Source organism: Arvicola amphibius, chromosome 12, assembly GCF_903992535.2.
Source record: "Arvicola amphibius chromosome 12, mArvAmp1.2, whole genome shotgun sequence".
NCBI lineage: Eukaryota > Metazoa > Chordata > Mammalia > Rodentia > Cricetidae > Arvicola > Arvicola amphibius.
Window position 1 is genome coordinate 120207436 of NC_052058.2, and position 70567 is coordinate 120278002.

Genomic DNA, 70567 nt, shown 5'->3' on the forward strand with positions numbered 1-70567 from the left:
TTCTGAGGATGACATGTGTTCGCACTAGGAAGTTGTTCACACAGTCTCCCCTAAATCCTAGGGCATGGTCTATAGGGTGTAAAAGATGAGGAGAAGCACAAGATGGGAGAAGAGTGGGAAGGGAAAGCTTGTGCCACTAAAGAAAGCATCTTCCACCCTGTGCACCATGACAGGATCTAGACCTACAGAAAGCTTATATCGCCACATCACATATGTTATCACATTTCTGTGACAGGGTGTGACAGAGGTTTCTGTTCTGCCTGGTCCCACAGCCATTCAGTCCCCAAATTATAAACTGGTTGGCCTATTAGCTCAGGCTTCTTACTAACGCTTATATTAACCCATAATTCTTGTCAGTGTTAACCACGTGGCTTGGTACCTTTTATTAGTGAAGCATTCTCATCTTGCTTCTTCTGTGTCTGTGTGACAACTTCAGATTGAACCTTTCTTCTTTCCAGAATTCTCCTGTTCTGGTAGCCCCGCCTATATTTCCTGCCTGGTTACTGGCCAATTAGTATTGTGTTAAACCAATACAAGTAAAAAAAAATTGTCTCACAGCAACAGAGCATGCCCTATCTGTGGACCTAGGCCCCCTAAAAGGTGTGACAGACTTTGTAAGGATACACGAGGAGTAAGGTACAAGGAAACAGGATCTCAGTTTACCATAGGCTACCCTGTATGGTCATCAGATTGGAACTTGTTTATTTTGTCACCCCTCAATCATCTGTTCATCCTCTCTCTCTCCTGAAGTAAACTGTTAACCTTGTCCCCTGTAGTAATGAGCTGCTGGCAGACCTGCTTTTCATCCCACCCGGCTCCCACATAGCTAGCTTTACACCCGAAATAATAACAATTTGTATTCATTTAAACACTGCCTGGCCCATTAGTTTCAGCCTCTTACTCACATCTTGACTAACCCATGTCTAATAATCTGTGTAACACCACGAGTGGTGTCTTACCGGGAAAGATTCAGCATGTCTGACCTGGCGGCTCACTCTATCGCATCTGACTCAGAGAGGAGAAGCATGGCAACTGCCCGAGGTATCTGCCTCACTCCCAGCATCCTGTTCTGTCTACTCCACCTATCTAAATCCTGCCCTATCAAAAAGCTGAGGCAGTTCCTTTATTAACCAATGAGAGTCCTCCATAATTTCCCCTTTTTCTGTTTAAACAAAAAAGAAAGGCTTTAACTTATCATAGTAAAATTACCTATAACAAAACAATTATCAAGCAAGAATTACAGTTACAATATTTAGATCTATTTTATCATAACTAAGGAAAACTATAACTATCTATCCATTCTTCAACTCCATCAAAGACTCCAGAAAGATATAATACTACCTAACTAAACAAGAAATAAGCAACTTCCAAACTCTAGAAATGACAGAGACAACTCGTTGCCTGGACAGTCACCCAAAGTTCCTCTGTACCATTGGGGCATCCATCTTCAGCCTTCAGGCCCATAGTATCCAGCAGATATTTCCATAATGCAGGAAATTTCAAAGGCAGTTCAGTCACTATCTGCTGTGTCCTGCAGAATGTCTTGCAGACTCTTTCATGATTCAAGAACCCTGAAAGACCATCTCACCTTTAGGAAAGTTCAGCAGTCCTCTCTCTGCAGGTTCTCTGTGTCCAGTTTATGCAAAAGTCTATGCAAGAGCAGTTTCTTGCCCAAATGGCTATCAAACTCCATAAGGAGCCTCTTCGATGCCCATCATCCTCTTGAAGTCGCTGGTGCTTCCAGGAGCAGACATGTCTCATTGTCATGAACAGTCCTAACTTATTAAAACATTTAAAATGCCATATTCTGTAGTCTTTGAAAGATATTAAGAATGTCTATCTAAAATCTATCTATGTACATCTAGAAAGTCTAACTAACATGACTACAAATGACTATTATCGATGATTATCCATTAACAACCTATATTTTCTAATTAAACATAACATTTTTAAAATGAACTACACAATCACAATAGCTTAATCAATATCAGAAATACATATACATATAACAAAATTGACCTTAAAATCCATACCAATGTAAATTATTCATATCTATATCATCTCCCTCTTTAAATGTAAAAGGGAATATAGGCGCAGTTATTTCTCTCCAAACTGCTTCCTGCTGAATGGGGGCGCTGTTAATCAGATCTTTCATGGTGTAACCTGTGTGCCAGGTTCATCTCAGTCATTAATTGGGTGAAGTAATTTTTTGAAGGTGTTCACAGCAACCTTTCAGGAGGGCATAGTCTATCATACCATATTGGGATAGAAGCAATCCGCAGGGTCTCATCTTCTGTGAAAACAAAAAAAGAATCTCTTTTCCAAAGTATCATATCTTTAGATCCAAATTCTGAAGTCAAGGTATATTCAAAATATCTATGTTGGATTAGTTCAGCAGCACTTATAAACAAATATCTTTTAGCAGCTGTTTTTCCTTCCTCAGCAGTCAAACAATTCAAAGAGAGCATAATAGCGTACAGTATCAAGATTCTCTGTGTATTTTCCATATTTGTGCAGCTTTATTTTAACCTCTATTTTGTTTATTTTTACTTTTATTTTTTAGACAGGTTCTCTGTATATCTTTGTTCTGGAATAACTCTGTAGACCAGGCTGTCCTTGAACTTTCAGAGATCCGTCTGTCTCTGCCTCCCAGGCATAGGGATTAAAGGTGTATCCTGCCACACCTTGAAGTCACAGAGGTCAATCTACCTCTGCCTCCCAAGTGTTGGGATTAAAGGTGTCTACTACCACACCCAACTACTCTCTTTCTTTTTTCTTTCTTTCTTTCTTTTTTTTTACTTTTAAGAACTTTAACCTTTAGCCTGCATATATCTTTAACACATTGTAAAACATTTAGAGGTTTTCTTCGACTTTGAATCTTTCTTTTACTGTATATCTATCTCTCTTTTTGTGGCCACATGAGTCTTTAATTTACCAAACAATATCGGCAGGACTAAAGCCGTGGCTTTGACAGCTAGATCCAGCCCATTTCTTAGCTTTCTAGCCTCATGGCAGAGGTACCGGCTGTAGCCATTTTTATTGCAACAACTCTATGGCATTTCAAGGTCCTTGCCAGCAAGCAAGTTGCAGCATTCTGCTCACAGACCATGGTCAGTTGGACTGCCTGCCTGAAAGAGTCAGAGTTTGCCCTGGCAGGATGGCCCAGAAAGCTGGCATTTTAAAACGGCACAGCTTTTTTCCTGCTACAGCTGAAAACCGAAAAGCATGCAGTCAACTTTTCATCAAAAGTATTTAAGTATTCATGGCAGGACCTCTTAAAGAGCTGCAGGGTTTTGCCCCTAAGGCTGAGTCAGGAAGCTGCTCTTAGATGAGAGCGCTTGCTTGCCTCTAGAAAGCAGAACAGACCCGAGAAATTGCTGCTACCAAGAAAACATGCTTTACTCTAATCTTTCCCAAACTTTCTCAGACTTTCTGTGGATTCAGTTATCCACGTTGGGTGCCATTCTGTAGTAATGAGCTGCGGGCAGACCTGCTTTTCGTCCTGCCCGGCTCCCACAAGACTAGCTTTACACCCAAAATAAAACACAGAAATTGTATTCATTTAAACACTGCCTGGACCATTAGTTCCAGCCTCTTACTCACATCTTGACTAACCCATATCTAATAATCTGTGTAACACCACGAGTGGTGTCTTACCCGGAAAGATTCAGCATGTCTGACCTGGCGGCTGGCTCCATCACATCTGACTCAGAGAGGAGAGGCATGGCGACTGCCCGAGGCATCTGCCTCACTCCCAGCATCCTGTTCTGTCTACTCCACCTATCAAAACCTTCCCTATCAAAAAGCCGAGGCAGTTTCTTTATTAACCAATGAGAGTCCTCCATTAGTCCCCTACTAGTCTCCTGTTCACCCTGTCCCCTCAGTTTCCTGTCCACCCTGTCCCTTCGGTCTCCTGTTTACCCTGTGTCCCCCCATCTCCTGTTCATCCTGTCCCCACTCAGTCCCCTGTCCACCCTGTCCCCTCTCAATCCCCTGTTCATCCTCTACCTACAAGCTATGGAAGGTGTAATATATTCTTTGATCTGTCTCTGAAGCAGAGGCCTCCTCTGAAGAGCATGGGGGCTTAGCAGAGCTGTGTAGCTTAGAATAATGCTGTAGGCCCTGCATGAAAAGGATATAGGGGAATTACAGTGGGCTATGGGGAAGGGCATCCAGGGAGGTAGACAGAGTCTGTACAGTGAATTCATTCATTAATGAGCAGTTTCTTAAGTCATCTATTGCTGTGATTGAACACCATTACCAAAGCAGCCTGGGGAGGAAAGGGTTTGTTTGGTTTATGCTCCTACATCCCTGTTTATCACTGAAGGAACTCAGGACATGAACTCAAACAGGGCAGGAACCTGGAGGCAGGAGCTGATGCAGAGGCCATGGAGGGGGCTGCTTATTGGCTTGCTCCTTATGGGTTGCTCAGCCAGCTTTCTTACAGAACCCAGGGCCACCAAATCAGGAGTGGCACCACCCACAATGGACCAGGCCCTCCTCCATTGATCACTAAATGTCCTACAGGTTTGCCTACAGATCTCCCTTATGGTGCATTTTCTTATTTAAGGCTTTCTCCTCTCTGATGACTTTAATGTATATAAAACTGACATAAAACTAGCCAACACAACATCACCTAGGCCACTGTTCAATATGGATAGTATTTGCTTGTTCCTTGGAAGACCTGCTAAACAGACATAAGAACTGGGTGCAAAATGCTACTTTGGCCATTCTACACACAGGGAAATTAAACCTTGGGGAGGACACTTCACAAGGCCATCCCTCTGTTACTCATGACCTCCAGCAGATCTCTTTGAAAGACCATGTAGGCAGGGCACTGATTCATAGGGGGGCAGCAATGAAGAGATGGGCCCTGTGCTGCTTCAGGTTCTAGAAGGAGGAAGGCAGATTGCTAAATAAAGAGGGGCATTCAAATGAGCCGGAAAGAGACACTCTTTTTTCCTCCCATTCTTTCTCCTTGTGGGTCTCAATGTTGTTGGGATGGCATAGAAATGTCATTAGTGCAAGATGTGAGGTCATGACAGTACCATGAGCACTGGGTATGGAGGTGTCCTTCACAGAAAGTTGCATGGGCCATCCTGAGCCTACTAGACAGGATCAACCACTACAAAATATGGCATCTCCTGATTCCAGCCTGCTAGATGTGATCAGCAACTACAAAATATGGCATCTCCTGATTCCAGCCTACTAGATGTGATCAACAACTATAAAATATGGCATCTCCTGATTCCAGCCTGCTAGATGTGATCAGCAACTACAAAATACGGCATCTCCTGATTCCAGCCTGTTTTCTAGTTCTGGTTAATGTCAAGGTTTCCCCAAAGTGTTCTTAGCACCCACCACACTCACCCTCCCCACACCCATCTCTCTGCTCCTCCCTTCAACTTCCATCACACACCAGAGATCTCTTCTCTCCAAGTTCCTAGACCCAGTTAATTCATTCAGGTGAATCCCAGGGTCATTCTTATTTCTGGCTTCCTGAATCTGTCAGCAAGCGAGAGATACATCCAGGTCCTTCCTTGACCCCTCATCACCTGGGAGCCCAGGACCCAGCTCTACACTCTCCTCACAGTGGCTCTGTTCAGTGACTTCTCCTACCAGCCTTCTCCTACCACATTTCCCTGACTCTGAGTGATGGGGAGCCCAGGGTGCTCTCTGTGAACATGTCTCTTCTTTGTGGTTTTAGCCAAATCAGTCCTTAATGCCTAGGGTCCTAAAATTCTGCTTCATCTGGGCCCTTCCTCCATCTCTAGATCTGAGCATCAACTGTTCATCTCTTCTTGGATCTCTCAGATCTTCCTTATCCTTGTAGGAGCAGGAGTAATAGTGACCCTTCTGAAAGTTTACTTAATCTACAAGACTGGTCCTGTCAGTCACTGGCAATTCATTAATTTCTTGAAGTTACTTGGGTTGTGATTTATTACCTCCAGGGATATCACTAGCATCTGTAGTTATATGTGGAACCACATTTGATGTTTATGACTGAGCTAGAGACAGTTAGCCATCCTGAATTACAAAATCTAGGCAGCCATTTCTGTGTTGGCTTGTTTTTCAAGTTGTCTTACTGAACTAATATCAGTGAGGGCTTTCCCATAGCTGCTTATATGAAGTCCCTGCTCTAGTCTTCCCCAGACTCTGTAACCTAGCCCCTCCCTCAGACCACATGCAGTGTTGCCAGTTGGTAGGGACCTACTCTAGCCCTCTATGTGAGGTTGAGACAAGCAATCAGCCCAGCTAGGATGACCTTTCGCAAGGGGCACAGCAGAATTCCACCAGATGGCAGTTTGTTAGCTCAGAGAACAGTCACACAACATGACATGAGGGGACATGAGAAGAAGAGATTCAGAGGGAGACAGGGATAAAAGGGGAGGGCAGGTGGGGTGGATAAAGAAGGCAAATATGAGATAATATGATCACAAGATATTATAAACATGTAATGAATTGCTAAAGAGTGCTGGCTCATCAGGTAAAAGTGCTTGCCCTAAGTCTGACAGATGAAAGATCTAGATAAATCCAGACCCCCCCAGCAGAAAAAATAGAGCCAAAAATCTAAGCAGGGAGAGAAGAATCAGAAATCTAGGATTAGCCGGTTCAGTGACTGTTTCAGGAACTAGCTGAAGATAAGGTTAGATTGTAATCTTGAGAATAATCTTGAGAAACAGGGAGTTTCCCCCTTGTGATTATCACTGGTATTTTCGGAATTTTTCCAATGACGCCCTCCCTATGCCCTTTGGATTACTGGGTTGTGGTTTCTTCCCTTAAATACCCCTTCTCCCAGCTACTTGAGGTCGAACTCCTCCCCTGCAAGGGACATAAGTCTCAGCCCCAGCGCTGGTACCTGTCAATAAACTTCATGTGATTGCAGCAAGGACGGTCTCTCATGAGTTACTGGGAGGGTTGTGTTATCCCGAGACTTGAGTGAGAGTCTCCCCACACCGGGGGGTCTTGCACAATACAAGCTTGATCCCCAGAGCCCACGTGTTGGGAAGAGAGAACCACTTCCTGCAAGCTGCTCTCTGGCCTCCACATTTTCATGGTAGTGTCTTCTATGTACACCATCCCACAAAGCAGACGTGCTAAAGAATCCACCGTAGACATTCAGAAACCAAGCACAGGCACATCCTCTGGGCACCCACCCATTCATTTTTGATCTTATGTTCTCTTTCCTTTCCTTTTCACACTTTCGTAGCTGTTTTTATGATGTATAGCTGCTATTTAATAAAACTGGATGATGTCTGTGCACTGCTTGAAGTTATTCATATCCTGTGGCTGCAGGCACCTGTTCTTAGCTGTTTTCTCCTGTGAGTCCTTCTTACCGACAACAGGCTGTGGTCCCAGCACATGTATGTCATGCGAGGAGCCCACCAGTATGTCAGAGAGGAAGATCTGGGAAAAGATAGTGAAAGAGGCAGAGTCTGGAGCACACAGGAACACCCCGGAGGGGATGGGCCCAGGACAGCTCAGCAGGCTGCATATAGCCCGTGGGAAGCCAAGCCTCACTTCCTGGAAACTGAAATGTTATTTCTCCCTTATATAAAGGAAAGTGGTAGGAGAATAGGACATGACAATGAAGAACCTGTGCAGGGGGACATCTGCTCTGTCTAGCTGGTCTATCGAAGGTGTCCTTCTAAGGAGAAGGGGGCATCTGCTCTGTCTAGCTGGTCTATTGAAGGCGTCCTTCTAAGGAGAAGGGGACATCTGCTCTGTCTAGCCGGTCTATCGAAGGTGTCATTCTAAGGAGAAGGGGACATCTGCTTTATCTGGCTGGTCTATTCAAGGTGTTGTTCTAAGGAGAAGCATAGGGAGATGGGTGCACATTCCAGGTGAGGCCTAATGATGACAGAGGCAGAGATGGGAGTGGTGGAAGAGGCTAGAATAACAGAAGCCTTCAAAAACTGGGAAAAAGAGAGGCTGATCCACTCCATAGAGGGGCGGCCATGTGATACACAGATAAGTACATGACTTCAAATTCCCATGTCCCTGAGCCATGAGAGAGAGATCTGTGTTTCTGCTCTATGTGACTGTGTCAGGTGCCACCAGAGGTTCTTGGAACAGATTTTTCAAGTAGTTCTCAGAAACCACAGAATAATAGGGAAGCAGAACCTCTCCCCACAGCCTTTCTTTCGTGTTGCAATCGTTTTTCAGGTTCCTCGTCCTGCCTCACCCATCTCCGAAACTTCCTCTTTACAGCTCCTCCTTTCCTTCCAGACAGCTGCTGTCAGTGACCCAACACCATGTAACACAGTGGCTCAGAGTGAAGGCAAACCTAAATGCAAGCCCTTGAAGTGCTGATGGGAATATCACTGGCTCATGTGACACTGGTCTATAAAATAATAGTTTGGGGGCATTATAGAAACTATAGGAAATAAATAATGAATAGAAAAACAGGATATCATTTTTAAAACTAAACTTCTGTAGCTTTGGTTTCGAAGGTTTATAATCCCATCAATTTACCAACTGGGGTAGAAGAATCATGCATTCCAGGACATCCCGGACAGTGGAATAACCTCAAGGTCAACCCAGGCAACTCAGTGAGAGTCTATCTCAAAATAAAAGTTGCAGAGGTCCGAGAGTGTCAAAGGGTACTTACGTAGTATGTTTAAAGTCCCACATTTACATCACATCCTGCATGCTGGAGAGGTGGCTCAGTGGTTAAGAGCACTTGTTGCTCTGACAGAGACCCTGAGTACAGCTCCCAGAGCCCATGTCAGACAGCTCACAGTCACATGTAACTCCAGCTCCAAGAGATCAGAGGCCTTCTTTTGGCCTGTAAGCACCAGTACTCATCTCTGTCTCTCTCTCTCTCTCTCTCTCTCTCTCTCTCTCTCTCTCTCTCTCTCTCTCTCTCTCTCACACACACACACACACACACACACACACACACACACACACACTAAAATAAAATCTTAAAAGAAACAAGTATCAGTCCTGATAAATATATACATTCAATAATACGCATTATGTGAATTGATATGAACTTCTTTGCAATAAGAAAGATGAACAGGTGCCCAATAGGAAAGGAAGCACACATTACAGAAGCAACCAAAAAGTGACCTAAGCTGAAAGGAAAGAGCATTTATTAAAAGGCATCTATACCAGTAGCATTTAAAGCAGATATACATGGACACAGGTAGGTTAAAAAAAAGACCAACCTTACTAATCTAATCAACACTGCTGTGCTATGGCGCCTCCCCCCTGTTATGACAAGGAAATGTAGGTAGCAACTGTAGCAATGACTCAGCAGTTAAGAGCACCAGCTGCTCTCCCAGAGAATGGTGAAAAATCCAAGCCACAGGGCAGCTGTCAGCAACCATTTCAACTCCAGTTCCATAGGATCTGATGCTTTCTTCCAACTCCTGTGGATACTGCCTGGACCTGTGCAGAGTGTCCAGACGCATGAGATAATGATAAAGTAATTTGAAAAAAGAAAAGATGAGTGCTCCAAGGATGCGAGGCAAAGAAAATCTTTTTACACTACTGTGGGGTCATAAATTAGCACAGACATTGTATTAGTCAGAATGAAGAGTTAAAAAACAATTAAAAAGTGGAATGACCTCAAGGCCAAACTGTAATTGGAAGTACTGACAGCTGAAGGGAATGGAGTCAATGCTTCAGTGAGACACCTGCAGCTCCGTCCACTACAGTCGAGAAACTGAATGTCTGTCCGTGGGGGACTGGAAAAGTGGGGGGTTAGATGGAGAGAAAGCGGGGGAAGAAGAGTAGGAGGAGAGAGGAGAAGGAGAGAAGAAGGAAAAGGAAAGGAGAAGAAGGATTATTAATTATAATAATTTAAATTTTTTTTCTTTTTTTAGTTTATCTTAAAAAAACTATCTTTTCCCACTTTACATGTCAAATGCAGTTCCTACTCCCTCCACCTTCCCCCTTCCCTCCATAGCACCCCCATCCACTCCTCAGAAAGAGTAAGACTTCCCATAGAAAGTCACAAACATCTAGCACATTGCTTTGAGGCAAGATCAAGGCCCTTCCACTAGGCTGAGCAAGGTATCCCTCCAGAAAGATTGGGTTTCAAAAAGTCAGAACAAGAAGTAGGGATAAACCTGGTCTCATTGCCAGTGGCCCCACAGTCTGCCCCAGGCATGCAGCTGTCACCCACATTCAGGGGGACTAGTTTGGTCCTATGCTGGGTCCTTCCTTGTCAGGCCAGAGTTGGTAGGCTTCCATTAGTTCAGGTAAGCTGCTTCAGTGGGTGTCCCCATCATGCTCTTGACTTCTTTGCTTGCATTCTGACTCCTCCCTCTCTTTGAGTGGACTTTGGGAGCTTGGCCTAATGCTCCACTGTGGTTCTCTGCATCTGCTTCCATCAGATGCTGGATGTAGGTTCTCCCTCTCTGTCCTTCCACCGTCTCGGTCCATCCCGTTCCCTCTAGTTTTCCTCCCCCCTTGCCTTCTCCCGTCCTTCTCTTCCACCTTCCTTTCTCTTCCCACCCCCCTGTTCCCAATTTTCTCAGGAAATTTTGTCTATTTCCCTTTCCCAGGGGGATCTATGTATTTTTCTCTTAGGGTTCTCCTATTTACTTAGCTCCTCTGGGGTCATGGACTATAGAATCCTTTGCTTTACAGCTAGAATTCACCTGTGAATGGGTACACACCATGTTCATCTTTCTGGGTCTGGGTTGCATCACTCAGGATGTTTTTTCTAGTTCCATCCATTTGCATGCAAATTTTAAGATGTCATTGTTTTTTAACACTGGGTAGTATTCCATTGTGTAAATGTACCACATTTTTCTTATCCATTCTTCGGTTGAGGGGCATCTAGGTTGTTTCCAGGTTATGGCTATGACAAATAAAGTTGCAATAAACATAATTGAACAAATGTCCTTGTAGTGTGGTTGAGCATTCTTTGGGTGTATGCCCAAGAGTGGTATTCTGAGTCTTGTGGTTTAGGTTCCAAGTTTTCTGAGAAACTGCCACACTGATTTCCAGAATGGTTGTACAAGTTTACATTCCCACCACCAATGGAGGAGTGTTTCCCTTACTCCGCATCCTCCCCAGCATAAGCTATTATTGGTGGTTTTGATCTTAGCCATTCTGACAGGTATAAGATGGTATCTCAGAGTCATTTTGATTTGCATTTCTTTGATGGTTAAGGATGTTGAACATTTCCTTAGGTATCTTTTAGCCATTTGAAATTCTGTTGAGAATTCTGTTTAAATCTGTACCCCATTTTTAATTGAATTATTTGATATTTTGATGTCTAATTTCTTGAGTTCTTTATATATTTTGGAGATCAGTTCTCTGTCTGATGTGGGGTTGGTTAAGATCTTTTCCCATTCAGTAGGCTGCTTTTTTGTCTTATTGACTGTGTTCTTTGCTTTACAGAAGCTTCTCAGTTTCAAAAGGTCCCATTTATTATTTTGTTTTTCTCAGTGTCTGTGCTACTGGGATTATATTTAGGAAGTGGTCTCTTGTGTTCATGCATTGAAGACTACTTCCCACTTTCTTTTCTATCAGGTTCTGTGTGGTCGAATTTATATTGAGGTCTTTGATCCACTCATACTTGAGTTTTGTGCATGAAGATAGATATGAATCTATTTTCATTCTTCTGCATGCTGACATCCAGTTATGCCAGCACCATTTGTTAAAGATGCTTTCTTTTTTCCATTGTATAATTTTAGCTTCTTTTGTCAAAAATCAGGAGTTTGTAGGTGTGTGAATTAATATCCAGGTCTTCAATTCAATTCCATTGATCTTCCTGTCTGTGTTTATGCCAACACCAAGCTGTTTTCATTACTGTAGCTCTGTAATAGAGCTTGATGTCAGGGACTGTGATGCCTCCAGAAGTTTGTTTAGTATACAGGATTGTTTTGGCTATCCTGGTTTTTTGTTTTTCCATATGAAGTTGAGTAGTATTATTCTTTCAAGGTCTGTGAAAAATTATGTTGGGATTTTGATGGGGATTGCATTGAATATATAGATTGCTTATAGGACTGCCATTTTTATTATGTCCACCCAACCAATCCAAGAGCTTGGGAGATCTTTCCGTTTTCTTATATCTTCTTCAATTTCTTTCTTCAAAGACTTAAAGTTCTTGTGGAACAGGTCTTTCCCTTGTTTGGTTAGTATTATCCCAAGATATTTTATGTTATTTGTGGCTATTGTGAATGATGATATTTCTCTGATTTCTTTCTCAACTTTTATCATTTGTATATAGAAGGGCTACTGATCTTTTTTTTTTTTTTTTTTTTTTAGTTGATCACACATTACTGAAGGTATTTATCAGCTGGAGGAGTTCCCTGATAGAATCCTTGGGGGTCACTTATGTATACTATCATATCATCTGCAAATAACAAAAGTTTGACTTCTTCCTTTCCAATCTGTATCCCCTTGATCTCCTTTTGTTGTCTTATTGCTCTACCCAGAACTTCAAGAACTATGTTGAATAGATATGGAAAGAGTGGACAGCTTTGCCTTGTTTCTGATTTTAATGGAATCGCTTTGAGTTTTTCTCCATTTAATTTGGTGGTGGCTGTTGGCTTGGTATATATTGCTTTTATTATGTTTAGATATGTTCCTTGTATCCCTGATCTCTCCAAGACCCTTATCATGAAGGGGTGTTGGTTTTGTCAAATGCTTTTTCAGCATCTAATGAGATGATCATATTTTTTTCCTTTAGTTTATTTATTTAGTGGATTACATTGACAGATTTTAGTATGTTGAACCATTCCAGCATCTCTGGGATGAAGCCAACTTGATCATGGTGGATGATGGTTTTTATGTGTTCTTGGATTTGATTTGTCAGTATTTTATTGATTATTTTTACATCAATGTTCATGAGGGAGATTAGTCTGTAATTCTCTTTCTTGGTTGAGTCTGTATGGTTTCAGTATCAGGGTAACTGTAGCCTCAGAACAAATTTGGCAATGTTCCTTCTGTTTCTATGTGGAACAATTTGAGGAGCATAGGTATTGCTCTTCTTTGAAGTTCTGGTATGCTTTGTTACCAACTATGTGGTCAGTTTTAGAGAAGGTTCCATAAGGTGCTGAGAAGAAGGTATTTTTTTTGTGTGTTTGGGTGGAATGTTCTAAGGATGTCTGTTAAGTCTATTTGAGTCATGACATCTGTTAGTTCTCTTATTTCTCTGTTAAGTTTCTTTCTGGTTGACCTGTTCATTTGGAAGAGTGGGGTGTTGAAATCTCCTACTATTAGTGTGTGGGGTTTGATGTGTGATTTAAGCTTCAGTAATATTTCTTTTACATATGTGGGTGCTCTTGGATTTGGGGCATAAATGTTCATGATTGAGACTTCATCTTGATGGATTTTTCCTGCGATGAGTATGAAGTGTCCTTCTCCATCTCTTCTGATGGATTTTTCCCGTGATGAGCATGAAGTGTCCTTCTCCATCTCTTCTGATGGATTTTAGCTTGAAGTCTACAACAGCTTGTTTCTTGGGTTTATTTGATTGGAAAAATTTTTCCCAACCCTTTACTCTGTCTGTCCTTATGTCTGTCCTTGAGTCTTTGAGGCTGAGGTGTGTTTCTTGTACACTGTGGAAGGATGGATCCTGCTCTCGTGTCCTTTCTGTTAGCCTGTATCTTTAGAGGTGAATTGAGTCCATTGATATTAAGAGATACTAATGACAAGTGATTGTTAATTCGTGTTATTTTTTTGATGGTACTGTTTGTGTGTTTTCTTTCCTTGGGGTTTCTTGATGTGAGGTTATCTATTGCCTGTGTCTTTTTGGGTGCAGTTAGCTTCCTTGGATTGCAGTTTTTTTTCTAGTACTTTCTATAGGGCTGGGTTTGTGAATAGAATAGGTATTGTTTAAACTTGGTTTTATCACTAAATGTCTTGTTTTTTCCATCAAAAGTGATTGAAAGCTTTGCTAGGTATAATAGTCTGGGCTTACATCCATGGTCTCTTAGTGTCTGCAGCACATCTGTCCAGGACTCTCTGGCTTTCACGATTTCCATTGAGAAGTTGGGTGTAATTCTGGTAGGTCTGCCTTTGTATGTTACTTGGCCTTTTTCCTTCACAGATCTTAATATTCTTTCTTTATTCTATATGTTTTTTGTTTTGATTATTATATGGCAAGGGGACTTTTTTGGTCCAATTTATTTGGTGTTCTTTAAGTCTTGTACCTTTGTAGGCATATCATTCCTTAGATTGGGAAAATTTTCTTCTATCATTTTGTAGAATATATTTTCTGTGTCTTTGAGTTGGAGTTCTTCTCCTTCTTCTATCCCAATTTTTCTTAGGTTTGGTATTTTCATAGTGTCCCAGATTTCCTGGTTGCTTTGTTTTAAAATTTTGTTGATTTTATCATTTTCTTTGACTGATGAAACTATTTTCTTTGTAGTATCTTCAACATTTGAGAGTCTCTCTTCCATCTCTTATATTCTGTTGGTTATGCTACCATTTGCTAGTTCCTGTTCATTTATCCAGATTTTCTATTTCCAGAATTCCCTTAGTTGTGTTTTCTTTATTTCCTCTATTTCAGTTTTCAAGTCTTGAATTATTTTCTTCAACTGTTTGATTGGTTTTTTTCTTATTTTTCTTGAGAGATTTATTGATTTCTTCCAATTTTTTGTTTGTCTTTTCCTCTATTTCTTTAAGGTAATTTTTCATTTCTTCTTTAAGGGTCTCTAACATCTTCATAAAGTTATATTTAAAATCATCTTCTTCTGCTTCTTCTAGATTAGGATGATTAGTTCTCCCTGTTGTATGACCACTGGATTCTGGTGTTACCAAGTTGCTTTTTGGATTATTGAATGAATTTTTGCACTGGCTCCTACCCATCTCTTCCTCCAATTGGTGCTGGTAGTGTCTTTGCATCTTGGTCCAATACTTGCCATTGCTGTTTGTGTCTTAGGGAGCTGCTCTTAGTCTGCTCTCTGCAGCCACTGTTTGTGTCTCGGGGAACCACTGAGGTCTCTCTTGGCCTGCTCTCTTGATCCCCTCTGTGCAGCTGCAGCCTGTGCTTTTAGAGTTCCTCTGAGGTTGCAGGAGATGGGTAACTTTGGGGGAAGAGTGGGTCTTGTAGCTTATAGGGTCCGATCAATTGGGGGGGCATTGTTGGAGCAGCCTACCTGCAAGAAACTTGCATGCTGGCTAGCTAGTGAAGCTGAGGGAGGTGGAAGAGAGCCCAGGATTTTGCCCTGAAAATTTATAATTTTTTTAACAATAGTAATTATTATTATAAGAAGACTTAAAAAGCAGAAAACTCTAACATTTGCAAAAACAGATGAACTTGGAGGATGTTACACAAGACAGGTAGAGATGGATGGTTACCACATTGTGATAATTTATGTGCAACCAGAGAAAGTTTCAGTTTTCAGGAAGACTGTAGTTGGCACATAATGGCTGATGCCAGAGACTGAAGGCAAAAGTTCCAGTTTGGTGAAACTGCAAGCAGCCCTTTGAGAGCAGGGGAAGGTGCTGGAAATCGGCCACACCGTACGATGACCACACAAGCTGCAAGCAGCCCTTTGAGAGCAGGGGAAGGTGCTAGAAATCAGTCAAACCATACAATGACCACACTTGAGCTGCAAATTTCAAAACTGCTCAGTTTAAACTTCAAATTTTCTGATGGCAAAGAACAGCAAACAGCAGCAGAAACCAATGAGTCCCTACAAGAGCACAAGAGTGCTTGCTCAAGTGTAAAAGCATTTGTGAATGAGGGTGTGGAGTGAGTCTTGGTTCACAGTCAGACACAGGTCTCAGTGAACTTGTACTCCAGAGCTCAGGCTGTTCAATATAAATAAACACAGCTTCGATTTGTCAATAACATAACTAAGATGATGATAAAGGGAAGAAGTGAATATCTGCAAAAATGACACTCTGTTGCTGACAGGACTAGCCTCCATGAAAATGTCACCCTGCTGTTGAAAGGACCAGTCTCTAGCAGTTCAGGACCTGAAGGGGGGCCAGAGTCAGAGGACTACTCAACTGACCTTTCTATCTGAGGGAGTAAAACTTAATCCTACAGGTGGAGAAAATGGAGAAACCACACACACACACACACACACACACACACACACAAAGGGTTTCATATTTCTTTTCAGATATCTTTTTTAAAAGTTGTTTTTATTGAGCTACATATTTTTCACTCCTCCCCTTTTTCTCTCCCCTCCCCTTCTACCCTCCCCTAAGATCCCCATGCTCCCAATTTACTCAGGAGATCTTGTCTTTTTCTACTTCCCATGTAGATTAGATCCATGTATATCTCTCTTAGGGTTCTCATTGTTGTCTAGGTTCTCTGGGGTTGTGAATTGTAGGCTGATTTTCTTTGCTTTATGTCTAAAAGCCACTTTATGAGTGAATATATTTTCTTTCTGTGTTTTGGTTACCTCCCTCAATACAATGTTTTCTAGATCCATCCATTTGCACTCAAAATTCAAGATGTCATTATTTTTTTTCTGCTGTGTAGTACTCCATTGTGTAAATGTACCACATTTTTCTTATCCATTCTTCAGTCGAGGAGCATTTAGGTTGTTTCCAGTTTCTGGATATGACAAATAATGCTGCTATGAACATAGTTGAGCACATGCCCTTGTGGAATGACTGAGCATCCTTTCGGGATATACCTAAAACTGGTATTGCTGGGTCTTGAAGTAGGATAGTTCCTAATTTTCTTAGAAATCACCATAGAGATCTCCAAAGGGGTTGTACCAGCTTGCATTCCCATCATCAATGGAGGAGTGTTCCCTAAAGTGTCCCCACAACCTCTCCAGCATAAGTTGTCATTGGTGTTTTTGATCTTGGCCATTTTTACAGGTGTAAGATGGAATCTCAGAGTTGTTTTGATTTGCATTTATCTGATGACTAAGGATGCTGAGCATTTCCTCAAGTGTCACTGCACCTCCTCCAGGAGGGCCCTTCCCCTTCACTACAGCTTTGGTCTAATGTTCCCTAAGGTTTGTATGTTTAAGACTGAGGTGGGTGTGATGGAATGTAGGGGGAGGGATTTGGTGCAGCAGAGGACATGTGCGCCTGAAATGGTTCGTGGGACCCTGGCTGATGCCTCTGTCTCTTCTGCCTCTCTGAGCTTTCATGGGGTGAACAGGCCTCCAACACGTGTTCCCTCCAGGGGTGAACAGGCCTCCAGCACGTGTTCCCTCCACCGTGGGCTGAGACAGCAAGGCCACAGCCCCATGGCAAGGCCAAGGACCATGAAACCCATGAAATCATGAGCCAAAAGCAACATTTCTCCTTGTGAACTGTTTTCCTCAGGCTTTTGGTGATAGTGACAGGCACATTCTCCTTCCAGCTGTCCAGACCCTACTGTGGCATGTTCTGAGCAGACCAGCCTTGGGATTCTGTGAGCATGAACCCCAGTCATGGCTCTGCCTCTATCAAAGGCTCTTGTTTCTTTTTTTCCATCAATAAGAAATTTACTTATTTTTTAAAAATCCAAATGTTGGTATTGTCCAGAAAATCGTAACCATTTTATTTATAGCTGCTATGAAGCTGACCTGTTGAAATGTGTTCACGCAAACATAATGCTTGCATTAATGCTTTGCATCATGCGTTTATATTAAAAATTCACACACAATGAAAATGAAAAAACCACCAGTACCTGATTTCTGTTCCTTTTTTTTCCACTTGCAAACATATACTTAGGTACCTTCTGATCCCCTGGAAAAAATATCTAACATTGAGAACTGCTGATAACAGGAAGAAGAGGGAAAAATTTTTGAGAATGTAATGTTTCCCCTCATAATGGATTCTTTTTTTGTTTTGTTTTTATTTTTGTTTTTGTTTTTCTTTGTTTGTTTGTTTGTTTTGTTTTTCGAGACAGGGTTTCTCTGCTGCTTTGGAGCCTGTCCTGGAACTAGCTCTTGTAGACCAGGCTGGCCTCGAACTCACAGAGATCCACCTGCCTCTGCCTCCCAAGTTCTGGGATTAAAGGCATGTGCCACCACTCTTAAGAGCATTCTCCACATACACGGCGTGCTAGCTAGGTATCTTTTGGCATAATTGTTACACGTTTGCCATGAATAGCACACAGGTTGGTATCTTCAAAAAGGCCTACCAGATAGGCCTCACTTGCCTCCCGCAAAGCACCAATAGCTGCACTCTGGAAGTGCAGATCTGTTTTGAAGTCCTGAGCAATTTCTCGCACCAGACGCTGGAAGGGGAACTTGTGAATCAAAAGTTCACTGTATTTCTAATAGCGTCTGATTTCACCGAGAGCCCGTCACAATGAGGTTTCTTCACCCCTCCAGTAGAGGGCGCACTCTTGCGAGTAGCTTTTGTAGCCAGTTGCTTCCTGGGTGCTTTATCACTGGTGGATTTTTTTTTTTTTCTCATTCAGTGAGGACAACATTTTTAAGCCCTAGTGACAGGAGCCTGTGGAATCCAACAACTGTTTGTTCTACTTTGTGGCCCGAGACAACAGAATGATATTTGCTGAAAGTAATACTGGAGCGACAGACTGAGGTTGATTGCTATAATCACATCCTGTGTATTAAACTGTTACATCTTAATTATTTATATAGCTCATTGGTCCAATAGCATAAAAATAGAGAACAGCATCTCGAAATTTATCTCATTTCATGTTCAGAGATAAAAGGGTTAACTATTCTTCCCATTATTTTCTGGAGGCAAGTCTTTGTTTAGAGTCTGATGGCAATCACACGCTGGTTGTTTCTGAAGCTATTGTATGAAGAGGATGCTGAAGGCCATCACTATACAGCATACAGCAACGTAAGGACTCTTGCGTTCACCATAGTGAGGCCGGTGCTGGTCCAGCCACATCACCCTTCCGGGCCGGGGCGGAAGAGGACCTCACTGGTGGATTTTTGGGCATTCTGCTTTGTACCAGCCACGGTATGGCCACCTCCTTACTTATTCCCTCCCCCTTTCTCCTTGGGCAGGAACTCGGCAAGCCAGAGGTGGCGCTGACCTTAGAGAACGGCATCAGACGGGGATGGCTGAGAACACAATTCGGCTCTTTTTTCTTACCATGCACTATAGATTAGCATCTCCCACTGCCCTCCCTCTGCCTCCCTCGGCTCTAAGTCTTCCTATGAGTACCACACTGCAGGCCAACTTCTGCCTCTGAGCCATTGCGCACACTCTTCCCCAGTTCATCTCCTTGAAGCATCTCTCTCCAACTGACTCGAAGAGGCGCCTTCCTCTCGCCCCGAGAGCTTTCCAGGCATCACTCAAGTGTCCCTGTCACCAGCTCCTCTCTGTCTGTACACTCACATCTCCTGTTGACAAGTCCCAGTTCACTGCATATTTTTATTCCTATCCTCATCTTTATATCAGTCAATCTTTGGTAACAGAAATGGAAGTGGTTCTGTGTCCTGAGGCATGCCGGGCACCCATGAAAATGGTCCATATGTAGTAATAAAAGTGTTCTGCACATGGCCTGAGATGCATGACAAGCACATTGCCTACCCAGAGTAATATGCAGCTAGGTGCTGGGATGCTCAGGTTAGGGAGAGGAGGGAGAGGTGGGGGAAGGGCTTTGAGGTGTGGAGACTCACAAATACACATTTTCCAATAAAGGGGGCTGGGAAGGCAGTGGGAGAAACTCATGACGGAGTGACTGGAGAAAACGGGAGGAGTCCAGCAGCACATGGACCATGCAAGGCCCCCGCTGCACGCCGTGATGTCTGCCCAGCTCCATCTATGGTAAAAGTTCAGGATTGCTCAGGAAGCGGAGGCAATGGGTGACAGTTGCATATGGAAGCTCATTCTGAGGGCAGTGTCTGGAACATGGAGATAGTGAATGAAGGGAATTCTGTGACTAGGAATATTTGGGAATCAGAGATGGTCAGAATCTCTGATTCAGGTAGAGAAATGGGTATGGGTGACCCAAGGTGAGGAGAGGGTGGGAGAGGGGAAGAGAGGGAGAAAGGGAGGGAAGCCAGGTGGTAGTTCATGGCATGAGGGTGGAGACAGCTCATGGTAGAGACCCACCGCTGTATCTGGGTACAGATAAGACCAGGAAAATCATGTGATTGGCAGGGACAAGGGTTTGAAATGGGATTGGGCAGCTGACCTGTGTCCATGATGAACCAGGCAGATTATTCTATGGCCATTAAAAAGGAGGATCCCAAAGAAAATGAGACAGATCTACTCCACTTACCCGAGGAACTAGCTGATGGTCATGTCTGAATTCTCCCTGTGCACTGTTGCCCTTGCTGTCTTCTTCCATGAGAGCTCACTCTGAGGGAAGAGACCAGGACCTTCTCAGAGAACACTCTGGCAGCCATCTCCCCTGTGTCCTAACTGAAGGCTGGATAGGTAACTGAGACAGAGACATGTACTATTCCCCCTTGTTGAAACCCACGTCTTCAAACGTGAGTGACAGTTGGGGTCACTGACCTACGTGGAGTTCTCACTGCCTTCAGTTCCCTTATCTGTCCCACACCCCAGACCACTTCTAGTACTGCAGTACTGAGACATCAGGTGATTGACGTCCTCCCTCGGGGTAGCACTCACCTGAGAATAATGAGGCACAGCCCAAGAAGCAGGACTTTAACAGCAGCCTCTACCACAGCCACCAGAAACACTTCTGCCAGCAGCCCTGATTTCCCTGCAGAAATGTGGTCAGTGCTAGCATTACGGGCTAACCACCACCCAAAGGCCTTTCTCTCTCAGTAGGATCAGTTCCTCGAAAGGCCCCTCATCTCTGAACTTAAGACCATATGATCCCAGGAGTACCCACTGTACACCCTGATCATCCAGACTCTGAACCTCAAGCACACGGGTGTGCATTGATGGGAGGCAGAGCAGGGCCCACTCTCTTCCCTTGCTGTTGAGTGACTAGGAACCCTGACCCTCCTGAAGGCGGGGGTCACATTAGCAGTCTCTTGACACTCACGCTTTAAAAACAGAGACATGTGCTGAGATCCGAGAACGTTCTGTGCGGTGCAGGTGAATTTCCCTTCATATCTCAGGTACTCTGGGGACAGTTCTAACATCCCAGGAGTTGAGGGCTGTATGGGACTCAGAATGACGCTTTCATGGACCCAGTTCAGCCTGGCAGGAGGGTTACTGTCAACAGTACAGGCCATATGAAGGGTCTCTCCTTCCAGCAAAGTTAGTGTGGAGCCATTTCTCAGGGCTGTGGATGCTGGAGAGGAAGAGACATGGAGTCATTAGTGACAAAGAAGTCAAGAGGAGAAAGAAGGTCACAGAAGGAGATGGGTAAAAGTTTGGTGTGGATACCTGTCCGTATGGATTCAGTGACACAGTACAGATGCAGGCAGTCCCTCTGATGAGTCCCACCCCACTCTTTCTCTCCCCACCCCCACTGTGTGTGTGTGTGTGTGTGTGTGAGAGAGAGAGAGAGAGAGAGAGAGAGAGAGAGAGAGAGAGAGAGAGAGAGAGAGAGAGAGAGAGAGAGAGAGATGGAGAATGTGGACAAGGAAGTCAGTCTTCAGAAGGTCAGATATGAAGTGTGGTGTGTGTGTGGGGGGGTGTTTCAATAAATTCACATGTGAAAATCATAACGTGTGTCTGGGTAGACCAATATGACTACAGAAAATTCCTTCTGCTTTCTACAAACTACTGCATTTCATGAAAAGGGATAAAGATAGTGTGAAATACATTTATAATTCATTTCAAAAGGAATTAGTGATTCCTTTTGGCCAAGATTAAATTATTTGAATAATTAAATAATAAAAGTGAATGACTCCGGAAATCTACATATAGAATATCTGTAGTAGTTCCAGGAATGAAACACAGTGACTGAGGTGGGCATGGTAGTGCAGAAAGGCCTGGGATCCCAGCTCTCAGAATCACAGCTCGGTGCTGGGCTGGGCTACATCACTGGTCTATAGAAAAACCTATCTGGACTATGCCATTAAGGTCTGAATTCACACAGGAAAAATGCTTATCAAATCACATGGAAGCTCTGGGGACATCATGGAAGAAGGGGAGGAAAGAAATAAGAGCAGGAGGGTCTCACGGATATAACACGGATGTTTCAAGCATGAACTGTGGCTACCTAAGCAAGACCTGCATTAGACTGAGCCCACCAACCTTCAGTTATGGGACGTGAGGGTTTCAGAAGGGCTACCCATCTCTGGGAAGTTAATGTTGCAGACAGACAATGGGGAGGACTGGAGAAGAAATTGTAGTCCTCACTAGTGTAGCCACTGATAAGTTTACCCTTGCTCAAATAATTAACTTCACCCCATGCTCATGCTGATAACTGGCCACAAACAAAAGACATGAAAGCAGGAGGGGCTTGATAAGAAGGGTTTCATTTGGGAGGAGAAAAGGATGAGAGAGGATAATGATGAGTAACACCAAAATTTGTGTGTGTGCGTGCGTGTGTGTATAAAATGTGTGTGTGGAAGAGCAAATAAAAACCACATAGGCATTTCCATTGTCATTCTCTATTGGTAAAGTTCACATGGTCGCACCCCAAGCACAGGAGGTGAGACTGTAGAAACACATGTTCTCACCCCACAGTGCTGGAAATACAATCTTGATGGAAAATATCCTACCCCTTCTCTCAACATTTGAATTGATTCCACTGACTAACACACATTTGTGAACATAGATTTACTGTGCATTTCTGTTGATATAATGAAATTAGTACCAGGGCTGCCTATTAATACAGGAAGCCACGGGAATCAGAGTTCATCCATATAAGATGGACCAAAGCCTTGAAGAACAAAAGCTATGTGAGCTCTTAGCATTTAGTTCCTTCGCAGACCTTCAGGTGGATAAATCTAGGCTCAACTCAGCTTATGTAGACAGTGATCACACCTTGAAGGGGACTGAGATGCTAGGGAGAGATCACCATGCATTCCGAATATTTACCCATATGCAAGTGTCTCTGTCCACAGTCACTCAAATCAAAACTATAGAGGAGGAAAGAGCTGAAACTGGAGGCTGATCCAGAAGGTGGGTGAGAAGGACCTATTATGTCTGTTTGGCTATGTTAATATTGCCCTGAGCTGCTGTGCTCAAGGTGAATGTACAGCTCTCCTGGGAGTGAGGGGGAATTGGAGGCAGATGCTCAAGTGGCCAATATAGAGTCATTGGGGAGAAGACACTGTCTCCCCATAAGGGATCGCTGTATCCAGAGTGAATTTAGCAGGGACAGGATTTGCCCTTTGTTGGACAGGCCCTGCATCCCCCATCTAAAATATTTTTACTTACCTGGACCAACTCCTTCGTAGATAATCATGGTTAGATTCCTTGGAGCATCTGAGAAAGGATGACACCGTAGACCCATTAGTGGAAAGGTTAGGCAGACACCCTTCCTCTGGCCTCAGGAGCTGCTAGGGACGGTGGAGTCTCAGGTCCTGACCTGCCCGCATCCATATTCAATAACTTGGTGTAAAAACCTTAATCTCACCCCCACTGTTCCTTTGGGCTTCTTCCTATCAAAGACACAGTGTCCCAGCCCAGCCTCACATGACACGTTGAGACGGATGGTCCTTCTTGTGGTCACACCAGCTCCAGGCAGGGTCACCTGACAAGTGAGGTTGGTACCATGGTCCCGGGTCTCGGGGGTGACAGTCAACACTGAGGAACCAGCGGTGTTGGTGCTCAAGAATGACACAGAGGAACCAGTCCAGGAGAAGGTGGGGGACCCACAGGCCCAAGGCGCAGAGCAGGTCAGGCTGCTGGGACGGCCAGCCTCCAGGGTCTCCGGGATAAGGATGTCAGGGGTGTTAGTGAGGTCTGGTGAGGAGAGGGGAGAAATGGAGGATCAGGATGGGGTGAGGGGCAGCTTCAGGGGAAGCCCCTGCTCTGATCCAGCTTCTCCCCTGAACCCTGATGCTCAGGACTCAGCTGCTCCCAGGACGGAGTCCTACCCCAGGCCTGCCCTGTGGCGCCCATGGCTTTCCCTGGTGGCTTCTCTGCAAGCCCCACCTGACCTGTCACTTGCAGAGTCATCATGTTCAGCTTATAACTAAACTTCGTTGGTCCTCTCTCCAGGCGAAAGAAGTATGTCCCCGTGTCATCCTTCCTGGTCTCTCTGATGTACAGGGAGCAGTTTTTCTTCAGTGGTACTCCAAGCAGGAAGAATCGGTTCCGGGTCCTAAGCAGTGCTTGCCGCCTTTGGTTATTTGTGGCCACTGGGAGATCCTGCTCTATATTGTCTCCATCCTGGAACCAGTATCCATAAAATGGGTCTGAGTTAGTCCATTCGTCCTTGAGGTAGGTGAAATTACAGGGTACAAGGACACACAGGCCCTCTTGCACCACCACGTTCCCTTCCACATCCAGGCTGTAACCCTCTTTGGAATCTTTCCCACCCTCTCCCTCCTTCATCCCCCAGAGCAGCAGCAGCAACAGCGGCAGCATGTCGAGCAGAAAGCTGCAGGGACACCACAAGTCTGACTCTCTGGGCTCTTCTCTGAGGAACTAAGAGATGCAAGATCTGGAGGAAGCCCTACCCGAAGCAGGGGTGAGGCCAGAACAGTGGCTGCCTTGGGAGGAGGAGCTTCGGACTCAGGCACTGCCAGGGCCCTTGGGCCATGAAGATCAGATACCCACCACCCAGATCTACTGCTGAGGCCAAAGAAGGCAACTGCCTCTTTCAAATTCACCTATACAGGGCCTGATCCTGTCTTCTTTCTCTGTACTAACCTTGGCATTTGAGTGACATTTCCTATCCAGTGAAAATGGATTTGCTTCATGCAGAGCCCCCAGAGCCTCCCCTGAGGCTGATGATACTGGTGGAGTTGGGGATGAATCTAGGGCATAGGGGAGAAGAGGGACTGGGAGAGGCAGACTGGGAAGCAACCAGCCTCTCCTCTTTCCCTTAGCAGTTTGCCATGGGCATACCCTCTGTACAGCGACCTGAGCTATGTTCCCAAAGCACCACTGTCCAGTGGGAGACGGATCCCAGGCCCCTGGAGCATCTCACAGCCTGAGCCTCAGTGGAGGAGCCAGAGATTGAGTGGACAACAGCTCCAAAGGGGTAGATGTGAGCATTCTTCCTACGGACACCCGCCAAGAGCTCTGGAGATGCAGCTCTCTCGTGGAGTGTCTGCTTCACATGTGCAGAGCTCTAGGCTCCACCTCCAGCACCACACAAACTGTTTGTAGTAGAATGTGCCTGCAGTCCCAGCATTTAGGAGTCGGAGGCAGGAGGATCAGGGCTCAGAGGCCAAACTCGGCTACATAGTGAATTTCAGCCCAGCCTTGATTTCAGCAGACCCTGTCTCAAAACATACAAACCAAACCAAGATAAACACAAAAAAAGCAAAAATCTAGGCCACAGGTGGAGTCTCACTCACAGGAGACCTGGGAAATGGAGGTTGCTGCACTGTACAATGGGACTTGTTAGAGAAGATTGTGAAATGGGAATCCAATATAACCAATCTAGCAGGAGAGGTTATTTTAGAGAGAAATCTTTGTACTCTCCATTTGGCTATCGGACTTTTTTGGAACAAAGAGCCCCCAAAGAATTAATATTTCCACAGATTCAATGCAATGCCCATCAAAATCCCTGCAAAATTCTTCAAAGACCTTGAGAGAATGGTACTCAACCTCACATGGAAAAGCAAAAAAACCAAGATAGCCAAAACAATCCTGTGCAATAAAAGAACTTCTGGAGGCATCACAATCCTTGGCTTCAACCTCTACTACAGAGCTACAGTACTGAAAACAGCCTGGTACTGGCATAAGAACAGACAGGAGGACCAATGGAACCTAATGGAAGACCTGGATATCAATCCACACATCCTCAAACACCTGATCTTCGACAAGGAAGCAAAAAATATCAAATGGAAAAAAGAAAGTATAATTAACAAGTGGTGCTGGCATAATTGGATATCAACATGTAGAAGAATGAAAATAGATCCATATCTATCACCTTGTACAAGACTCAAGTCCAAATGGATCAAAGATCTCAACATAAAGCCAACCACACTGAACCTGATAGAAGAGAAAGTGGGAAATACACTTAAACACATTGGCACAGGGAACCACTTCCTAAATATAACCCCAGCAGCACAGACACTGAGAGCAACGATTAATAAATGGGACCTCCTGAAACTGAAAAGCTTCTGTAAAGCAAAGGACATGGTCAACAAGACAAAAAGACAGCCTACAGAATGGGAAAAGATCTTCACTAACCCCACATAAGACAGAGGACTGATCTCCAAAATATACAAAGAACTCAAGAAATTGGACATCAAAAGATCACATAATCCAATAAAAGAAATTGAGTACAGGCCTAAACAGAGAACTCTCAACAGAAGAATCTAAAATGGCTGAAAGACACTTAAGGAAATGTTCAACATCCTTAGTCATCAGAGAAATGCAAATCAAAACAACTCTGAGATTCCATCTTATACTTGAAAGAATGGCCAAGATCAAAAACACTGATGACAATTTATGCTGGAAAGGTTGTGGGGAAAAGGGAACACGTCTGCATTGCTGGTGGGAATGCAAGCTGGTACAACCCCTTTGGATGTCAGTGTGGCGATTTCTTAGAAAATGAGGAAACAACCTTCCTCAAGACCCAGTAATACCACTTTGGGGGTATATATCTAAAAGATGTTCAATTGTGCCACAAGGACATGTGCTCAACTATGTTCACAGCAGCTTTGTTTGTCATAGCCAGAAACTGGAAACCACCTAAATACTCCTCGACCAAAGGAAAATGTGGTACATTTACACAATGGAGTACTACACAGCAGAAAAAAAATAATGACATTTTGAATTTTGCAGGAAAATGGATGGAGCTAGAAACACTTTTCTTACTTAGTTTTTATTCATAATCATAAACTTAACTCTGCAATCCAGCTTGACTTGAAGGGGAATGGGGAAAATATGGAACCCGAAGAACTTCAGTGAGAGCAGAGATTACAGGGTACTGAGAGCAGATGGGGCTGGGGTGCTCTCCTGAGCTACAGAAGGAATGGTCTGGTGGGTAAGAAGCCCGCAAGTCAAAAGAATTAGAGTTGTCCACAGTCAGAAATGATGATCTTCTTGCTGGTCTTGCCATTCCTGGACCCAAAACTCTCCATGGCTTCCACAATGTTCACGCCTTCTTTCACCTTCCCAAAGACCACGTGTTTTCCATCCAGCCACTCAGTCTTGGTGGGGCAGATAAAAAACTGGGAACTGTTTGTGTTTGGTCCACCATTTGCCATGGACAAGATGCCAGGACCTGTATAGCTCAGGATGAAGTTCTCATCCTCAAAATTTTCTCCATAGATGAATCTGCAGCCAGTGCCATTATGGCGTGTGAAGTCATCACCCTGGCACACGAATCCTGGAATAATCCTGCGAAAGGAGAAATCCTTATATCCACATCCTTTCTCTCCAGTGCTCAGAGCACGAAAGTTTTCTGCTGTCTTTGGAACTGTGTCTGCAAATAGCTCGAAGGAGACGCCGCCCAAGGGCTCGCCATTGGCCGCGATGTCGAAGAACACGGTGGGGTTGACCATGGCTGTAGCAAGCGGCGAGAGGGGACATCGGCGTCTGCAAAGCATGAAAACATTATTTTGAATGAAGTAACCCAGAAACAGAAAGACAATTATCACATGTACTCACTCATAGGTGGTTTTTTAACATTAAAGCAAAGAAAGCAAGCCTACAAACCACAATCCCAGAGAATTTATAACAATGAGGACACTAAGAGAGACTTACATAGATCTAATCTACATGGAAGTAGAAAAAGACAAGATCTCCTGAGTAAATTGGGAGCACGGGGACCTTGGTGGAGGGTTGAAGTGGGGAGGGGAGAGACAGAGAGGGGAGTGGAGAAAAATGAAGAGCTCAATAAAAAAAGAATTAATATTTCCAAAGGACACCCATGTTAGGGTGACAGAAGAGCTAAAGTCCAGATGACACCTACAGGATGAACTCACCACCCAGAAGATCCACAGTTTTGACAATTTATTGGAACACCTTGTGGGGCAAACAAGGATGTGTCAATGATGGGCTAAGTACCATACCTCAACCAGGGCTGCTTAATCATATACACCTCTTGCCCTCTAATTACACCTAAACTTCTTATCAGGACCCTGAAGATGACTTGAGGGTCACTGAGCCTCTTTGTTTCTCTTCCCAGTGTAACCAAGTTATATTAAATCTCCCTCTTTCTTATGTTTTTATTTGGTTTATGGAGGGTGCGTGCAGCCAAGCCTGGTCTGTTAAAGCTATTAGTGTTCAAACTACGATAACACAGATATTTGGAAAAGGTAAAATTCCCTTCCTTTCTCCAGGATGGATTTCTTGTTGGAGTTGGAATTCAGGGTTACTCACATTAGGCAGATGCTCTACCCCTGAGCCACACCCCAGCCCCTCACTGGGGGATTCTAGGCAGGGGCTCCACCACTGAGCCATGCCCCAGCCCTTCATTGGGGTATTCTAGGTAGGGGCTCTGCCCCTGAGCCACATCCCAGCCCCTCACTGGGGGATTCTAGGCAGGGGCTCTACCATTGAGCCACACCCTAGCCTCTCACTGGGAGATTCTAGGCAAAGGCTCTACCCCTGAGCCACACCCCAGCCCCTCACTGGGGGATTCCAGACAGGTTCTCTACTGCTGAGTCATGACCACAGCCCACCATTACATATTTCTTCCTTGCTATTGTCTCTTACTGTCCCCTTGCTCCAGAGGACTACCTGTTTGCTCAGGGTCCCTACCATGGGTTCATGGGTTCATATGAACAGAGAAAGTGAAGTGAGGAACACCAGCCTTGCATTATCTACCCTCAGGGATGGCCAGCAATTCCTAGAAGACTGTGTTGAACTTGTGGTGCTCCCAAGGAGGAAGTGGAAATAATCCTAAGAGGTTGAGCCTCCTTCAGCTTGTATCAGTCTTCCTTGAAATATCTGAGATGGGGGGAATATATATATATTCTGGCTACCATCTTCAACTAACAATATCTCTCTCTGTCTCTCTGTCTCTCTGTCGCTCTCTCTCTCACACACACACACGAGAATGCACACACACCACTTTCTGCATTTTCAACTGACAGAAAACCTCCCCCCCACCATCTTTGCCCAAACACTTTTTCTCTTAGCAGAAATTGCAGCAACTCAGTGGTCAGAAGGGCTGGGCCATTGCCCCATGTGGTTCCCTGTTGCCTGAAGTTTGTAAAGAAGTCAGGACAGAAAGAGGATACTCCGAGAAGCTACATCCAAGAGAGGAGTTTACAACACACACAGCACAGAGAACCGAGAAGACCTGTGGTGTCATTTCCCCGTTTTCAGAAGTGCTAAGGTGGCATCTGTCCCCTCCAGAACACACGTGTTGAGACCCTTAGCCCCAAGGCTGTGGTGATAACATGTAGGTTCCTGTGTGTGGAGGGTGTGCTTGCCTGCGCATGCACATACAAACCCCAGAGCTCTGCTTTGGGCGTCTCCCTCATCACCTTACCTTCTGAGCAGGATCTGTAGCGGTCACTTTCAGTGGTCAATTTGGCACGATCTAAGCTCACTTAGAAGATGGGCCTCTGGTCATGCCTGGGGGGGAATTATCTTGATTATGGTAGTTACGATGGGAAGGCCTACTCACTGTGGGTGGTGCCAGTCCCTGGGTTGGGATCCTGGATTGTATGAAAAGGAGAAAGTGAGCCAAGCACCACCCTGCACTGCCCTCTGCTTCCTGACTGTGGTATGATGTAGCCAGCTGCTTCAAGCTCCTCCTGCCATGACTTCTCTACTGCAGCTGACTGTATCTTGAACTGTAAGCACACATAAATGTTTCTCCTTTAAGCTGCCTTCGTCAGGGTATTTTATCAACAGGAAGAAAGTACTAGGACAGACCCCCCTCCTGGCTGGTCAGTGAGCCCTGAGAGCTGCCTCGTTCTGCCTCCACACTCCAGACACACACACACACACACACACACACACACACACGCACACACACACACACACCTTGTTCTTATGTGGGAGCTGGGGATCTGAATTCAGATCTCCATGTTTGTGTCGCAAGTGCTTTACTGGGTCATCATCCTTCCAGTCCCATGGAGGTGCTTTATCTAGTGTGTCAGTCAGGGTTACTATTGCGGTGATGAAACACCATGACCAAAAGCAACACCATGACCAAAAGCAACACCATGACCAAAAGCAACACCATGACTAAAAGCAACACCATGACCAAAAGCAACTTGGGAAGGAAAGGGTTTATTTCACACACAGTTCTGTACAACAGTTCATCATCAAAATTAATAAGGGTCAGAATTCAGGCAGGGCCAGAACCTGGAGGCATGAACTAATGCAGAGGTCATAGAGGAGTGCTGCTTAATGACTTGCTTCCCAAAGCTTGATCACCCTAATTTCTTAGAGAATCTAGGACCATCAGCCCAGGCTGGTACCACCCACGAAGGGCTGGGCCTTCCCTCATCAATCAGTAATTACGAAAATGCTCTACAAGCTGGCCTACAGCCCCATCTTCTAAAACAAAATCCCTTCATTTTATTCACTGAAACTCCCTCCTCTCTAGACACAAGACTCTATCTTGTGTCAAGTTGACATAAAACTAGCCAACACATTTAGGAAGGGCTTAGGTCATGGGGATGGAGCCCTCACAAATTGGAATAATGCCCTTCATACAAGATACCCAAGGAAGGTTGTTTGCTTGTTCTACCACATGAGAAAATATTATTTGCGAAGACGAACATTCACCAGACATTGACTCTGCCACTGCACGGACTGACCCCTGCCCTATAAGGAACAAACGTCTGGTGTTCATGAGCAGTGTAAGACTTTAAGACTTTAAGCCATTTCTGACAATTCTGAATCCTCTCAGCCTCTGTGCCATAGTGCTTCCCCTCCTCCCCTGGGAACCAAGGACCTAACAGCTACACCTGCACGTAATCAGTTCCTGAACAATTACCCATATACGTATGTTTTGATTCAGTCCCCTGAGAAACGGGGTCAAAATGACCTCTTACCTCATCTGATCTGGCAACAACTCTCCAGCCAATTATTGGTAAAATCCTTTTCGAATAAGCCAATCACAATCCCCCTTGCTTCTATGGCCTTCTTTAAAAGTAGCCTGTACCAGCTAGTCGGGGTCTCTTGGCTTCCCGAATGCTGAGGGACCCTGTCATGACAGAATTAATAAAATCCTCATGCTTTTGCATCGGCTGTGGTGTGAGAGGTGGTCTCTGGGGGTGACTCCTCCTCGGTGTTTGGACGCTAGAGTCCAACAGCAGCACACCTGTGCTATCTCGCCTTCTGTGCAGGGACTGGGTTGTCCAGTTGCGTGCATTCTCTATATCATGCTCCATTCCCTCCTGTGCCAACTTTCGTCTGCTGATATCAATTTAATGCTTATGAATTATATCACCCGTGTCCCATGGTATGATGGATGAAATTTCATTCATTCATTCCATCCATTATTCATTCGCTCAGCCGATAGAGCACATTCATGTTGAGCCTCCAGGTCTCCAGCAAAGGCTGGTAAGGCAAATCTAATAGGCAATCACATCTTGGTGGGAAGCTGATATGCCCATGGAGGGGGTGGTTTGACAATGACCTCCAAGGGGAATGGCACTATTAGGAGTGTGCCTTGTTGGAGGAAATATGCCACTGTGGAGGTGGGCTGTGAGGTCTCATAAATGCTAAAGTCATGCCCTCAAGTGCCTCAGTTCACTTCCTGTTGCCTGCCAATCAATAGTTATTAACTCTCAGCTCCAGTATCTTGTCTGCCTGGGTCACACCTTAATGATAATGGACTGAACCTCGAAAACTGTAAGCTAACCCCATCAAATGTTTTCTTTATAAGAGATGTTTTTAACAAAATCTCGATTATTTGATTTTACAAATAAAGAGTTGTGAGCTGATGCTGGGGTGAAAGCCTGCTAGGTTAGAAAGGCAGAGAAAGCACCCAGCTGACTTCCTCACCTGGCATCCCAGAGGCCTTTTTCCTCTTACACCATCTCCAAACAACCTCCTCAAACTGAATGTCCCTCCCTTCTACTCCTGAGCACCGCTCTATCCATCCTCCTGACTCCCTCTTACTCTGACGTTTTTTCCCTATGTTCACTCCCTGTCAACTGGTTGCTTACCCTTCCTCTTGACCTATGGTTGATTTTATTTAATCCACTTGACACTACTCAAACAGAAGACTCTTGGAATAAAGTGTGTGCTAGGGCTGAGCCATACTACAACTAGGAACAGATTTTTTTTTTCCAGTAAATAATGCAATCTCGGGGTTGACAATGTGATCGAATATCCTGCAACAGCCATGGCCATAGAGTGTCTCTTCACAGCAGTAGAAACCCTTACTAGGACAGTACTGAGTCCTTGAATCCAAATCCAGCAAAGTCCCCGTCTCAAGTGCAACCTCTTGAAAGAACCCAGAGCAGAACCAAAAGTGGAGTGATCCAGATGCAGCCTTGCCGGTTTAAACCAGTTAAGAGACAAATAAGTTCTGATGTAGCCCACGGGAACCATGACTAACAGAAAAAACTAAGATGAGAATTTACTTTTCCAAGTAATGTTTCTACCTACTGTACTGAAGGTTACATTTACATTCTATTTCCTGGTTGATTAAGACAAGGCCCCACATAACTAAGGCAGACTTAAACTCACTGTGTGGTCACAGATGACCATGAACTCCACATCCATATGGCTTCAATTTCCATTTCTCAACAACCCTGCCTAGTTCTCCCTCTCTCTCCCCTCTCTCTCTCTCTCTCCTTTTAATTTAAAGAAAAAAGAAACTTTTGAGTCCCAAGAAAATACAAAAAAATGGTATTTTTAATAATATGCAATGTCACAGTCTCTTAGAAATAGATGATATATACAGACAGGTAGGAAATAAACCCCCTGGCAATGTGAGACAGCCTTGGACTTTCATCGTACCACATTCCACAAGCCTTGCCTGGCTGTACGGAACAAATGTACTGTGACGGTGGTCTCAATATCATTGTATTGTGGGAGTGGCCATGACAGCTACTAACGAAACAGAAACTACCTGATGTTCCAAGATGAGTATTTGCTAAGCCCACGGCTGTCACGCCTGTGTAGCAGAAAAATGCCGCTAAGGTGGAACTACGCTGAAGGGTTGGGGTCTGTGCTCCCAGGAGCTGAACCCCAGGCGGTTCCCTGGCAATCAGCCACAGTCATGATTCCGGATCAGCAAACTCGCCTTCACTGGCCCTGGCGCCGTATTGAGCTTTCTGTTCTTTGTTTCTGTATTCTGTGTAGTTCTTTTATCTTGCCAGCAGATCGAGATGTCTTAAGACATCACCGATAATAATCAAACTACTGAGGACATATTGGACTCTGACTTGCTCTCTGGGGGAACTTATGGGTACCCTAGAACAGATAGAGCTCATGATAGGAGAAGATGAGTAAATTATGAAGTAAAATCGTGACATATCAGGCCTCTTCTTTCCCACGGGGCCTTGGAGTGGAATCGTGACATTTCAGGCCTCTTCATTCTCTCAGGGCCTTGAAGTTTTTTTTTTTTTTTTTTTTTTTTTTGTTTTGTTTTGTTTTTCGAGACAGGGTTTCTCTGCAGCTTTTTTAGAGCCTGTCCTGGAACTAGCTCTTGTAGACCAGGCTGGCCTCGAACTCACAGAGATCCGCCTGCCTCTGCCTCCCGAGTGCTGGGATTAAAGGCGTGTGCCACCACCGCCCGGCAGGGCCTTGAAGTTTTAACAGTGAGACATAACTCAAAGTTAATTAAAACATTGAGTGCTAATCTTAGAGACTCAAGGTCCAAAAAGCACCATAGAGTGCCCCACTTGTCTGAAGCTTAAGTTCCCAAGGACAAGATTTCTTTTTCCAAGGATGTTTTGTGTCTAACACCTGCCGCTGATAATGTGACTAAGAGAAGTTTTCATACTGTGCCAACTGATGACACATGACCTTCTGGTTTGTTCTTTGTTTGAATACTATATAATGAAAACATGAATTCAGTAAAATTGCAGCAGCATATTCAACCTTATTGAGTGTGTCTGTCTGTCATTTCCTCGCCGATTCCTGATTTCTCCTAGCCTTCACCCCTGTTCTCCCGCGGTTGGTGGTCTTCCAAGAGAGGCGGTCCATGGCAAGTATTGGCAAGATGCACCTTCACAAGTGGTGGTGCGCATGCGCTGCGCCATCCTCCCCTGGGAAAGGCTGGGAACATTGATTCACTGTAAACGGAAGTGGTCTGAAGCGGACACATCCGCTTGAATCTTGACGTTGATCGGTTCTGTTATTTTTGCCAAGATAGCACAGGAATTTGGATTCTGAATACTGAGCTTCAGTGGGCGGAAGTCGCGGGGCACTGGCGTCCGTGTGCAGAGCTCTCTGAGGCGCGGCGCCAGGTGAATGGGCGAGCCAAGGAGGACTCTGCTGGTGAGTGTTGGTTTGTGCTGAGTGACAGCTGACGCGGCCGCAGGGGATGCTGTAGTTGAGCTGGGGAGGGAGTCCTGTGGGAGTCGGGAGAGCAGGGATGATGAGGGAGGCCATGGAGTCCGCCACAGCGAGCCTGGGGCTGGTGTCTGGGGGCGATCGCGCTGCTTTCGCGCCGAATTGTGTGGCCTGCAAGAAGAGAAAAAGTAGATTTAAAATGGAAAATGAACTTATTCGTGGTTTGGGCTCAGTTTGAAGACCAGCCATTCTCGGTCAGTCTATCGCTTCTCCCAACAGGGCTAATACTAAGAATACCTGAAAGGAAAGCCATGGGATATGCACATGCACACTTAGAGCTGGGAGATGAGGAGCCTTTGTGCAGGCAGCAGGGCTTCTAGGACAGGACCATTTCATTCCCGGCATACCATCTCCTGTAGGAAGCTTGAGATGCAAAAACAAACCTAAAAGGCAAATCCTACTCCCTGAGTCCACTTTACATGAGGGCTGGGATCCTTTGCAGATGAGGTGGTTCAGTGCTGACCTCTGCTGGGAACCATGTGGCCACGGTAAGGGTCGTGATTGGCATTTGAGTCCTTATGGGGATGTTCTTTGGGCTGCAGAGTTTATTGAAGGTTCTCTGGAAACCTGTAAATAGACATCTCTGGCTATTTCTTGGCTGTCAAAGTAGCAATGGTCTGTGGAACTGTGCGTGCCCATGTTTAATTTGGCGGTCCTCTGGTCCTCTTATTGGAGGTCACTGAAAGTCCAGGATGTCACTGAGTACCTCCTGTTCACCATGAAGACATTGTGGACAGAATCCTGTTTATGTGGAGGGTTTCCAAGTCAGAGAAGGGATTGGGCCTCTGAATTCAAGGGAAGAGAATGGGATGTTGGTCAGTAGATGTCCACAAAAATGTCTAGAAATGCAGAAAGAACCAGGAGCGACCATTACCCCCCACACTGCATCCCATCTCTGCTCTCAGAAGGCAGGATGAAGCAGATAGGTTTCTGGGCGCTGAGCACACAAGGAACTGCCTGAGATAATGGGGACTGTGTGTAGTTTGGTGTAGGGAAGAGATGAGACTGATCCCCATTCTGTCTTTTGGGGTGCATAATAGAACAGCATATAGCCTTATTTATTGTGTCTGGGGGAAAATGGTTATACTAATGCTTAAGAAATGGTTAAAAGAATTCTGTGAGAGTTTGGAGCAGAGGCAGGTGGAACTCTGTGAGTTCAAGGTCAGCCTCTTCTACATAGAAAGCCCCAAGCTAGCAAGAGCTACATAGTGAGATCATGTCTCAAAAATGCTGGGCGTTGGGGCAGCCTGCTTGAACAGCTTGACAAAGGCCAGAAGGAGCAGCCTGTCAGCTTGCTCGTTTTTGTGTGTATTTATAAGCAGGTGCCGAGAGTGGGCTGAGCTTCAGATGAGTTCAGGTCCCCAGTGCTCACAGTTCACACCTGCATTTTCACTTCAGAAAGAACAAGGTCACTACCTCCTCCTCTCACAGTTAAACACTGGGAACTTTAGTGAAGTGTTCCTTAACTTCAGTCCTAACTATGGTGTTGGGTGTTTACTTCAGGGGATGGGAGTTGTTTGAGATTTTGGTGTGTGTGTGATTGTGTGCAATGTTTGTACGTGGATGTGGGTATAGGTACATATGTCTGTCAGTACACATGCTCTGAGGCCAGAGTAAGCTATTGTGTGCGCTGCTCCATCACTTCTGGCCTTATTCCCTTGAGGCTGGGTCTCTCTCTGAACCTGGAGCTAGGCTGATAGCCAGGGAACCCAGAGACACTCCTCTTTTGGTCCCACACAGTGCTGGAGTTACAGACATTTGTGGACAAGCCTGCCTTCTTCAAGTTGCTGTGGATTTGAACTCAGGTCCTCGTGCTGATGCCACAAGCTCTCTTACGCACAGCGCCATCTCCCCAGGGTCATCACCCTGGTCAGTACCTGGTCAGGAAGGCTTTTCTGAGCTTTGTCTGTTAGCATGTCTGCACTGCGACTGTCTTGGGCCCTCAGAGACCCATGTGTGGCAAATGTTGGCTGGGGACACGAGGTCATTCCCTCCCTGGGGCTTTCTGCTGTCACTTTACACCTAAGTCAGAGCACATCATCCTCCAGGCTATGGGATTTTCTGCCCCACCACAGCTGCCCTCTCTGCTCAGCTGCCTCCCGTGGGCCTCGAGACACTCACGCAGCTTCCAGTTCCTGAGAAAATCAGATCTGCCAGCAAAGAGGCCAAGGAGAGAAACATGCCTGCTGACATGAATTTGTCCCAGAAGCTCCAGAGACTGAACCCGCAGGAGCAAGATGGGTCAAACAAGGTAAGCAGCAGCTGCCTGGAGTCCAGTTCCATGAAACTAGAGGACAGACATGAAAGTAGCAGGTCCTGGCCCCCAGTCCGATACAGACTTGCTGCTCCAGCCAATGGCCCTGCACCTCCCGGTCTTTCATGTCGCTCACTGTCCTGCCTTTCGGTGCTTAGATTTAGATGTAGCCCTCAAATCTGCATCCCAGTTCCAGAGTCCCCAATCCTTATCTTCTTGTCCCATTTCATAGCCACTGTCATTTTGTGAATGTCTTGAAGGAGTTTGTTTGGTGTGGATGCATGGCAGGTCAGTCTTGGAGACCATGAGTGTCTGATGATGCCTAGCCACAAATCAAAATTCAGCTGTTTACTTCTCTAGCAGTGGTGGGGCCTGGGAGAAAGCGGTTGGTAAAGAGACAGACTAAAGTCTCATTCAGTATCCATGAGTGTCTTCTGGTTCATGGATGGACTGTTTACATGTAATGATGTTGGAGATATTCTGACATGTGAGTTTCTGAATTAATGAGGATTCTCAAAGCTAAAATGAAGCAAGCAGCACAGTTGATTCTGTGCAAAGTCTTCAGCCTCTGAGTGTTTCTTCTTTGTCTGGTTCTCAACTTCCCTTGGCAGTTCACCGCTCTGTGAACTCTAAGTGTCAGGCTGCTTAGTCCTCTTTAAAGTATTCATGACAACTCATTTCTGGCTGCTTTGGGGAAGAGAAATATGCATGTACAAGAGATGGAAGATTATTTTTACTAACTTTTTTGACTTCTGAAATATTCAAATTATATATATATATATATATATATATATATATATATATATATAATTCATATAATATGAAATAGCTATTTTCTGGAAAGACTAATGATACATCCCAGTAAAGGATCACTGAGCCACATTGTTATGTGTAATGTGATAACTAACTCAAAATGAATCGCACTTTGCTGTTACAGAGATTGGTGTCCTTTGAGGATGTGACTGTGAACTTCAGCTGGGAGGAATGGAGGCGCCTGGACTCTGCCCAGCGACACCTGTACCAGGACATGATGTTGGAGATCTACAGCCACCTCTTGGCAGTGGGTGAGCACAGCTACCTGGGGATCCAGGATGGGCCTCATTGAAAGTATTTCCCCCTATGGTTTGTCCTGATAATTCATTACTTTTAAACATGCTAAGTTAATTATTCTGTGCCCACTACAGAATGTTGACTTTTCCAGTCAGCCAGTGACTTCTAAAGCCTAAAAGCCATACACTGAGCAAATATTCTTCCAACTTACAGGGTACCCCATTCCAAGCTCCAGGGCCATCTTCAGAAAAAAGAAAAGAAAGGAGGCCTGGATGGGAGAGGCTAAGTCCCCACATCAGCAGTGTTGGCGTCAAGGTAAGTGACCTGGATGGAGGTCGATGTCATTGGTGACCCTTGTCACCCATCCTCATTGTCCATCCTAGTGGTGGCCCCTACTTTGCTTCCTGCTCTCACTCTCTAAGCTTATGGTGCAACCCATTGTGAAATGGACCACAGGAGTGGGTGCCAAGCCTGCCTCCTACTCCAGCCCTCTACAGCCAATGCTGCAATGCTTCGTGAATATGGACTAGGAGCGAGGATGAGGTTCTCAGGGATAAGCAGTGGGTACGAACTGCCTCATCATGGAGACTGCCTAAGTTAACGAGCACAACCATATTCTCCAGAAGGTCTACACGTAGATTTGTATTTGTACACTTTGTCTACAAACAATGACAAAAAAATATGAGGGAAACTTAATGGTGATTGGTGATACAGATAAATGCATTGGTGGAGCAATGCATTGGGTAAATGTGTTGGTTAGGAAGGAAATTGATGTTTTGTTTTCATGTTAACCGTGGTTAGGGCTGGGGATGTGTATCCCCGTGGTAGAGCGCCAGCCAGCAGGCACAGAGCCTTGGGTTCATTCCCCAGTGTGATAGAAGTATAGACAGACAGACAGACAGTGTCAACATTGATAAGATACATTAGTGAGGTGGTGATAGTTTGCATTAGATATGTTTTCAGCTGGTTTCATTGTCATCTTCTTATAAAGCCGTCACTATGTGCTTTCCTCTCCTGGTCCTTTCCCCACCGACCTCCTCCAGTGGCCTCGTGCTGGTTCCTTTCCTTGCCACAAATCGTCTGTCACCTATGCCCCACTACTCTTTCTTCCTCCTTCCTCCCTTCAGATCCCTTCTCCTTTCACGGTACTTTTTCTACTTTCACTGTTTACACACAATACATGTAGACATAGATACATGTAGAGATACACATACAGAATACAATACATGTAGAGATACACATACAGAATACAATACATGTAGAGATACACATACAGAATACAATACATGTAGAGATACACATACAGAATACAATACATGTAAGATACCTGTAGAGATACACATACAGAATACAATACATGTAGAGATACATGTAGAGATACACATACAGAAATTAAAATCTGGAGTCTACATGTAAGAAAAAATGTGTTATTTGTCTGAGTCTCACTTATTCTTCTAACATAATGATCTCAAGTTCCATACATTTTGCTACAGTTTCCATGATTTCTTTTTTCTTTACGACTAACTAAAATCCCATTGTTTATATATTCTACATTTTCTCAATACATTCATCTGTTGAGAGACATCCGGTTCCATTTCTTAGTGCAGCCATAACTATGGCTGTGCATGTGTGTCTGCTGATGTTGATGCAGAGTTCTTCAGGATGTGTGCACGTCTAGCGGGGTCATAGGGCAGTTCTATTTGTAGTTCTTTGAGGACCTTCTGCTAGCTTCTTTAGTGACTTTCCATGTCCTGCAGCAGTGGGCAGGGGTTTCCGTGCCCCGCAGCAGTGGGCGGGGGTTTCTGTGTCCCGCAGCAGTGGGCAGGGGTTCCCGTGACCCTCAGCAATGGGCAGGTGTTTCCGTGCCCCGCAGCAGTGAGCAAGGGTTCCCGTGTCCCGGAGCAGTGGGCAGAGGTTCCAGTGTCCCGCAGCAGTGGGCAGAGGTTCCAGTGTCCCGCAGCAGTGAGCAAGGGTTCCCGTGTCCCGGAGCAGTGGGCAGAGGTTCCAGTGTCCCGCAGCAGTGGGCAGGGGTTTCCGTGTCCCGCAGCAGTGGGCAGGGGTTCCCGTGACCCTCAGCAATGGGCAGGGGTTTCCGTGTCCCGTAGCAGTGGGCAGGGCTGTATCTTTCCTTGAATGCATTTGTTACCTGTTCCTTTGGTAACAGTCATTCTGACTGGGGTGAGCTAGAATATGAAAGAAGTTTTAATTTGCATTTCCCTGATCACTAAGAATACTGGATACTTTTTCAAATACTTATTGGTCATTTGTATGCCTTTTAAGAAGCATTCATTAAATATATTAACTATTTCTTGATAGGAAAATTTGGTGTTTTGGGCGTTTGATTCTTTTATAGTTCTCCGTATCGCCTGTATATTAGTCTAAGTTAGAAAGACTTTTTTCCCCAGTATATAAGGCTGTCATTCTAGTGATTGTCCTTTTGCTGTGCAGGTTTTTAATTTTATATAATCATATTTATCAATTCACAGGATTTTTTTTCCTGTACTATTGCCTTCCTTTCCTGGAAGTCCTAACACATGCCTGTGTCTCTAAGAGTTCTGCATCTGTCTCCCTTTAGCAGTTTCAGACTTTCATACATTACATTAAAAGTTGTTAACCATTTATTCTAAATTTTCCAAGTTTTTAATGTAAGATTTCTCCAGTGATCAGTTGTGTGTGTTTGGAATCAGTTGTAATAGCCTCTTGTTCATTTTTAATTGAGTCTTCTCTCTGTGTCAGTTTAACTAGAGGGTTTTTTCCATGTATGTGTAGGTGTTTTGCCCACACATAGGTATATGCACTATCTGTGTGTGATGCCCACGGAGGCCAGAAGATGGCATCCAATCCCCTAGGACTAGTGTTACAAAGAGTTGTGAGCCGCCATGTGGGTGCTGGAAACTGAACCTGGGTTCTCTGGAAGAGCAGTCAGTGCTCTTAACAGCTGAGCCATCTTTTGAGCCCCAACCTCATTTATCAATTTGCTTCCTTCTGTGTATTGTTATGTTAATTTCCATTTCATTAATTGCTGCCTTTATCTTTATTTTTTCTTTCCATCTACTACTTTGGATTTTGCCTTTTTCTTCATTTTCTAAGATCTTTAGTTAGTTGCATCATTAGGTTGAACTCTGTCTTCTTTCTTTAATGCAAATATCTCAGATATCAACTTTGTCTTAAAACTGTCATTAGCTTTATCGAAAGAGTAGAGAAATGATTTAATATCCTCCCTGATTTCTTTGAGACTCACTGTTCTATGTCCATGTATCTGTGCAGTTTCTCTTATTGTTGGTGTCTATTTTATTCCATTATGGTCTTTTAAGATACCAGAAGTTGTCTCAAATTTTTCGTACTGTTCAGAGTTGCTTTGTAACTAGGTGGTCTGTTCTTTGAGAAACTTCCATGGGAATATTCTACAGACTATTCCACCGAGAATATTCTGTAGATATCCCTTAGATGTGTTTGATTGGTATTGTAGGATTTTCTTGTTTAGATTTATTTTTGTGTGCATGTGTGTGTATCTGTGTAAACACATGCCACATGTGTGGGGGTTTCCACAGAGTTCAGAAGAGGATGTTGGGCCCCTGGAGCTGGAGTTAACAGGACTTTGTGAGCTGCCTGGTGTAGGTACTGGAAACTAAACTCCATTCTTTGAAAAAGCAGCAAATGCTTTTAACTACTCTCATATCACAGTATGCGATTGGAAAAGAAGGAAAGGTAGTAATCTACTATATATGTAGATTGATGTTAGAAAATAAAAACCTTCTGATCTTAGGTTGTAGCTCAAGGATAGAGTGCTTTCCGAGATGGAGTAAGACAGAGAGCTGGGGACATGACTATACGAGTACTTACTAGATGAAAATATGGGCAAAAGGCACAAGTGTGCTGCTTCTTCCCCTCCAAGCTCTGGGTGTGTAGGTACCCTATATAAATTAAATGTGTTGTTTTTGTCGAGTCTTCCCTTACAAATAATTGAAGCCATATTTACCACAGACCTAAGTATTCATATTAGTATTTCTTCCTCTGTAAAACAGGAAGAGTAGTTATAATTGCCTTAGAGGATGGTTTGGGGATAAAATGAGTCTGTTTCCACCATAAAGAAAGCTGCCTGTCTGGCAAGGGTTCTGTGCCTAATGTTTGGCTTATGGTAAGGGATGTAGTTGTTCTACTCAAGGTCAGAAGTACCTCACTGTTATTAGCTCTGTGTGGTTCCTCACGCTTCCTGTTCGTTATGCCTGTTCTCTCATCTCTTTTCTTCTTCCAGAAGTGGAATCAGAGTTTTCCGCCCCTCGACCAAGAGTTTCTGAGACTGAAGCATTTCACACTAGTAAGGCGAGTGAAGTCACAAGACACTCCCTGTGGTGTTCTATCATAGGACTGTGGCAAGATCCTGACCCTACAAAAAGAAATCGGCAAAGCCAGAAACCACCTTGGAGTGCTGGTGCTCTCCTCAGCAAGAAGACACAGAGCACAGGCAGAGGCTGTGGATGTAAAGAGCCTGGGGAAGCCACTCCTTTGGTGTCCAGCCTCATTTCCACACAAAAGGGAGCCCCGCAGGGACTCACAAACAGTGTGAGGCTTAACCTGGAGGCAAAGGGTGAAGATCAAAGCAATATCACTAAACAGCTTAATGATGTTGTTACCTCTGGTCAGCTCTTCATGCCAGACTCTTCTAATGCTAGCCACACAATTCCTCACAAAGGCCAGAATTCCCGCAAAGTTCTCACCCATAAACACACACTGAGACAGCAACAAGGGCATCCTCAGGAGAAACCAGACGAATGCCCTGAATATGGAAAGGTCTTCTATGACATGTCTGCTTTCAGGGAACATCAGGCAACTCACGCTGGAGAAAAGCCTTTCGTCTGTCACAAGTGTGGAAAAGCCTTCCTCCAGAAGTCAGAGTTGACCTCCCATGGAGAAACTCACATAGAGAAGCCTTACGAGTGCCCCGACTGTGGGAAATCATTCAGTCGTACATCCAACCTGCAGGTTCATCATCGAATTCACACTGGAGAGAAGCCTTACGAGTGCTGCGACTGTGGGAAATCTTTCAATAATACATCCCAACTGAAGGTGCATTATCGAATACATACAGGGGAAAGACCTTACGTGTGCCCTGTATGTGGGAAAGCCTTCAAGCAGAAGTCAATCCTCAGCACTCACGAGACAATTCACACCGGGGAGAAGCCTTACAAATGTACTGTCTGTGGGAAATTGTTCAGTTGCACGTCCCGACTGAAAGTCCACTCTCAGATTCACACGAAGGAGAAGCCGTATGAATGTGCTGACTGTGGGAAAGCCTTCAAGCGCAAGTCAAGTCTGACTGTCCACCAGAAAATACACATTAGACAAACACGCTACGTATGCAGTGAGTGTGGGAAAGCGTTCGGTCAGAAGTCGGAGCTCAGCACGCACCAGAGAACCCACCTGTGCCAGCATGCTCACAAATGCGCTGCCTGTGGGAAGGCGTTTACGTATGTATCCCAGCTGAAGATGCATCATCGAGTTCACACAGGGGAGAAGCCTTACAAGTGCCGCGACTGTGGGAAGTCCTTCACGTACTCATTCACACTGAATGTGCATTGTCGAATTCACAGAGCGGAGAAACCTCACAAATGCTCTGTCTGTGGGAAAGCCTTGGCTTCCAAGTACCAACTCGAAGAGCACGAGCGGATTCACACAGGAGAGAAGCCGTATGTGTGCACTGTGTGCGGCAAAGCTTTTCATGGCAGGTCAGGGTTCCTGAGGCATCAGATAACTCACACCAGGGACAAGCCTTTCGTCTGTCCTGGGTGTGGAAAGGCCTTCTTTCAGCGTTCGCAGTTGAAGTCTCATCAGCAAACACACACAGGAGAGAAACCTCATGAATGCCGCTACTGTGGGAAATCCTTCAGTCATACCTCCCAGCTGACAGTGCACCACCGAATTCACACAGGGGAAAGACCTTACAAATGCAGCTACTGTGGGAAGTCGTTCAGTAATTCCTCCCAACTGAAAGAGCATCTCCGCATCCACACTGGGGAGACACCGTATGAGTGTTCTCAATGTGGGAAGGCCTTCAGCCGGAGGTCATCCCTCAACCTGCACACAAAAATTCACACTGGAGAAAAGCACCATGTGTGCATTGAGTGCGGGAAAGCCTTTAGTCAGAAGTCGGTACTTCGAACACATCAGAGAATTCACACTGGAGAGAAGCCTTACAAATGCCGTGACTGTGGGAAAGCCTTGGCTTCAAAGGGTCAGCTCCGAGATCACCAGAGAATTCACACAGGCGAGAAACCCTACGTTTGCACTGAATGTGGGAAGGGTTTCTTTGGCAGGTCATCTTTGCATAGACATCAGATAACTCACACTAAGGAGAGACCTTTTCTCTGTCAAAAATGTGGGAAAACCTTCACCCAGAAATCAGCATTGGTATCACATCAGCAAATTCACACCGGCGAGAAACCCTACGTGTGCCCCGAGTGTGGGAAGGGCTTCTACAATAAGTCCTCTTTGCCCAGACACCGGATGACTCACACTAGAGGGAGATCTTTTATCTGTCAACAGTGCGGGAAGGCATTCCTGCAGAAGTCCGTGTTGAAATGCCATCAGCGAACACACACCCGCAAGCAGCCGTAGGAATGCCATGGGAAACTGTTCCATAGCACATGGCCCTGAAGGCCATAGTCATATCCACAGAGTAATGCAGAGAGGACGGGAAGTCATCCAGCATCAGCACAATGGACATGCAGCACCGGATTCACACTGGGGGAAGACACTGTTGTATTCCAAAAGAGGGAGGCCTTCAGCAACATGTCAGATAGCAATAAGCACCAAGCAGCTCACACCAGACACGGCTCTTACAGGCTCGGTTTAGATGTGAAATCCTTTTGCAAGAAATCAGTTCGTAGTCTCTGTTTCCACCTGAGGTATAATCCTTAGATTACTTGAAGAAAATGTTTTAAAAGAATGTATTGTACGTTATATCTTCTCTACGTTAAATTATCTAGATATGCACTGCTTTCTTAACCACATTATTCATGAGAGACATTTGTAGTATGATTATGGGTTTCATCCTAGGAGGAAACCCTAAAGCAATGGACTGAGAAAAGCTTCTCTATAGAAAATGCCAAAAGACACATTGTTACCAGACTATAGAAAAGTTTTGGGGATTTTGTATCAACAATATTCCTGTTCGTTGTTAGATAGTAATATTTCTATAATGCAAGAAAGGAAAGGACAAGATGGTGTTATCTCTCAAAAGTATGTGTATGTATGCTTGCACATTCGTTTGTATGACATTAATGTTTACATACGTATTGCCTTAGACTAGTGGGGCGTGACACAGAATTTATTGCCTAACAGGAGTTTCTTTTTTAAGAGTCTAATGTGTGTTGACAGCCTATCCCTTATTCATACCACTATCAATAATTAATTCATCTTTTCATCATATAAAAGTAACTTTTGAGGTAAATCCATAAGTGAAATTCTATAGCATTCACTGCTCCTTGTATTGTAACTTTTCTCTTTTGTGAGGAGCTCAGCTTATCTTTTCCCCATGTGTCCCATCTGTAGTGAGCTATGCAGACAGAACCAGCCATTCATTAGAGAACCAACGAAGACTTCTTCATAGTTTTGTGCAGGCTTCTAATGCACACAAGAAGACAGTAAATGGTGTGTGTGTGTGTGTGTGTGTGTGTGTGAGTGCACATGCATGAGTGCCAAGGCACATGTGTGAAAGATAAAAAACAATGTGTGGGAGTTGGTTCTTTATTAACAGCATGCAGGTCCCCAAAACAGAACTCAGGTAAGTCATCAGGCATGGCAACATGTGCCATTAGCCATTGAGCAAGCTCATGCTCATGCCCACCTATGGATTTCTCTTTTCTTTCTTTCTTTCTTTCTCTCTCTCTCTCTCTCTCTCTCTCTCTCTCTCTCTCTCTCTCTCTCTTTCTTTCTTTCTTTCTGTCAGAGTCTTACTATGTAACCTTGGAAGAACTGGGGCTTACCAGGCTGGTCCTAAACTCACAGAGATTTACCTGCTGCTGCCCCCCAAGTGCTGGGACTAAAGGCATGCACCACCATGCCTGCTTGAATTTTTGAAATAAAGTTGTATGCAGCATAGCCACGTTCATTTGTATATATCCTGGTTGTGGTTTGTTGTTCCACTATACGATTGAGTAATTGTGGGAGAGACCATGTGGTCTCCGAACTATGACTGTTTCCTTTCTGGCACTTGGCAGGATGTATTTGCCGGTGTGTGACACATATAGGACTAGTCACATAATCCTTTGTTTTATAAAAAGCAAACCACATCTGTGTGTATATTGTTTTCTACTCTAAAGTACATACCTTCATTGGCAGTGTGGTATTCTATGAAGTTGAAATGCCATAATCCAGAGCCAGGTGTGATGGCGCATGCCTTTAATCTCAGCACTCAGGAGGCAGAGGCAGGCAGAACTCTCGAGTTTAAGGCCAGCCTGGTCTGCATAATGAGTTCCAGGACAGGTAGGGCAATAAAGACCCTGTCTCAACAACAGCAAAAAAAAAAAAAAAAAATGGAATATCTTCCTGAAAAGGATGAAGGAAAATAGTCAGAAAGGGGGAGCCAAAGAGAAGGGTTACTGGGTTCAACTGAAGCAGCAGCCTATTCCACCTAAATAAATAGACTTTGTGAGAACAGAAAAAAAATGCCTGAGGTGCTGCAGCCTGTTCCCTGTGAGTCATTGCTTAGTGAAAAAAAAAAAAAAAAAGAAAGGAAAAACCTTGACTGTAAACAAGAAAACATGGAATAAGGAGCTGAGCTGAGAATTCTCTGAAGAAGACATACAGTCAAATTCTTTTAAAGTGTTTAGCCTCCTTAGCTAATATCTCACTCTGTTCAGAATAGCTGCTATCAACTGACAACAAATCTGCTGGGGCTGTGAAGAAAGGGAGCCTTTCTTGACTGCTGGGGGATGCAGATGGCTGCAACTCCAATGAAATCAGCCTGGGGTTTTGTTGTTGTGTTTGGTTTTTATTGGATTGGATTGGATTGGATTGGATTGGATGTTGAGACAGAATCTCACTGTGCAGCCTCAGTGGTGGTTTCTGAAATTACTGAAAACTGAACTACGCCATGACCCAGCCGCTTCTGGGTATACATCCTGGGACTCTGTACCTACCGCAGAGATACTGACACACCCATGTTTACACAATAGCGAAGAAACAGGATCGGTCTAGATGCCCATCCATAGAGATGGGTGTATAATGAGGCTATAGTATAAATACAATAGAACTTTAAGGGTCATGAAAATGAAATTCACAGGAAAATGACATGTTCTCTCTCACGCACAGATGCTAACTTCTGATTTTATGTGTGTGCAGCTTCGGCTTCCGAGTGTGTCCAGGGGCTCCTCACCTCCTGTGAGGCAAATGCTTCATCCCGGTGAACAGCTGTGGTTCGGGCTGCAGGACAGATGGGCACTGTGCAAGGTTTACAAGGTTGTGCTGAGAGGCAGTACGTGGGTCTAGTTAGCAACAGTGATGGGCTTAGAAGTAGCAGATAACTGGGGAGCAGAGATTGACGTTCGCACGATACTAACTTCCGTGGGGTTTACTCTAATTTTGCCCTCTGATGATGGATGGCTAAGCCAACTCTTAGAGTACCCTGGAGCTGTATCTTTGACGATGAAACTGTGTTCTCTAAATCATCAGTCCTGTGGTCTGTTTTCGATGGGATCGTCTGTGATCCGGGTGTGATGGCATCTGAATGGCACTGACAAGAAGAGCGGAGTAAGTTGAAGGCCAGCCTGGTCTACGTAGTCTAGCCCAGTGGTTCTCAACTGTTCTAATGCTGTATCCCTTTAATACAGTTCCTCATGCCGTGGTGACCCCAACAATAAAATTATTTTGGTTGCTACTTCATAGCTGTAATTTTGCTACTGTTACGAATTGTGATGTAAAGATTTTTGGAACTAGAGTTTTGCCTCAGGTTGAGAACCACTGTTGTAGACCAGCCAGGGCTGGGATGTGTTTACCCTGGAGATGACTCACAGTCTTTGACTTTGTTCTCCTCCATCAGGCCTACGGATGCATTTATTACAGTGCTAGCTGCTGTCCCCATTGGCTGGTCTCTCTCCATCTATCATTGTTTCCGCTGTCGGCCTAGATCTACATTGTTTCTGTTATGTAACAGTAAGAGCAGTTTTCTATCCTCTGGGAACCATGAGGTACCCCCAGTATGAAGTACTCCCCAGTGTGAAGTACATGATGGTTCATCTCAGAGTCTCACCTTTAATATTCCATATGGCTCCATTTCCTGTTCCTAATAACCCCACACAGTTTCCAACCTCTGGGAAATCAGAAAGGGTCTGTGTGGTGACACACACCTTTAATCCTAGGACTTAGGAAAAGAGGCACGGAATGTCTGAGGGTTCAAGTCCAGAATGATCCACTTGGCCAGTTCCAAGCCAGTCAGGCCAACATAATAAGACCATCTCAAAAACAAGAACCTGTTTAAGTTCTGGTTATAATAAAGAGAAAATGTGAAGAAAAGGAGAGATGGCTCCGTGGTAAAAGGGAACGTGTTGCTCCTGCAGATATCCTGATGCTGTGAACTCAACATGCAGGCAAAAATACATAGAATAAATCTAATAAAGTAAATCAGATACAGGGGAAGGGTACTTTTAGCAACATGTAGTATCACAGTCTCTTAGAAAAAGATAAGCGTACAAGTAGTAATGCAAACCCCTGACAATGTGAGACAGTCTTGGACTTTCATTGTATCACATTCGCCTGGCTATATGGAACTGAGGCACTTTGATGGTGGCTTCCCTGTCACTGGAGTGTGGGGTGACACTTTCTGAAAGCACAGAAACCACCAGATGAGCCATAGTAAGTACTGGCAAGCTTGACCTCCCTAGTGGTGGTGCGCATGCGCATCATCCACGAGGGGGGGATGTGGTAATGGGCTGAAGGAACCATTATTCAAATCGGAAGTGGCCAAGAATCGTCACATCGGCTCAGCTCTTTAGGTAGTTCGCTTCAGCTATCGTTGCCAGGACAGCGAGGGTGTTTGAAGTCCGAATTCTTGGTATCTTGGGTGGCTGCGGGCGGAAGTCGCGGCCCGGCGGGCCGTGCGCACAGCTCGCTCTGCGGTGCAGTGAGGTGAGTGGCTGCGGGGCAGGGCGGACGCTGTGCTGCCGAGCGCTGGTCTGTGCGAGCGACGGCTGCGAAGGTTGCAAGGGGATGCGTGGATAAGGTGGGGGTCGTTCGATTCGGTTTCGTTCCGTGCTTGCGGTTTTCCGTGTCTTCTGTGTTTTGTCACTTCCCAGTGTGCTCTCCTGTGGGAATTCTCACGGTCGTCCGTGAAAATTGTCCTGTCAGGACGTTCGTGGCAGGACTCAGTGAGTGTGCGCTGCAGGAGCCGATTCTGGGTGGGAGCCGGGAGCTTCAGGACGAGGATCTTGATGCCGTGATTGCCTTAGGAGCCAGGCGAGAGGGCTGCTCAGGCAGCGATGGAGCCCTGGGGCCCGTGTGCCCTGCTTTGATGCAACCGCGCTGCCTTCTGGTCTGCTAGTGTTTGAGTAGCTGGTAACTGGAGCCCTAGCTCCTCGTCAAACACTGGCCTGCAAGAGGAGAAAAACTCCAAAGAGTAGGTGAAAACGGGAAAATGAATTTTTTTACGTTTTGGTCCAAAGTGGGAAAACAGTTTCCTCCATCTGTGTTTGATAAGCAGTGTTTACAATAGAGGGAGCTGCATGGGAGCGGGAGATCCCCGTAGGTACGTCTGATGTCACCTGAGCTGGGACAGAAGCCTTGGTGCTGGCCCTGCTGGCCCCAGAGACAGGTGTTCGGGGCATTTCCTTTCCCGTATTGTATTTCCTGTATAGAGGTGGAGTTGAAAACAAAAAAAGGGGGGGGGGATTAAAAAAAAAAACTAATCCTAATTCAGTTCCTATTGCCCATTTACATAACTATTGGGATCCTTTGCAGATGTGAGGCCTGATCGGAGGTTTGGCCTGTGCTTGGGACTGTGGATATGGTAAGAATAGGTGACTAACAGTTCAGCGGATTGGTGCTGTAAAGAGGTTTGGGGGCAGAAGCCTGGGTTTCAGCAGCCTCATCTAGTAAACTTATTGAAGAGAGCAGTGAGGACGAAGAGCACAGAAGGGTTGCCCGCGTTCACACGGTGCCTTCGAACTGCCTGGAACAGTTCCAGGGTCTGTGGTGTTCACAGATGTGTAGACAGACAACACACAGAGAGGCGTGCGCGCGCACACACACACACAATTTTACATTTTTTCAATAAGAAGAATAAAGTTTTTAATTTTTTTTTTCTCTAAGCTCTCCTGTAAACTACTTTTTCCAACTAATCCCCATGTGGTGGTTTAAAAGAAAATGATCCCAAAGCAGTGTCATTATTAGGAGGTGTGGCTTTCTTGGGGTAGATGTGGTCTTGAAGGAAGTGTGTCACTGTAGAGGTGGGCTTTGAGGTCTTTTTTTTCTTTATGCTCAAGCTTCCCTCAGTGTGACACTGAGACCACTTCCTTTTGCCTTTTGATCAAGATGTAGCCAGCACCATGTCTGCCTGCGCACTGCCATCTTCCCCACCATGATGATAATGGACTAAACCACTGAACTGTAAGCAGCCACCTGCATTAAATGTTTTCATTAATAAGAGTTGCCGTGGTTATGGTGTCTCTTTACAGCCATAGAAACCCTAACTAAGACACCGGCTTCTTTTAAAAAAAATCTAAGGAAAAAACAAAAAGCAGAAGATGGTTACATTAAGCAGAAAAGAAGTAAAATGACCCCATGTCTGTCTCTGGTGTTCTGATTTGGAGTCTAGGTTTAGAAATGATAGTTGTGCATTACAGTAGCCAAGCAGGGTGTGGTGGCACACTACTGTCCTGCAAGCTTAGCGCTGTAGAGGCAGAGGCTAGAGGATCACTACACATTGACAGCCAGGCTGGGGATGAAATTGGTTAGGAAATGGAACAGAGGAAAAGTCAGAGCCAAAGTGAAGAAGACATACATACTGTTTTTTAAGGAAAAACAGCTCTGTGTGTGTGTGTGTGTATGTTTTGTTTTTAAGACTTAAGTATATGAGTGTTTGACTGCATGTATATAGGTATGCTAAGTGTGTTCCCCTGGAAGTAGGGTTACAGGGGGTTGTGAGCAACATGTAGGTTCTGAACCCAAGATATCTGCAAGAGCAACAGTCGCTTTTAACCATTGAGCCCCGTTTCTTTTCCTTCCTTCCTTCCTTCCTTCCTTCCTTCCTTCCTTCCTTCCTTTCTTCCTTCCTTCCTTCCTTTCACCGGGGTATCCTATGTACCCCTGGCTAGCCTGTGACTCAGTTTGTAGCCTATTCTGACCTCTGCTGTGGTTGTGCTGCCCCTGCCTCTGGAGAGCTGGGTTATAGATCTACAACTGAAGTTGGGTTTGAACCCCACCTGTGCTAAAGGTCCTTCATGGCTGATGAACTGGGAAGTCCTAGAGAGGTTGTAGAGAGGATGTATATTACAGTATGCAGTCTGGCTGTCTTTAGCTGTCTTTTGTCTCATCAACAGTTAGTCAATATCCACCTATAGATTTTACCTAACCAACCCACTAGTTTTCAACACCTGAAAAACTAGGAATGTCATCGGAGAGCATGTGAGGCCTGGTATAGAGATTTTCCCACCTTATTGTAACCTGCCTCTCTGACTGTCCCACCATTTTTTTTGTTATTGTTTTGGTGTGTTGTGTTATTCACATGTTTATTTGACTGTGGTTACATATATGTGTACAGGTGAGCATGGAAGCCAGAGGATAATATCCAGTTGTTTCCTCGGGCCCTCTCTATCTGACTTTTCGAGACAGGGTCTCTGTTATCTCTCTCTCTCTCTTTCTCTCTCTCTCTCTCTCTCTCTCTCTCTCTCTCTCTCTCTCTCTCTCTGTGTGTGTGTGTGTGGTGTGTGGTGTGTGTGTGTTGTGTGGGCACACTGTAGGACAATGTACATGTATAGGTCAAAGGACAACTACCAGAAATTAGTTCTTTCTTTCTGCCAGATGTGCCCCAGGCATCAAACAATCACACTCATGTTGTCAGGCTTGTGGGCAAGCACCTTTACCCTCTAAGGTTCTCAACCTTCCTGATGCTGCGACCCTTCCATACAGTTCCTCATGTTGTGGTGACCCCCAACCATAAAATTATTTCACTGCCGCTTCATAACTCTAATTTTTCTACTGTTATGAATCATGATGTTAAGTATATGATATGCAAACCCCAAAGGGGTTGCCATCCATATTGAGCACCGTTGCCCCAAGGTATCTTTTGGCTCACACCAATGTACTTTAGAAGTGCTTTGGTTTATAGCCTCATACTGTTCTCATACTACAAAAATTCCATGGAACATGATATTGGTATTTGGACAACCTGAATCTGCACTGCCAGGCCATTGGAACACTTGGCTCCAGAATAAATTGTTTCTCCACCCTTCGAAGTGTGAGCTGTTTCTGCATAGCTAGCCACCAGGGGCGGGTGACAGAAGTAGCTTCTACTAGCTTATTTCAGTGTTGCTTCCTGGCCAGGCTTGGTGGAGCACACATGCATTCGCTGTACCGGGGGATGAGGCATGATGATCTGCATATCAAAAGCAACCTCTGTTATATAGCAAGTTCAAGGCCAGCCAGGTCTACATGAGATCCTACCTCAAAAAGAAAGAGAACAACTGCAGTGTTGCTTCCACGCTGGGGTCTGTTATTTGAACCCCTGTGTTATGAGTTATTTGTAGTTATGTGGAAACAAAGAAATAACACTCTGAGGGGAAATTATTGACTATCAAGGTAGCCATAATTTCAGTGTCCTGGGGCATGTCAGTGGCTGGGAAGCAGTCCTGTGACCAGTCTTTGGAGGTCACTGAAAGGCGTTGGTCTGAGTGGCTGCATCAGAAAAGACGTGCATCGTCAGCCAGAGGGCTGTTGGTACCTGATTGTGACCAGCTGATGGGGCAGTCGCTAACCTCAAGGCCATTCTGGAGCATACAGTGAGTTCTCTGTTAGCCTCTGCTGCACATAACACACTGGCTCAAATAAATAAAATAAAATGGGGCAGAATTAAGAGAAGGAAAGGGTAGGCTTTCAAAATAGAGGTCCTGGTCCTTGTATATGCCTATACATCTTTGCTATAGGAGGGAACTGTGGGCATAAACTACAGAGATATATCAGAAGAGAACAGGCTATGTGGTGCTAAGTTTGAATGGTGTCTAGAAACAAGAAAACACGAACTGGGCACTGTGCCATTTTGTGTAAGTCAGATATATACTGATCCCCTTCTCTTCTATTTGATGACCTTGGGTCGTATTAAGGAATATAGCACTGCCTCATTTGCCTCCTCTTAAAACACCAAGTATAGGAGTGCCTCTGGCGTACAGCTGGAAGATTGTTTGGAAAATAAGCTGATAACTAGCTGATATTTCTTCATCTTGTGAACTGCCTGGCTGATGAGCTTCATCCTGCATCAAATTCCCACTGCCAGTGGCAACAGCTCGTCTTTGCTTTACATCGCCTTCCTTAATACCTTTCTGTGGTCACAGTTAAGAGGTGAGGGGAGAACTGGACATTTCTGGGCTTTTCCTGCTCTGCAGTATATACATAATGATCTTCAGGTAGGGCCTTCACCTCTTTGTGGGCAATGTTGGGTGAGTGATGAATGGTCATGAACTTTCCAGGGTTTTCTGGTATCTTTCCATACCTCTAGGTGAGGCTGATGCTGCGCCGCAACTCTACGTGGGTCCCCCGCGTGCCGAAGTATCTTCAGAATCCCGAGAAAATCAGAGGCAGACCGAGAGTAGAAGCCACAAAGAACATGCCTACTGACATGAATTTCTGCCAGATGCCCCAGAGGTTAGGAGCAGACAAGCAGAGTGGATTGTGTGAGGTGAGGAGCGATGCCCCAGGTTCCACTTTTCACAGCTAGATTGCAGAAGGTGGAAGCAGCAGATTGGATTCCTGTCCCAGAGACTGCAACTCGGAGGATGAAAGCTCATCATTCCTTCATCTTGTCATTGGCATGCTCATTGGGCGACTTCTTAGGGTTAGGTTTATCTGCCCATCTATGACTTCCTGGTGAGTCCTGTTTCTGTTCAACCCAGAGGACTGACAAAGAAGTAGGTGAATCGAAGTCTAGCTTAGCCTGGTAAACCGGAGAGTTTTTTTGTATTTATTAATTATGGTGGCTGTTTGAAGTGCAGCCTTCAGAGGCACGGGGCACTTAGACAGCCGCGCCATCACCACCTGTCACCTTCTTCTCTACCGTCTGCCCAGCTTACACGTTTATATAACATGGAGGAGTGGTCTCTTGAACCTCCCTTCCTCCAGGAGGGCATGTTTCAATGCCAAGCTAACACCTAGTAGCGTGGTCTTCACCCCACATGTATTCAGATTCCTGAGCCTTTGACTTTCTCTCCCACTTCATAGCTACACACTGGCTTCTCAAAGCTCAGAACCTTAATTTTTTTAATTATATTATTTTGTGTGTATGAATGTTTTGCCTGCTTGTATACCTGTGTTCCATGTGTGTACAACAAGTACCCATGGTCGCCAAGAACTAGAACTGGAGCTATAGCCAGTTGTAAGCTACCATGTGGGTGTTGGGAACTGAACCCAGATCCCTGGAAGCCATCACTCTGATCTGCCGAGTCCTTTCTTTAGCCTAAACCTGAGTATTTTAAAATAGTAATTCAGATATGTTGAGCTAAGTTAAGTATGCTATTAAGCTGATTCCATTTGTTTGTAGTTCATATGGCTACTGGAAATTTTGAGATGACTTGTGGCTGCCATTTTATCTGCATTGGAGATTTCTGTCTGGAAAAGGATCAGACTCCAATTTTATTTTATTCTTGTAAAAACATTCCACAATGGTAACATGCCTGCACTGTTGTATACTGCCAGGTTCACATCATGCTGGTGACCCCTGTCCTGTGATGCTAAAGTCACTGGGTTCAGGGGTCATCAGCCTCAAATTCTACCCCATGTAGCTCTGCAGTGCTTCTGTGTGGTGTAGCAGCCATGGTGGAGGAGGAGGAGTGGTGCCGCCATGCCCACCCTTCTGGCTGCTTCTGCACCTTCAGGGCTGCCGAAGGCCGACCCTCCCAGCACCACATCTAGATGATACAGATGGGGTGCAATAGGAAGACCAGCCTGTTAAATGTGAAGATCTTTATTCCCTGCAGTTAATTATTTAAGTGACAATCCATGACTCTAAATTGAAAAGCCCAAACCCTTTTCACCCACCTCTGGCTCACCCCAGAGTACCTCCTTGTGTGTCTCCGGGTGACAACCACTTTTCAGACATTGTGGATGTTACTGTCTCCTCCTCCTCCCTGAAACCGTGACTTTTGCTGCCATTCCACTTTCGTTTTAGTTCTCTTCTAGAATATAGTGCTCTCTACATTCAATTCATACTTCCAGTTCACGTTGCTGTACTCTGATTAGCATGACAGCCATTTCCAGCTATGTGCCTAATTTGCCCATTTGCCCTTTCCAGCAGTTTGTGTTGGAAGCTGCAGACCCTCAGACCCTGAACTTTCTATGACCTCTTGCCTGCTGGAGTAAACAACTTGTTTTTCTACGCTTGCAACTGCTCTGAGCACAGAACCCTCATGAGTTCCTGATAACAAGGAAGTAGTTTCTGATGGACTTGCAGTGGAAAATCCCCAGAGCTAGGGCTTGGCCATTAGTCAAGGAGAGCACTATATAAACTACCTGGGAACATAATAAAATTGGCATTCTTGCTTTAAGAGTGACCCACGTCTCTGTGTGTTCTTTGATCCCCAGACCCTTGCCCAACCATGGTTCCAAGTGGTGCAGGCACCACAACTTTGCTTTGTATATATTTATAAAAGTATTCCTTAATAGCCTTATACATGGGTCTTTATGTTTGCAATTTTGCAAGTCTGAATTTCTCTGAGAGTACAAACTCATACACAGTGGGACTCAAGACAGCTATAGACAGGTATAGGTCCAATGTGGTTTAATAACTGTCATGTTGTTTACTCTTTGATAAAGAATGAAAATAAATCTATTTGTGGCCTCCTGGGGAGGGAATGATACTATTTAATTTGTGGTCAGTTTTTTTTTACATACTTTTCTTTATGCCCCCAAATACAAGGGGAAATAGGTATTTTGTGGAACACTTAAAGTTTAACCTAGAAGGAAGGGGTCACTGGAAACACATGTCCTATTTGTCAGTGATAATTCACAGTGAGTATGTTATTACAGAGATTGGTGTCCTTTGAGGATGTGACTGTGGACTTCAGCCAGGAGGAGTGGCAGCACCTGGACTCTGCCCAGAGATGCCTGTACCAGGATGTGATGCTGGAGATCTACAGCCACCTCTTGGCAGTGGGTGAGCACAGCCACCTGGGGATCCAGGGTAGGCTCCATTGAGGTTTCCTTTCTTCTCTTTACAAAACATGGTGGAATATCAAGTCTTTTATGAATTTTTTTTCTTTTATCTTAATAAAATATCCTTTTTAGATATTTCCTTGTGTTGTTTTGTGCTGCCAGTATTGAGTTTGATTTGTGGAGCCTACATGGTAAAAGGCAACGCCGAGTCCCCCAAGTTGTCCTTTGAATTCCACATACATGCCATGGTGTGTGCAGCACATGCAAGTGCATACACACGTACACACAGTGTAAATGTGGGTGTAGGTATATATTAAGATTTTATGGGCATGGGTATTTCACCTTCCTATCTGTTTATGCACCGTGTGTTGTGCAGTACCTGTGGAAGCCAGAAGAAGGGGTCAGATTCCTCGGAACTGTAGTGGTAATTCAGTTGCCATGTGGGCGCTGGGAACCAAATCTGGGTCATCCGTCAAGCGTTCTTAACCACTGAACCATCTGTCCAGCCCTACCTCCTCTGTGTTGCATGTATGTGTGTAATTTTTTTAAAAAAATAAAGGATAATAATTTGAAGGTGTAGGTTTCATGCTCAGGGTGGAATACTTGTGTTTAGCGTGGATGAGGCTCTGCTTTAATCCTCGCTACCATAATAAAGAAAAAGAAACCTAACCAAAAAAACCAGATGAGAAAAGGGACAAAGGACATGAATATGCATTTCTCGAGAGCTAATGAAGTCTTCTTGGCAGTCTGTTCTTTAGGTTTTAGCTGTCTGCCTGCAATGCCTTGTCAAAGCCCTTCCTATTTACCTCATCTGTATGGCTAGGGCTCTTATATGTTGAGCTGGGTATCTTTGCCCAAACCAAATCTTCTTCCCACAAATCAGCTAAGTGATTTTGGCCACTTACTATAGCTCCCAATTTCTCACATATAAAACAAGGAGAGTAGATGTGGCTATTTTGGGGATTATTTTGAGTTTATGTGTCCAGTGCATACAAAGTTGCCTAGTACACATGAAGTTTAGTATGTAATAAGGGATATCATAGTGTTTCTTACCATGGTCATCCACGTGATGAGTGTGACTACTGCCTGACTCAGATTTCTCAGTGTTCAGATTCAGTTCCATGTGATTGCCCCTCCATCCTGTTCACTGTGCCTGTTCCTTCATCGCTTTCTGTTCTCTACAGGTGAATTGCAACTTGACACACCACATCAACCAGTTTTTGTGAAAGCTTCATTTCTAAATGATGCATCCAGTGAAGTCACAGGACATGGTTCATATTGTACCTTTTTGGAGAGACTGTGGCAGGATGGCAGCAGTGCTACAAAGACACATCAGCAAAGCCAGGTCCCACCCGTCAGCCCTAGTGCTTGCCGAAACCAGAAGCCACTGAACACAGACAGTGGTGGTGACTCTGGAGGAACTGGAGAATCTCTTCTCCTGGGACGCCACCTCGTCTCTACAAAATGTGTACCTCCAAGATGGTTCTCATTTGCAAAAAGGTTGAAACCTAACCTTGAAGCATGTAATGACGATCAAAGCAACGCCACAAAGCAGGTTAGTGAGATTATTGGATCTCATGAGTTTTTAACACAAGGCTCTTCTAACGGTGTGTGTACAATACCTCTTCAGAGAGAAAAATCATACAATGACAGTCAGCTTGGAAACATTCTTTCTCCCAATCCACCACTTACAGAGCATGGAATTCCTTTTCAAGACAAAGCAGTTGAATATACTGGATGCGGGAAAGTCCTCACTGATGAGTCAGCTTTCTGTCAACAACAAACAACTGACAATATGGAGACATCTTTTATCTGTCACACATGTGGGAAAACCTTTCTCCTCAAGTCTCAATTGGTCTCCCATCCAGAAACTCATGGAGAAGAGACACCTTATGAATGTCCCAACTGTGCAAAATCCCTAAGGGGTATGTCCAGCCTACACGTGCACCGTGAAATCCACACAAAGGAGAAACGGTATGAATGCCATGTGTGTGGGAAATCATTCAGTTATACATCCCACCTAAAGGTGCACCTTCGAACACACACTGGTGAGAAACCTTATGCATGTTCTGACTGTGGGAAAGCCTTCAGCCAAAAGTCAGTCCTCACCATACATCAGAGAATTCACACTGGGGAGAAGCCTTACACGTGCAGTGACTGTGGGAAAATGTTTGTTTGTGCATCAGATCTGACAAAGCATTGTCGGTTTCACACAGGGGAGAAGCCTTACGAGTGCCCCGACTGTGGGAAGTCTTTTAGTATTAAATCTAACCTGCTTGCCCATCATCGAATCCACACCAGTGAGGGACCTTACAAATGCTTTGACTGTGGGGAATCATTCAGGAAAATATCCCAATTGAAGGTACATCATCAAATTCACACTGATGGTAGATCTTTTGTGTGTTCTGACTGTGGAATGGCCTTTAGCCAAAAGTCAGTTCTCATCACACATCAGCGAATTCACACTGGGGACAAATGTTACCCATGTGGTGACTGTGGAAAGCTGTTTCTTTATGCTTCAGATCTGAAGAAGCATTGTCGCGTTCACACAGGGGAGAAGCCTTACAAATGCCACGACTGTGGGAAATCGTACAGTGTGAAATCCCACCTCCATGTGCATCATCGAATTCACACTGGTGAGAGACCTTACAAATGTGATGACTGTGGAAAATCCTTCAGAAGAAACTCTCACCTGCAAATGCATCAACAAACTCACACTGGTGAGAAGCCCTACAAGTGCTCTGACTGTGGGAAGTCATTCCGGAGAGCATCCCACCTGAAGGTGCATCATCGAATTCACACTGGGGAGAAACCTTATGTGTGTTCTGAGTGTGGGAAGGCCTTCAATGACAGGTCAGTTCTCAGCACACATCAGAGAATTCATACTGGAGAAAAGCCCTACATATGCAGCGACTGTGGGAAAGCCATGTCTTCTAAAGCCAATCTCAAAGAGCATCAACGAATTCACACAGGCGAGAAGCCATATGTGTGTGCTGAATGTGGGCGGGCCTTCAGTGATAAGTCTTCTTTCTATAGACATTGTAAAATTCACAGTAAGGATAGACCTTTTGTCCATAACAAAGGTGAAAAGGGCTTCCTGCAGAATTCACAAGTGGCCACCTATGAGCAAACGCACAGTGTAGAGAAACTATAGTGACATTCTGTCTATGGGAAATCTGCCCTTGTTATGTATCAGCTAAAGGGGTATCGTCAAGGTCATACGTACTACCATTACTGAAGCTGTGGGATGCTGTTGGTGCACTGCCCACACTGCACTGGGAAGAGACATTGTTTGTGTTGTGATGCAGAGAGTCCTTCAAAATCATGTCGTTTCATTGGACTCAAGTGCCCATGCCAGACGGTCTTCCTCAAGACACCTGATCACATGAAAGAATTTGTTGTAGAGTCAGTTCCTCATCCATAGCCCTCATCAAAATATTCTTGGTGTTCATGAAAAAATATTTTATCACAGACCTAAGTAGGACTAGGAAGATATCACACTCATTTGGTAAATTCTTTGTCTTCTGGATACCAGAGGCACACACATACACACATACATGCCATGGGTATCTACACACAATACATACACAAACCTAACTATACAAGCCATAGATCATAGTTTAAAAAGAGTACAGCTATGCATTGCTTGTTTAAACATATAATTAATTATATGTGAGAGAAGTATTAATGAACTTGTAGGAAGAAGCACAAATATTTCCTTGCATGAAGAAATGCTGATTAATGATTTGAGGTAAACCTTCCATAGTTAATTGTACAAAGTTTCTAGACTACAGGAAAGTTTGTTGGAAATTACATCAATGGTTTCTCTGTTTATTGTGGGATACCATTTTTTTTTTCAAGACAGGGTCTCACTATGTACTTCAGGCTGTCCTGGAACTCACTATACAGACTCACTCACAGAGATCCGCCTACCTCTGCCACACAAGTACTGGGATTAAAAGTGTGCACCACTATGCCTGGATGAATACTAATATTTTTAAATGTCAAAAACATTTCTCATCTCTGTCTAGGAAGAATATAGATCCTGGACTTGTCCATAGCATGGTGGCTGGCAGACAAAGTGACCACTTTTGACTTCCAAGGTCTTTGGATTCTCACAACCACATCCAGTCCCAGGGACCTGGAGCCCATCACCTTCAGGGTGCTATTTGAGAGAGATACAAAATCTCAGATTGTTCATGAGCCCATGTTAGTGCCTCCCCAGTGCTGGTGTGAGTATTGCTCCTCCATAACTTATATTCTTCCAGAACCTCAGGGTGTGGCCTTGTGGAAATGGCTTTTTTTGTAGAAGTAACCTAGGTGCATACATACAGACTTGGTCCTAAATCTGATGAGTATCATTCTTTGAGAAAGTCATGAAGACTCGAAATTTTGAAAGATGGGACTGTACAGGCAGGGGTTTTGGTGACATATCTCCAAGCCATAAAATGTCAGCAACAAGCTAGAAAAACTTTCTTGGGAATTTCTAAAATTAGCCATCCCTTGGCCAGTACCTTGATTTCCAAATTCAGGTCTCAAACATGGTGAGAAAATCAGTTCCTGTTGTTTTGCCAACTATTCTAAAACAATCTAGGAAAAATCAAAGTTGGGAAGAGAGCTCTGGGATGCCCATGTATACTCAAGGCATGCCTGTCCTCCAGTACATTTCTGTCTGTCTGTCAAGATGGGGTTTCTCTCTGTAATGGCCCTAGCTGTCCTAGAACTCACTTGTAGACAAGTCCGACCTTGAACTCACAGATCCGCCTGCCTCTGCTTCCCAAGTGCTGGCATTAAAGGCGTGCGCCACCACCATCCAGTTTTTTCTTTAGTCATTTTTTTCTCATTTACTGTTCCTAAATTTCCTGTGCCTCTTTGTCCTCACTCTGGTTCCCATGTTTTTAACTCTTTTCACTAAGCTTATCCCCTGTTGCTATCTTCCTATGGAACACTTAACCTACCAGATGTCTATTCTTTATGGTTATCAAACCACCTATGTCCCTCATTATCTCACTGAGGCCCTCTAGACATGAATATTTCCTATTATGTTAAACCATGTGTTTCTTGTTTGTTTATTTCAGCTTTGTCTTTTTCTTTAAGACTGGACCTAATGGGATCTAGCCTAGAATCTGATTTATTGTATAGCAAAGGATGGCCATGAAATCTTGAATCTTCTGCTTCCGCCTCCCAAGTACTGGGATTACAGGGGTGTGCTACTACCTTGGCCAGATAGTATATTTACAAAAGACTTTCAATATATTGTCTCCCACGCAATATGTACACAATGTAAATCTGACTACCCTGTTGAAAGGTGAGTCTATGTCCCTACTATCTCCAAATTCAATAGGATTTTATCCTAGTTTCAGTGGGTAAAATAATAACAGAAGTAACATGGTGTTTGAGGCCACACTAACAGCAGTAGATCATCAACATTGCTTATCTGAATGCTTGTTCTTGAAATCTTCTGTCATTTAGTAATTCAAGTCATGTTGAGGCCATATACTAGGAGAAAAACCAATTAAATCAATGTAGAGAGGCCCAGAGATTAACATTAAAAACATGAAGATTGATGCAGGACATCGTTCCTATGGTTGGGATTCTAGGGGAGCCTTATCAGCTGTATGGAAAACTAATACCATAGCACAGTCACTCCGATGGTCCTTCCTAAGTCCCTTACTTAACATAAACCTTGAAAGGTAACAGCAACTCTAGAACATTACGATTCACCTTGATTTGTTGTGTTTCAGCAACAAGAAGCCAGAATATTCTCCCTCGTCTGCACCCACCATGCCTATTCATCTGTGTTGTGTTCCTCGTGGATTTTGCCAAGACTCTAACTCTAAGGGGTGGTTAGAGGTGGAAAAGACACACAAGTTTAGTGCCTTAGGGTGACGTGATGAGGCAATGGGCAATTGGGCAACTCCTCCTTACTAACGTCCATGTGTTAGGTCTAGCTGAGAATGGGTTAGGCATTCCAGAGGAATTCCTGCCCAGCAATGGCAGTTCTCATCTTTGGCCTGCCTTTTGTTAGGAGGTGTATAAAGGAGGTAAAGTCTCATTGATGATACTTCTGTTAGAAGAATGCATAGAGAAGTACCATGTGCACCCAGAAATGACACAGGATACCTGTGCTGCTACATCCTGGAAAGTGTCACAGAAGTTCATCCTTCCTGTTGCATAGATCACTCAGTTTAGTCCACCCTGTGAAAGACCTGCACCCAGCCCTGTCTTACTGGTCTTGAAGACATCACAGAAATGAGGCCAGAGTGAAAACAGCCCAAGATGCTCAGTGCAACACTGTAAACTGCCTATTTGTATATGTCTGGCATGTTGTTTTCCACCCTGGCCCTCTCCAGACCCTCAGTAATTACCTTTCCTAGTAAACAACTCAACATGAATTCTGATGTGTAAAGCAGGAATTACGACTATCAGCCATGCTGGGTCGTAGTACTAGAACATTCAGCATTGTTTTATGACTGAGTCTGGTTCTTATGTCTCCAGAATCTGGCATGAAAGCATCCTATGACACTTGTGCTGAATCTGGATGCCCACTCATCCCACCTCTAGTGGTGGTCCTATCACACAGCTAGTCCCCCATGCACACTATCATCTATAATGGATGTGTCTGTCTACAACCTTCGATCAGAATAAACACTTGCTGAGGGAGGGCTGAGGACTCAGCTGTATCTCTAAGAACCCAGGACCCAGCTTCGGCTTCTCCAAACAAGCTCTTCATCTTAGAGCAGCATTCAATGTGGAAGATGAAACAGCTCAAGAAGCAGACCTTGACGGCCACCATAATTTCATCTGCTCTAGTGCTCTGGTTTCCCTGTAGATACGGATGAGGCTGATCAACTGCTGGCTGTAACCTGGATCCTTTCTCTTAACATCAGAATTTGGAGATGTGTGTGTGTGTGTGTGTGTAGAGAAAGTACTCCAGACCTTCCTTTATCTGACCAGCTCAAATGTCACCCAACCTCAAGTCCGACTACTAAACAATTACAGAAAAAGGAATTTTCACTTTTTATGCTTAACACTTGTGTCTCGTGGTTAATCCCCAGTATAAAAAGCAAAACAACAAAACCGAAGTGTCTGTACTGCATTCAATAGGCAGAGTCATACCTCTTTGATATCCATCAAGAATTGTTGACACATCATGAACAACATGGCCATGATACTCAGAATGACACATGATCCAGCTATGTCTTGCATTTAGAAATTGATCTAAAAGATATACACACATAATATAAATACAAGATAATTGACTGCACATTTCTTTTGGGAGAAATCAGTTGTAACTGCCTATTAGTACAAGATTGCCACATACTTGGGGCCTATTAATACACTGAGTTTCTTGGTCATGGGAATCAGGGACAATCTGTGCTACAAACATCCATCTTCACCTTTGACTCTCCAGTGGACAAACCCAGAATCAAGATAAGTTGTACAGATATGGGTCACTGTGGGAGAGAACTGAGCCAAACACTAAGTCTTCTGAATGCTGCCCATGTGATTCTGTCTCCCAGAACAATCATTTAAGCTATTGAGTAATAAAGATCTGAGACTGGGGCTGACTCAGAGATGGATCAGAGTGGCCTGAAACATGTAGTTCTTATGTGTGTGCCTCTGGTGGCAGTCATCCTGGGGAGTGACAAGCAGTTGGAGACAAATGACCTGGCAGTTCACACATTTACAAATGATGACATTAGTTATGAACCAAGGTTACTCTCTCTCCAGGGTTAATGGAGGGTGAAAAGTGACCATCTGGACTGAGGTGAAAAAGGCCTTGCTCCTTAGCTCAGGAGGACTCCCTTCTACCTCTGCCTGCTCCTCTTGAGATATAAATTTGGGGATTCTATATGGCATCTTGGAGAATAGAGAATTCCCATTGTTAGGAAAAGATGAGAAGGAAGTGTACACCATCCCTCCGCACACAAACGCAGAGGGATAGGACATGGACCCTGTTCTGTCCCCTCAGCTGCACCTCCAGGAAAAAGACACCCTCAGTTCACAGCACTGATTCCCCTTTCTCTCCCAACCTCAGGCACGCAGTGTCATGACCTCACACAAGAGTCTTTGACAGTTCTGTCTGTGCTTACACTGGTCCTAGGAGAGGTCACTAGGCAGATAATCTGGTGTCATGGTTCTAATACGTGGTGAACATCATCACTAAGAGCTGGACGGCTTTTAGGGCCAAGGAAAGATAGCTGCCATCCAGAATGTCAGGTTGTCCCTGGTTCATAGATACAGCACAAGGGAGGTTGGGATACTGCCACTATTGGACTCTTAGCTTTCCCAGGATGTGGCTGTCAGGTTCTGTGCCCAATCATGAAAGAGAGACAAAGGTAGAAGCCCTCGTATGTAATTAATGTGCCCTAAAATTCAGTGCATGCCTAAGCCAACTGTCTTCTGCCAGTCTGGCTAGTCCCCTCTGGCTCTGCCCTGGCAATCCTTGGGACCCCACTTATGACCCTATTCTTTGCTCACTATGCACACAGTGTTGGTTCTCCTAATCTGTCATGAAAGGGCCTTCCTCCTATGTATATTTTCCATGCTCACATGAGACAGGGGCTAGATTTTATTCTCAGTTCCCTGAAGAGGTAGAGTTGGCCTTGCATTGGTTGATCTTTGTTTGATGTACCCCCAGGAATGCTGCAGTCTGGCCCTATCCTGAGTCCATTAGCCACAGATGAATCATGGAAGGAGTAAAGGGTGGGACAGAGTAAACTGCATGGCATGAAAGGTCACGGACACTTTGTATAGTCAATTAGGTTGGCACTTTTTGGGACTAAGCTAGCCAGGTGGCCAGGAAGAACAAGCAACCCTTTTCCCTACAAATTGGTATCTGTATGGCCAATTAAATCCACTTAAAAACCCAAAAAAGCTTGAAAAGGAACTCTAGACACAGAGACACAGAAAAACAAAGTTTAGCCTTTTTTTTTTTTTTTTTTTTGGCTGGCAGCGTGCTGCAGCTCCCTTAAGAAAGGTTTTCCTGATTCGGCCATAGCAGTAAAAAAAGCCATGGCCATTTTGAAATGCCAGCTTTCTGGGCTGTGCTGTCAGTGTGACCTCTGGCTCTTTTGGGAGCCAGATCATTTAAATGAGGTTTGTGAGCAGACTGCTGCAGCTTGCTTAATGGCAGCATGAACTGGCTGTGTGCCTAGAGATGTGTGCATGGTTCTCAGAGGTGGTGAGCAGCTCTGCCATGCTGGACTGGGCACAGCAAGCAGGGACTTCCATATTTCCCCTAGCAATGACGTAGCTTAAATTTTTAAGAAGCACTTAGCATTTTAAAAAATGCTCCTGGACAGTAAAGAATTACAGATATGCAATAAAAACAAATCCAGATGGAAAAGAACTCTAAACAAGTCACAGTGTTGGATAAATGTACGTTGACTTGAAAGAGAGAAGTATAGAGAGTCATAAAATAAAGTTAATGCTTTTTTTAAAAAAAAGTCTTTAAAGAGACATATTAAAAGGAGTAAAGAAAAATAAGCCACACAAAAATGGAAAATTCACAAAGAATCTGGATTATGTATATTATTATGTTATCTTTGAATTTTTGACTGTGAAGGGCTAAGTATAGAGAAACATTTCATTGTATGGGCTGCTAAGCTAAACCAGCATGTATATTATAAAGGTATCTTGATTTGAGTCTAAGGATATGTTGTTTTGGAAAAGATGTTCTTCTTTTGTTTTCACAGAAGATAAGAACCTGTGGATTGCTTTCAGACCAATATGGTTTGATGGAACAAAACCCCCTGAATGGTTGCTGTGAACACCCCCACAAAGAAGATACTTTGTCCAATGAACAGCAGGAAGAAGTTTGGAAAGAAGTATGCCCATATTCCCAAATATTGTTTGTAAATGTTTCTTTACATTTAAAGAGGGATATGCTATAGAGATTTGCGTTGGTATAGATCCTGGATTATTGATGGAAATTTAAGGTCAATTTTGTTATATTATTTTTCTGCTCTTGATTAAGGTATTGTGTTTGGCCAGCTCATTTAAAAATGTAATGTATAATAAATATAAGAAATATAAGTAAATAGAAAATCATCTATAATAGTCAAGCCTGTAGTCATGTTAGTTAGATTTTCTAGATTTCTAATTAGTTCTAATTTCAGTTAGATGAGTAACACAATTTCCTAGGCAGATGGATATGAAATCTTTAAGAAAACTAGCTGAGTATTGAGTTACTGATCTGATTTTACTCAATAATGAACTTTAGTCTGTAAGCTGAATTAAACCCATTTATTCCCCGAGTTGTTTTAGGTCATGGTGTTTATCCTCTAGAAGACTAGAATGTGCTGCCGTCTTGATAGAACATATAGACTCTATGGCTCAGTAGCTGGCTGCAGGGCTTCTTCTGGCAAGGTAAAAATCTGGAAAGTGTTTGACTCTGGAAAACCAAGGTGGTGACTGGATGCAATAAGTGGTTGTGGGTAGTGATATGCAGAAGAGATGCAGACAAATGAACAGAAATTCATTTTGCATTAAATTAACTTTTATGTAGCTTTTTAATAATTTTTATATGTAGAGACAAATGTCTGAGCCTTGTCTTTTAGGAACCCTGGAGTCTTTGACCCTAAAACTTCTCACAAGAACAGCACTCCTGTAGTCGTCTCTCAGTGGGGCTATCAAAACCGTCTGTGAAGCAGGACATGATGAGACACGCTCGTAATCCCAGCACTTTTGTAGGTAGCAGGGGTAGGAGCAAACTTAAGGCTACCCTGTTATACAAAGAGAGCTCCAAACCAGCCAAGGCTAAAGAGAGTTCACCAAATCCTTCACTTTATTCTTACATTTTCTGATAGGTCTATTCATATGCTCTGCCGTGCTGAATGTTTTCACCTTTTGACAACCTACACACACAAATACACACACACACACACACACACACACACCTGTGCCTCTATGAAGTTTCTATGGACTCAACATTCTTTTAGAAAATTCTGCCATCTTGTTATAGGAGACCTTGAAGTGTAGACCATCACTTCAGTGTTTCTTAGGGCTTCACTTCCCACTTCCCAATAACCCTTTCTAGTTTCTGGTGTGTGAAGTCCTTCTGTATATCCGACAACAAGTACCCAATTTTTTAAAAGGCAACAAGAAAGCTCCGAAGTCTGTGGAAAATACTGAGAGAATGAAATTTCATAATATGCAGTGTCACCACCTCTTTGATCTATGTGCACCCAGTAGAAAATAAGCCCCTGCCAAGTTTACACTTTTACACTTGAGTATTCCGAAGCCTTTCCTAACTGTACAGAAGTGAAGTGCTTTGATGGTGGCTTCAGGACCACTATAGTATGGGCACATCCGTGACAGTTTCTTGTGGTGATATTTTTCTTATGATCTAAAAAACAAAGCATGCCTGAAGATCAGAGTGCAGAGATAAGCCACTAGTTAGCCATAGAGGCCAGGCAGTGGTAGCTCACATCGTTAATCCCAGCACTAAGGAGACAGAGACAGGGAGGAATACAGCTGGGCAGAAAGAGGAATATAAGGTGGTAGGAGACAAGAACGCATGGCATTAGATCTGAGGATTCATGGAGACAGGATCCTGCCCACTTTGATCTGAGGATTTGGTAGAGGTAAAAGTGGCTGGCTCCTTTACTTCTCTGATCTTTAAGCATTTACCCTGATACCTGACACGGGGCTTTTATTATTAAGACCAATGAGAATTTGTGATACAGTTTCCAAAGGAACACAACCAATGAAGGTGCAAAACTTCACAATTGTTAATAACCTTGCACTTTATTGACCTTTTCCTGAGGAAAGACTGGGGGAAATTGTAACCAGTGTCTTGAAAAGCTGTTTATGCTTTGATCCTCAGGAAGCATGATGCTGTTATTTTTGCCAGGATGCAGAGGGAATCTGGACTCTTAACAAGGACTCAGGGCCTCTGTGGGCAGAAGTCCAGGTCCTGGTGTGAGGTGTGAAATGAGTGGTGGCAGAGGGAGGAGGCCTGTGTTTCTGCGTGCTGGTTTGTGCTGAAGCAGCAGCAGAGGAATGTCATGATCAAATTGGGGTAGGAGTCCTATGGGAGCTGGGAGAGCAGGGTTGCTGAGGGCAACCTTGTGCCTTTTGTCCAGAAGTATTGTGAGACCTAGCCCACCCTACAGGAAGAAAAATAGCATGAAGTGAATAAAAATGGAAAAACTAATTTATTCAGTTTTGACCCAAACTGGGGACACAGTATCTTCAGTCTGGCTAAGCTGGGACAATAAATAGGATTTTACTACACTTGATTGGTTGACATAGAAGCAACATTCTTCCCTGAAGAAAAGGCAAAGGCCACACCCTTCTTTGCTCTTAGTATATCTAATCCTCTCTAATTTTCTCTAATGGTTTTTGTTAACTGACTGGTTTTGTGTGTCAGCTTGATAAAGCTAGAGTCATCAGAGAAGAAGAATCTTCAGGTGAAGAAACGGCCTCTATGAGATGCAGCTGATCAATTGGGTAGGGCCCAGCTCATAGTAAGTGGTGCCATCCCTGGGCTGGTGGTCCTGAGTTCTATAAGAAAACAGGCTGAGCAAGCCATGAGAAGAAAACCAGTAAGCAACACCCTTCCATAGCATCTGCATCAGCTCCTGCCTCCAGAATTCTGCCTTGTTTGAGTTCCTGTCCTGACATCCTTCAATGATGAACAGCAGCAATATGGAAGTGTAAGCCAAATAAACCCTTTCCTCCCCAGCTTTCTCTTGGGTCATAGCATTTGGTCACAGCAGTAGAAACCCTAAGATGGTTTTCAAGTTGTTTAAATAGAAAAAAGACTGCCCAAGCCTCTTATTGTTTTTTCCTTGGATTTCCCGACTTTCTGTCCTGCCTCAACTTGATCTGCCAGACTTCACTGACTCCCCATGAGATGCTTTACGCTTTCTGAGGAATGGATGAGGGATTGTGTGGGAGGAAGGTGGGAGGGAGCAAGAGGAGGGGAAGGAGATGGAACTGTGATTGGTATCTAAAATTAAAAAACACAATTTTTAAATAAAAAATTTAAAAATAAATAAAAAAAGAATTTTTCTTAATGCCACTCAAAAAACTTGTCCTGCATAAAGCAAGTCAAGTGCCCTATCATGTTGTAAAACTATTTGAGCTAATAAATCTACCTGTTGGTAGTATTTGGTCTATTTTATTTTAATAGATACTTTTCCTGGTATGATAATAGGCATATAGGTAGCCATTTTCCCCTATGCCAGGGAATTTTCTTTTGAACTAACATCCCAGTCTTTTGTAGAGGATAAGGGGCGATGTGCTTTTTCTGTAACTACTTCTTGCTGAAATTAGGACATTGTTGTCAGGGCCCAGGAAGGATGGAATGCTAGGCAAAGCTCAGGAGGGCATTCGGGTAATGGGGCACTCATCAGAAGCATTTGATTAGCTGACCAAGCTGAAGACATAGGGAGCAATAACATTGGCTGGACTGGTTTATATCAGCGTTCAGCAATTCCAGGGCTTGGAGCCATTTGGAGCAGTTTGTAGTCCACAGCTGATTCCTGGTTAGCATCTGCCAACTGAGTGGAAATCTACTGAAACAGATATAGACTGAGTTAAAGTTTAGGAATATAAAGGAAAATCTTACATTTGGAACTTTCAGGTCTATGGTCCTGTTAGTTGAAGAGAAGTCCCAAGACTAGAAGGGAGAGAGATCACACCTTTAAGAATAGGCAGATAGGGAAATTTAGTCTGACTTATCTGGAGACTGTTAGACTTGGGAGAGGTAGATCCAAGCCTTATGCCTCTCTCAACTCTCTGAAGCTTACATGACAATTTTTTGTTCACAAGAAGAGACAAAAGTTTAAATATATTAGTATTACAACCTTTTGTAATCTATACTGAAATACACACTGTAAAAAAAAATCACCTAATGCTGTCACACCTTTGGCTAGTAACAGAAGTTTTGGGTTAAAAAGTATGAACTTTTTCTCTGTCGAGAGAGTAAAAATATAGATTGGATAGAGATAATTTTAGCATGATGAGAAGTCTACACCCTTGAGTCTACACTTAGAAGACAACTGAAGGAAATTTAAAATTTTGAACTTGTGACTGATAATAGTAGTTGGTGCTTTATTGGCTTATGTAAACTCCATTGATCAATATTAAAACTCCAAACCTTCAAAATAGAGGGGGAAAGAATTATGAAACTTTTTTATTACCTTAGATTACTGGGGTTTTTGTATGTTCATTTTTTGTTTGTTTTAATTTTGAGACAGGATATCTTTGTATAGCCTTGGTTATCCTGAAACTAACTCTGTAGGTTAGGCTGGCCTTGAACTCACAAAGATCCACCTATCCCGGCCTTATGAGTACTGGGATTAAAGTGCACCACCTCTATCGGCCTCAGATTACTTTTTTATACTTGTACAACTTGCATTTATTTATCTTAAAACACTAGCTTTTTATATCCTCAGACACTTTCTTAGAACTTAAGAAGTTACTTAAACTTTCTCATCCATAGACATTTATAGAATTTTCTTAGACCTTCAGGACTTACATAAGCTTTCACATTTTCCTTCTAACAATTTACCAAAGACACAAGTAATTATTACTGAGAGCAGTCATTTCAAAGCAAGTTCCTTTAAATCCATTTGTCTTGTTTTGTTTTCCTTTCTC

The 70567-nt window shown here is 44.2% G+C and overlaps 4 protein-coding genes and 1 pseudogene across 12 annotated transcripts; 2 read left to right on the top strand and 3 right to left on the bottom strand.

Moving 5' to 3' along the window:
• Positions 1-17905: 17905 nt before the first annotated feature.
• Positions 17906-18291, bottom strand: LOC121676948 (annotated as a pseudogene).
• Positions 18292-19618: 1327 nt separating this feature from the next.
• On the bottom strand, positions 19619-24267 carry LOC119802922 (sialic acid-binding Ig-like lectin 12). Its single transcript, XM_042054044.1, has 6 exons — positions 23838-24267; positions 23371-23640; positions 23113-23160; positions 20819-21070; positions 20437-20530; positions 19619-19700 (listed from the first exon to the last, which is right to left on the bottom strand). The coding sequence occupies exons 1-6, from the start codon at positions 24265-24267 to the stop codon at positions 19619-19621; spliced, it is 1176 nt and encodes a 391-aa protein (XP_041909978.1).
• A 2603-nt stretch (positions 24268-26870) lies between these two features.
• Positions 26871-27377, bottom strand: LOC119802806 (peptidyl-prolyl cis-trans isomerase A-like). Its single transcript, XM_038313951.1, has one exon. It carries the CDS (start codon positions 27363-27365, stop codon positions 26871-26873), a length of 495 nt encoding a protein of 164 aa, XP_038169879.1. The 5' UTR covers positions 27366-27377.
• A 6666-nt stretch (positions 27378-34043) lies between these two features.
• LOC119803078 (zinc finger protein 585B-like) lies at positions 34044-45721 on the top strand. 2 transcript variants are annotated; one of them, XM_038314316.1, is made up of 5 exons: positions 34044-34224; positions 36348-36550; positions 37491-37617; positions 37817-37918; positions 41859-45721. In XM_038314316.1, exons 2-5 carry the CDS (start codon positions 36479-36481, stop codon positions 44216-44218), a joined length of 2661 nt encoding a protein of 886 aa, XP_038170244.1. In that variant the 5' UTR covers positions 34044-34224; positions 36348-36478; the 3' UTR covers positions 44219-45721. The 2 variants fall into 2 exon arrangements, with proteins under 2 accessions (XP_038170244.1, XP_038170245.1); XM_038314317.1 differs by having other exon boundaries at positions 36375-36550.
• Positions 45722-48526: 2805 nt separating this feature from the next.
• Positions 48527-59767, top strand: LOC119802797 (zinc finger protein 260-like). 8 transcript variants are annotated; one of them, XM_038313937.1, is made up of 5 exons: positions 48527-48727; positions 48947-49604; positions 53307-53486; positions 55829-55982; positions 57139-59767. In XM_038313937.1, the coding sequence occupies exons 2-5, from the start codon at positions 49602-49604 to the stop codon at positions 59106-59108; spliced, it is 2307 nt and encodes a 768-aa protein (XP_038169865.1). In that variant the 5' UTR covers positions 48527-48727; positions 48947-49601; the 3' UTR covers positions 59109-59767. The 8 variants fall into 8 exon arrangements, with proteins under 8 accessions (XP_038169865.1, XP_038169871.1, XP_038169868.1 ...); XM_038313939.1 differs by lacking the exon at positions 48527-48727 and adding an exon at positions 48736-48821 and having other exon boundaries at positions 49556-49604; XM_038313942.1 differs by lacking the exon at positions 48527-48727 and having other exon boundaries at positions 48832-49214; positions 49556-49604; positions 52957-53486.
• Positions 59768-70567: the final 10800 nt, after the last annotated feature.

Coding starts and splice junctions, on each gene's coding strand:
- LOC119802922 (XM_042054044.1), bottom strand. CDS start 24,267: ATGCTGCCGCTGTTGCTGCTGCTGCTCTGGGGGATGAAGGAGGGAGAG. Junction 23,161..23,370: donor CATCCGTCTCAACGTGTCAT/GTGAGGCTGGGC, acceptor ATCCTTTCTCAG/ATGCTCCAAGGAATCTAACC. Junction 19,701..20,436: donor CTGTGCCTCATTATTCTCAG/GTGAGTGCTACC, acceptor TCCATGTTCCAG/ACACTGCCCTCAGAATGAGC.
- LOC119802806 (XM_038313951.1), bottom strand. CDS start 27,365: ATGGTCAACCCCACCGTGTTCTTCGACATCGCGGCCAATGGCGAGCCC.
- LOC119803078 (XM_038314316.1), top strand. CDS start 36,479: ATGCCTGCTGACATGAATTTGTCCCAGAAGCTCCAGAGACTGAACCCG. Junction 37,618..37,816: donor CAGCCACCTCTTGGCAGTGG/GTGAGCACAGCT, acceptor TCCAACTTACAG/GGTACCCCATTCCAAGCTCC. Junction 37,919..41,858: donor TCAGCAGTGTTGGCGTCAAG/GTAAGTGACCTG, acceptor TTCTTCTTCCAG/AAGTGGAATCAGAGTTTTCC.
- LOC119802797 (XM_038313937.1), top strand. Junction 53,487..55,828: donor AGCAGAGTGGATTGTGTGAG/GTGAGGAGCGAT, acceptor ATGTTATTACAG/AGATTGGTGTCCTTTGAGGA. Junction 55,983..57,138: donor CAGCCACCTGGGGATCCAGG/GTAGGCTCCATT, acceptor TGTTCTCTACAG/GTGAATTGCAACTTGACACA.